The sequence below is a fragment of the Vicugna pacos genome, chromosome 14, assembly GCF_048564905.1.
Source record: "Vicugna pacos chromosome 14, VicPac4, whole genome shotgun sequence".
In the NCBI taxonomy this organism is placed as follows: domain Eukaryota; kingdom Metazoa; phylum Chordata; class Mammalia; order Artiodactyla; family Camelidae; genus Vicugna; species Vicugna pacos.
In genome coordinates this window covers 62937627-63009715 of record NC_133000.1, presented here as the reverse complement: position 1 = coordinate 63009715, position 72089 = coordinate 62937627, and the positions used below count along the sequence as shown (strand labels likewise).

General features: G+C 42.3%; 2 long non-coding RNA genes across 3 annotated transcripts in view; one reads left to right on the top strand and one right to left on the bottom strand.

Annotated features, from left to right (window-relative positions):
• The first annotated feature begins 17308 nt into the window (after window positions 1-17308).
• LOC140701168 (uncharacterized) lies at window positions 17309-40525 on the top strand. 2 transcript variants are annotated; one of them, XR_012080081.1, is made up of 4 exons: window positions 17309-17422; window positions 25993-26098; window positions 30157-30278; window positions 40208-40525. It is a non-coding gene; the product is annotated as an uncharacterized lncRNA (long non-coding RNA). The 2 variants fall into 2 exon arrangements; XR_012080082.1 differs by lacking the exon at window positions 25993-26098 and adding an exon at window positions 18626-19525.
• A 26398-nt stretch (window positions 40526-66923) lies between these two features.
• LOC116283195 (uncharacterized) overlaps window positions 66924-72089 on the bottom strand; it is a 10793-nt gene continuing 5627 nt past the window's right edge. Inside the window, exon 3 of the long non-coding RNA XR_012080083.1 lies at window positions 66924-67103. This is a non-coding gene — a long non-coding RNA (uncharacterized lncRNA). The remainder of the gene's footprint in view (window positions 67104-72089) is intronic.

The following is a 72089-nucleotide window of genomic DNA, read 5'->3' as shown; positions in this document are numbered from 1 at the left end:
AATGGACTCCAGTTTCCTTTAGACACAGACTGATTTGCTCCCATACAGCCCTTGAACTCTTGAAACAGAAACACGAAGAACTTGCTATTCCTTCGGTGTGGTCTGGCCACGTGGTGCCCCAGAAGCTATCTCCAACATCTCCAACAGGCTGAGGTGTCTGGTCTGGTGTTACTGTGGGTCTTGCATTTAGGGTGGCCATCAATTACATCTTGTCATCAGATTACATATCTATTTTGGAGACTGTTGGGTTCCAGGGTGCCTGACCCCTTGGCTCAGGGTTTTCCCTGGAACTACATGCAGAGAGTCCCAGTTAGTGCAGAACATAGCGGGTGCCTGCTCTGAAGGTGGGCTCTTTCTGGGACTCTACCTGTTCTGCTGAGTGAGTCCCATCTGGCTTTGATGCCAATTCAGCAGTGTTACATGGTTTGGGTGATAATATAGGCTTTACCAGGGAAGTGAAACACTAACAGACCAGGGGTCATGGAGAGAAAAGAGCCCTGATTTTCTCATCATCCCAGAGAGGTGTGCTCAGCTTGGCAGCCGTTTGGGGCTGACCGCTGCAGGTAGAAGTTGTCTGGGAGCTCAAAATGGGTCACTGTGCAGTATTTACACCATGGAAATCAGCAGACACCATAAATTTGAGCTTGATTTACTGCCAAAGCTGGAAACTTTCAGTTTAATGAATATAATTAATACAAGGGTGAGAAATTGTTTAATGGAAAATCATATATCAGATTTAGTGACAACATATTCATTGGGGAAATTGTTAGTGGATCAGGAAGCACCTCTTTTTATCAGTCATGGTTTAATCACAATTACAGGTTGGCAAAAATTACTGAAAGCATTCCATGAGAATGAATTGGCTAGAGATTGATAACCAAGGGTATTATTTGTAAATTGGATGTTACATATCCATTAGTAAAATCTACAATAAACATATATACACATGTTTTTCTCTTTGAAGAGCCGGTTTGCTGTTTACATTTGTTACATCACCACTGACTAGAAGCCTAAAAACCACAGAAGGTGGTACCAGCAGAAGCGATGCTGTTAAGTTGGTTTCCTCTGATTGGATGGAGGAGAGGAGACAGTCACAGGAAGACCCACCCACTCCCTGTTCCAGTCTCCACATCATCCCTCTTCCACTGCTTTCCAGAGCTTCCTCTGCCCATTGTGACAACAAGATGGGATTAAAACACTTTCTCTGCAATGTGAATGATGGTGAAAATCTTTTGAGGTCTTCATTTCTGTAAGGCAGCTCTTCTAGAAGTCTTTGCTGTAACACAGTACTCCCAGCTGGGTGGTTTTAGAGACAGAAATCGATTGTCTTACAGTTCTGGAGGCTAGAAGTCTGCCATCAAGGTGAGACAATAAACCCAGTTCCAAAATTGTTGGTTTCCTTTCTGTTTCTGCCTTGGACTAATGTGTGTTTTTTTCTTTTTAAAATAAATCTATTTTATTTTTTGGTGGGGAGCTAATTAGGTTTATTTATTTTAAAAATTAGGTTTATTTATTTATTTTAATGGAGGTCCTGGGGATTGAACCTAGGACCTCACGCATGCCAAGCCCGTGCTCTACCCTGGAGCTGTACCTTCCCTCTCCTCCCCACCCACCCGCGTGTTTCTTGAAAGTGGGACTGTGGCCTTTACTTTCCTCATTCCCAGCACGGGTAACTTAGTTTAAAAAAAACAGTTTCATTTAGTAAAAATTTTCCACCTTTTACCCTCTTCCCTTCCCCCACACCTCTGCCTCTCCTCAAAATTTTTCAAAGGATTTGTGTGTCTTCCCACTTACATCTTCTTAACCTGCTTTCTGCCTGTGGCCGCCTCTCCTTCCTGTACTGCCCTCAGCGTACAGTCTCCTTGCTGGGCCTGGCTATCAGGGTGGGCACTTAACCCAGCCCACGCCCCAGGCCTCTCTCCAACCCAGTCAGGCTGCTGGACTCATCTTTGTTTGTTTGTTTGTTTGTTTGTTTGGGGGAGGGGTAATTAGGTTTATTTATTCATTTATTTTAATAGAGGCACTGGGGCTTGAACCCAGGACCTCATGCAAGCTAGGCATGCACTCTACCACTGAACTATACCCTCCCCCTGGACTCATCTTTTAAGAATGCCATCTGATCGTTTTCTCCCTTGCTGAACACCTTTCAAAACCTATTCATTTCCTACAAGATAATACGCAGGTCCCTTGGAATGGAAGACTCTGCTGTCTATGACCTGGCCTCAGCTTCCCCAAACCTTATCTCCTGAACTTGCTTCTGTGAAATTTATACTGCAGGCCACAAGGTGGTGAGTCGTCCCACGTTACTGTACTGCATTAGGACGGCTTCAGAGTGTGCACTATGTTCTTCCTGGAATGACCTTCCCTCCCTCCTTCTGACAAACGCCATTTCATCCACTGAGACCCAGTATGAGTTTCCACTTCTATGAAGTCGCAGATGCATCTAAGCAGAGGTGACCGCGTCCTTCTTGGGAGACCAAATGAAATTAGAACTTTCTTCTGGGACAGCATTCATTGCATGGAATTGCAGGGATCTGTTGGCGTGTTTCTCTCAATAACTGGATTGAGTGGTGCGGCTCTATTCACTTTGACAAATTGATTGTTTTGTACGATTCTCAGGGCTATGGGTCTGGAATAAACACTGAATGAATGAATATGAACTTGCCAATTCATTAAAAAAACAGGACGGCTAACTTCACGATCTAGCTGCATCATAAACTCACGAGTTAACATTGAGTGAGGGACTATCTATCATGTGTTTACTTCTCCCACTTTACAGATGAGCAAACTGAGGCATAGATGGGTTAAATTGCTAAATAATACATCTTGAGGGCTTGTGATGTAGATATTGAACTCACATCTGTTTGACTCCAAGCCTGTGCTCTGAATCACTCCCTCACACACTGCAATATCTGAAGATAAAAACAGCATTGGGAGTAAAACTTTTCAGGGCTAAAAGCTATCACAACATAAGCATGTACTTCATTCATTATCCCTTAGGGCTTAATTTCTAATACTGACAAAATGCATTCCTTTCAAAAAAAGAAATACTTGTCTGGAAAAGCCAACTTTTAACAAAATCAACTGGGAAGTAAATGTGTTTCAGAAGCTGAATCAAAGTCACAAATGTGGTGCCTCAGGAAGCAGCACCCCCGACTCCAGTCATCAGCAGAGCTGACGGGGTCCCCATGAGGGCTGGGTTTGTCCTGCCTCAGTTGGCTGGGGTACAGGGTCTGTTAAGGTTTTGGTTTTCATTTTCTATCACTAGAGGAGTCAACAAAACTCTAAGAGCGACGGCAAGCCCGCTGTCATCACCGTCACGGCAGCTCCGATCTCCATAGCAGCTCTAGAAGGAGGGCAAGTCCCCATTCCACAGACTAGCAAACGGAGGCCCAGAAGACGTATGTGAAGCTGGGCTCCTGTCTTCCACTATTTTGGCATCAACTTTAACTCTGATCCGTATGGAAGCATTTTCTCTCAAGACAGGTTCCCAGAATTTTCACGAGAATTCGAGAGCCAAGGAGAAGAGGAGCTAGTTCCTCGGCTTTAGAAGGGAAACATGCCCGATTTATTTCTGGCTTGACATTCGATGGTTTGCTGTTTCCTTTGGACTGGCTTTGTTTGCCACTGGGCCCCCGGTTTTGGTCTGTGGATGTGCCTCAAGAGTGACCCAGAGGAAGGACATTTTGCTGTTGACATTTCCTGTCTCAATTTCCTTCCCTGCTTCCTTATGATTAATGGTCAACCCTCCTCCCACCTGCGTTTTTGCCTTCTAGCAAGAGATGTGCTATCCGACAGGAAGAGTTTTCCTGCAGCTTTGTAACTAAAAATAACAATAATAAAAGTCTTCAATTAATCTCTTGCCTCCCTCCCCAGCCTGCTTTGCCACGGTTCTCTGGCTTGTGCTCACGTGTCAAATCATGCAAGCGCCTGGCCGGTTGAAGAATCTCTTTAAACTGCCAAGGATGCTGAGGCTGGAAGACCCAGAGCTGGAGATCATCCCATTTACCAGGGTCAGCAGACAGGACCCTAGGCCTGTTCTACTTTTTTTTTTTTTTAAATTGAAGTCTAGTCAGTTTACAATGCTATGTCAATTTCTGATGTACAGCATAATGTTTTGGTCATACATATACATACATACATTCATTTTCACATTCTTTTTCATTATAAGTTACTTTAAGATATTGAATATAGTTCCCTGTGCTATAGAGAAAAAACTTATTATATATCTATTTTATACATAGTAGTTAGTATCTGCAAATCTCAAACTCCCAATTTATCCCTTTTCACCCCCTTTGCCCGCTGGTAGCCATAAGTTTGTTTTGTGTGTCTGTGAGTCTGTTTCTGTTTTTTAAATAAGTTCATTTGTGTCTTTCTTTTTTTAGATTCCACATATAAGTGATATCGTGTGGTATTTTTCTTTCTCTTTCTGGCTTACTGCTCTTAGAATGACATTCTCCAGACCCATCTGTGTTGCTGCAAGTGGCATTATTTTATTCTTTTTATGGCTGAGTAGTATTCCATTGTGTAAATATACCACAACTTCTTTATCCAGTCATCCATTGATGGACATTTAGGTTCAATGTCTTGGCTATTGTAAATGGTGCTGCTATGAACATTGGGGTACATGTATCTTTTCAAATTAGAGTTCTCTCTTGATATATGCCCAGCAGTGGGGTTGCTGGATGATATGGTGAGCCTATATTTCTACTTTTTGAGGACTCTCCATACTGTTTACTTTTTTAAACATCTTCTGTTTATTGAAGACATACTATGTGCCAGTCATGGTGCTAAGCACACTGTGTGCATCATGTCCCTTAATCCCCATAGATCAACGCAGTGAAGGAGATCATGTCACCTGCAATTTAAAGGTTATAAACTGAAACTCAAAGAGGTTCAGTAATCTGTCCAAAGTGCACAGCTACCAGAGACAGGATTTAAGCCTCTGGTTATCTGGGCTCATTTTTATGAGCCTCTGATTTGGTTTTTCATTTTACTGTTATTATTAAAATTGTAAACACTCTATTAACAATCATTGTTTGCCTTCAAAATGCACCAAGAAATCTGTCAGGCTTGGGAAGAAAAAGATAAGTAAGACATCCCTGCCTTCAAGGGGTCTTCAGTTAAATGGTACAAGCCTGCTGCCCTCACTTCTTATACTGAAGAATTAGGAGGGGGTGTTTGAAATGAAGCCATCTTTGCCCCCTCCTTGGTCTCTGCATGCCAAACTGCCCTTCTCTTTTTGATCCACCTGCAGATGTCATATATGTTTGGGTGGAGTATTTTTTTCCCCAAATATTAAAAAAAATATAGATCCCTGTGCTACTTTTGAGACCTATAATTCAGGTCTCAAACCAATGACTGCTTCATTTCTATTGGGTTTTGAAAAGCAGCAGGCCAGGTGCAGTGGACCATTTGTAGTTGACAGCATCTTCGTCAGACCTAAGGACAGAGCAGCGCCAGGCCACCCCTTCTGCGTGTCAGTAGGCGGCTGTCTGGCTTTGCATGCACCGGGCGGCTGGGCTCAAGCGGGATTCAGAAACTCGTGCACTGTGGGAATTCCCGTCACCAGCCTTTTCAGATCTTTCGGAACCTAAAAGCCATGATTTCTCCAGTAAATAATATCACCATAAATGTGGTGATAGCCGTTTTGAGAAAGTCCTGATTTGTGTTCACTGAGCTTTGGGAAGAAACTTACAGGCTCAGATCCATGGCCATCTGATGTGCAGCCCAGCTTCACCTGGTCTGCAGACATCAAGCCTTCTGGACATTCGAATCTGCCCCACCAGGTGCCCAAGTCAGGCCTCTGGCTCTTGCCTGAAGGGCAGCCTTTTCCTATTTCTTACTCATATCAGAGGATTCAAATAGCTCTGTCCTGCTCCAGTAGTTTTCAATCTTCCTAAGATAGCATCAGTTGTGATTAAATGGTCCCAGGACTGATACAACTGCCTCAGTTGAGATGCCAGTAACATGCTGTCTGTGATAAAGATGGTTGACAAGTTTACCTATGAATTATCTACGAAAAATTTGTTTGCTAAGAAAACAACCCCTAAAAATGACATTATGAAAATCCTGTTGAATTAAGGGGAACTAAAAATCATATATGCAGTTACAGACTGTATGAATTGCCCCATGGTGTAAATCCAATGGAATGTCCTAGAACATTCCATTAACCATGTCAGGTTCTGCATGATGTCTTTGGAAAGTCCAAGGTAGTGGTAATCTCAAGTTGCTCTACTTACTAGAGAGAATAAGGTAGCCTTAAAAAAGGTGGGGAGGGTTTGGGGATAGCCCAATGGTAGAGCGCAAAGGTAGCAAGCATGAGGTCCTGGGTTCAATCCTCAGTACCTCCATTAAAAAAAAAAAGGATAAGGTAGACTTTATTCTGATATTTAAGACTTTTAACTTGCAGTATCCCAATTACTTTAAATTAGCAGATTAACTAAATGAGTTGTACTCCATTTGGAGACCTAACTAATTTGATTAGTTTGACTAAATGAATGTTACCTTATCTTTGAGTTTCATATAGAAGTAAGGAATTAATATAATTATCTAATGACTGTCCTCAACACCTGATGTTGGGTCCGTTTCTTCTTCCCTTTCAGGAAGCCACTAATTGGTGAGTGTCAAATAAGACTCTTTAGGAAGCCCCAGAGCTCTTTAAACAAGCCACTGGAAGCCACTCTTCACTTCTTTGCCATCAGAGAGGAATGTCTACATCCTGCGATTAAACTTGATCTAGAAGGAGTCTAGATTGACTGGTGGACAAGAAGAGTTCCAGGAGGGCATCTGCCCAGAAGTCCCTCCACCGTGATGCCAGGCATTTGAAAGCCAGCCTTGGGAGATGGCCTGGACACACTCTCAGTCTTTACAGGTTCATTCATATCACGAAAATATTTCTGTGGACCATAAATTCAAGCCTTAGGGCAGTTACCACTCACTTTCCAAAGAAGAAAGCCACCCAGGGGCTCCATCAAGATTGTGCCCTGCAGACACTTTCAGAGACGAGGAGAGCCAGAGGGGGCGAAAGGGAAGACAGAGGAGATGTTGAAAATCCAAGTCCTTCTATGGCGCCCAAGGCTCCTGAGACCTGGCCCTGCCCACCTCTCCACCCTCACCTCCCATTCTCCTGAATGCATCATCTGTCCTGCCTTAGGGCCTCACAGTAGCTACTCCTAGAATCTTCTTCCCCAAGACCTTCTCATTGCTGGTTTATCTTGTCATGAGTGTCACTGCCTCTGAAAGTCCTTCCTTGATCCTTGGCCTCTTGGAAATTTCCTAGCATTGAGTAGGCACTCAGTAAATGTTTATTTATTGAATAAATAAATGAACAAAAAGAATAAAATGTAGACTTAGTTACTTCAAGACGTGGGCTTGCCTGTTGGAATCAGGCACAGGAGACTGTCAAGCCGAGTGAGCCTGCCACAGTTTCACGTGTCCTGGCAGAAGACACGAGACTCCCAGGTCTGAGATAAAGGACAGTGTGTGATTCACAGTAACAGCAGTAGCCAGAGCGTCAACATTTGCAGTTGTTTCCCGAGTCAGTTTCTACAGGGGAATATAAAGAGGGCAGGGTAGCATCTGCACATGCAGCGGGGTGCATTACAGGAGAGGAACCCTGAATTTAGGGAACCCAAATCTCTTGTAATGGGCTGTAAGCCAGCCTGACCACGGCCAGGGGGATGCACTAACTTTATTATACTGGACAGTGAATGCACCTGCCCTTCACTCCAGAGGGAGACACTGTTTCTATATTCAACATATTCTCCCAAGGATGTTTGATTGTCTATAGACTTCTCTGAAAAGACAGCCCAGAACAAAGGCAGCCAGTGCCTCTGCTGACGAGATGTTCAGAAATGTGGGAGACACCTGGGGAAAACCTTATAAAGCTCAGCTTCTGGGTCTATCTTTCATTCGTAATTCCTTTATCTCACCTCTCCCTTCCAAACCAAGAATAGCTCAAATAAGATTTGTTTAATGGAGCACTTACTTCATCCTATCTCATACACACTCCTTCCTTTAGAGAAACAGCCTATTAATAAGTCAGTCCACTCTTACTGAGGAATGGCTGTGTGGTCAGCCCTGTTTCTGAAACTATTTGAGCTTTTATTCTCAAACTGGGGTCCACATCTGTCAGTGGGTTTCTGGTGGAGTACCAAATGGCAAACAAAGCATGGAATAAAAATAGGATACTTCTGTGGATTATAATTTTTAATAGAAAAAAATAAAGGCCTGCTAGCTTTCCATTAAAATAAACATAGAGAAGTTTATACAGTGGGTTCAACATTCTCAAGGGTCATAAAGATAAAGAAAAGATTTCCTTGGGCAGCACTGCTCTTTCCCCCTGTCCCAGAGCACAGATGACCTTTTATTCTGCCACTTCAGTGGAAAATTTTAAAAGCCATTTTATAGAACAGCATATCGTAAACCACGGACCAGGATCCTTTAATGGATTGTGAAATCAATCAGGTGGGTCTTGACTAACAATTAATAATAATAAACAGAATGGACAATATCAGAGGGCATCATAAATGTATGTGCTGTTTTATTAAACATTTATACCAGGGCTGTGTGTGAGTGTGTGTAGATGAATTGAATTGCATCGTTAAAATGTATTTCTCACTATGGGTTTCAGTTACAAAAGTTTAAAAGCCACTACTGTCAAAGCTATTATAAAGCATGGATTTTTTTTAAATCCATAAACATCTTAAAATCTACTAGGAGATGAGACACATGAACAAAATTAGTGCCAAGTGATGATGGAGATTTGAGAAGCGGGCTCTCAAATTTGCAGATGACAAAGCTGAAAAGAATAGCAAATATGTTGGCTGATAGAATAAGCATTTCAAATAATCTTGAAGGATTAAATAAAATTAGAGAGCTGTGGATGGAAATGTCAGTCATCAATATGAATGAAGTCTGGAGTTCATATCTGAAAAGAGAATTCCATCAGATTAGGAGAACTGCTCTTTCCAGAGGAAGGGAGATTTTGGCTCGTCTATACTCACTGAATAGTGAGTCACATCGGCTGGTGTCTCTTCAGTTTGGGATGGGGCTTCATTTGGAGGAAGGCATTTATAAACCTGGTAGAGCATCTGGAAGAAGATGGAGCTGCAATGGGGCCTCTGACTTGGACGAGAGGACACTTAGGATATAAAGAAGTAACATTTATCGCTCATACATGCTACTTCTTTGGAAGGTATCAGCTGGAAGGAGTGGAGTGGAGGCTCCGTGTGGTTTCAGACAGCTGCCTTAGCTGCTAACAGCTGCCTTTCATTGAGTGCCTACAGGGCACCAGACATTGTAATAGACACATTACAACATCTCTTTCAACAGTGTAACAACCAACCCCATTTATCAAGCCCTGACTATGTGTCAGACACAATACAAAGCCTTTTACTTGGACTATTTTAATCCTCCCAATTATCTTTTGAGGAAGGTACTAATTTTATTCCCGTTTGCAAATGAGGGAAGTGGGTCTCAGAAAAGGAGTCACTTGCCTGGTATCACACAGTTATTAAGTGAGGGGAGGAACCCTTTCAGCATTAAAACTGCCTCAGGATGGTGTGGGTTATTGCTTGAAGAAATGAGGTCACTGCCCTGGGAACTAATCAAGGAGGAATGCCTCCTACTGATCAGGGATCTTTCATTGGAAGTGGAAGTTCAGAGGTAGGAAGTGACTTCAGGCAGTTGTTCAAAGGGAATGTTTGGGAAGAGATGGGATTTCTCCTGGTCCTTGAAGGGAGAGGAGGAAGGTGATGGAGAAGAGCAGGGGTGGACCTTTGAAGAAGGAAACTTCACAGGAACAAAGCAGGTCTGTGCAACATGAATTGTACCCAGGGGAGAATCAGGAGCCTGGTCTGGCTCCCTCCACCAACCCCTTCTTTGTCTAGTTTTGCTTTGCATTGTGCCCTTGCCGTCAGCAGTGCCCCCTGCTGCTTGAGTTGTGCAGTGGCTGCCTCGTAGAAAACACCTGACAGGATTTCCTAAGTCTCGCTCCTCATAGCTGACTTCCCAAATACCACCAGCACAGCTGACATGCCAGAGCTGACTCATTGCTCATGATCAACACCTGGATGGAGCTTTGCCAGCGTCTCAGAGTGAGAGGGCAAGGTCAGAATTTATCAGCAATCGGAAGTTGGGTTAAGGCAGGTCTTTCCACGCGCATGTGTGTGGAGGGGTGGGAATAACAAGAACCAGGTAAGGATCATGGCACAGGGGTCCTGGATTGTTGGAAACTGTGAGACAAGGATTTTTGAGGTAAGGGATTTAAACAGGCTGATTTTTTTTAGGCAAGGGACTCAAATAAACTAATAATTCAAATAAGGGTGCAAACAGTCAGTGCTTTTTTATGGAAGAGTTAATGGGTCTTTTGAGAAGTTCCTGTAATGGACAGTCAAGTCATCTGCCTGGGCAAGAGTGTTCTAGAATAGTCATGTTAATATACACTAAGCTGTGTGTGTGCGTGCGTGTGCATGAGGTAGGTAAGTAAGGGTAGGCTTTGATCTCCAAGCTGGCTGTGGGAGTAGATGACTTTGTTTCTCTTTTGGAAATGGATATGGTTACATTTTATTTTTAAATTTTTTTTCTGATTATAAAAATGTAACTCCAAACATAGATTTTTAAGAAATGAAAAAAAATTAAAATTACCCAGAATTCTGTCTTCCAGAGTTTGTATTTTGGATATCTTTGTCCACTTTTGTATTCTCCAACATTATAAGGATTTTCTTATGTCATTAAATGTTACTTAAAAACAGAATTTTCATGGGTATATAATATTCTGCTTTATGAATGTGACATGATATTTTTACACACGTTCCTATGATTGAATATTTAAGTAATTATTTTAGAAAACGTTGCAAAGTACATCTTTGTACTTTTTAATGATAGATCCTTAGATGTTGGATTTTTCTGTTAGAGAGCATGAAAAAAGTTGATTCTTTACTACCAAATTTATCATGAGGATCATCATAATTTGTATTACTTCCAAGAGACTAGGAACAATCTTATCTCACTGCAATCTTTCCCATTATTAACCATTTAAAATCTTTTGGTCAATTTGATCAGAGGTTGCACCTAGGAACTTGCCAATATCTGTTTTTGACTCACAAAAAGAGCAATTTTATATAGTTCAACCTAAAATATTAATAGTAAAGATTTACTAAGTCCGATGGTCTTGTTGGGTGTGGGTGAGGAGCCGTGTGTCCCCAGCAAGTGTTGGAGACAGGCTGTACTTTACTCCCTTGGTTTATCGCCCCAGGCATCCGATTGGCTTCTAAGCTTTCTCCAGGTGTGGTTGACATCTCTGCAATTTGGATATTATTTAGAATTTATGCCTCCGAGATAACATTTTCAGGAAGCTAGAAGCAAACCATTTCACAATTCTATTCAGGGAAGAGAGGTTAACCCTTGGGTATCAGTGCCCCTTTCTAGGTAAGAGACAAGGGCTGGAGCATCCTGGGATTTACCGTTATCGATAAATGGAGAGGGAAATCGGTTACCAAGCAGAGCTTCACTTTTTCGAGATTGCTTCTTAATTCACTGAGACTTGGTTACAGGCTAACTTTGAAGACCCAGGGGACATATTTTCCCTTGTAGAGCCTGAGGTTCTGCTGGTCCTCAGGAATGAGTTTGGAAGGCAGTGAAGGAGAGAGCGGTCGATGTTTCTCCCAGTCTGATTTGGTTTCTCTCAGATGACTTTTCTTGCTGCCAAGTCCTCTCCCAGCTCTCGTCAGCTCTCGGTGCCCTCGGGCACTTTTGGCTCCTTACTAGGCTTATGCTTTAAGAACAAAGCACAATTTTGCAATTTCATACTGATTTTCTGAAGCCAAGGTGGGGCTTAGTAATAACTTCTATCCCGGTGCATCCGGGCTGCTCTAACAAAGCACCACAGACTGGCTTATAAACAGCAGAAATTTATAGCTCAAGGTCCTGGAGGCTGGAAGCCCAAGGTCAGGGTGCCAGCATGGTCTGGTGAGGGTCCTCTCCCCATTTATGACGGCTCCATGCTCATGACCTAATCACCCCCACCTCCCAGAACCATCGCCTTTGGGGTTAGGTTTCAACATATGAATTTGGGGGTGGTGGGGGACACATTCAGAGCATAGCCGCTTCCAACAGTTAAAGGTTTGGTTCTCTGTCTGCGAGGTGGACTGTGCTTCTGGCAACCACGGACTGATGTCTGGTTTGAGCTTTTTCTTTTAACCTGAGCACATTTGGGGCCTGCAGCTTAACGATGGCCGGTACAACTGACAATAGATATGTGGTCTTTGGACGATTGGAGGAGGAAGGGAAAGCCGTGTGCCCTTCTCAGAGGAGCACGGGCTGACCCAAGGGCAGCCCCCGGGTGTTGACTCACTGTCCTGTGAGCCTGGACTGCTGTGTCAGCAGCACGTGCTAAGTCACGGTCACGTCCCAGCTGCCAGAGGCTTCTGCTGACCCCATCTGCCTCAGCCTATTTTAGGACTTACTCCTCCTGTCAGGAGTTCCTCCTACTCAAACAAACACTTTCCCCCCACCTTCCTCTCCCTGTTTAAGTCATCGGCTGCCACGCCACGAAGCCCTGACCTGGCAAGCTTGAGAGGAGTTTATTCCTGTTTCCCTTCACTTCCTTTTAAGGGCTCTGTCTAGGCCAAGAGAGGAACTTTCTTCTACCTTTGGGTCTCATCAACCCTCTGGTGGATTTTGCTGCCTCCCTGGCACCCTAACCAGGAGGCAAGGCACAAGACCCTTCCTCAGGGGCCCGTTGAGTATCCCTTCCTGTTACTGATGGACTCACTCAACACAGAGATGCTGACACAGGCACCTGCCAACTGTCTCTTTCTTTTATGTTCAAGTCCTGGAAATCTTTCTTGTCTGGAGAGGAGAAAACGTACTCTGTTACCTCCAGCAGGCATTTTATCCAAGCTTTTTGAAAAAACATTTCTTGAATATCTTCTTTTAAAAATTGAAGTATAGTCAGTCTACACTGTTGTTTCAATTTCTGGGGTACAGCATAGGGATTCAGTCATACGTATGCAGACATATATTCATTTTCATATTCTTCTTCATTGTAGGTTACTACATACTGACTATAGTTCCCTAGGCTACACAGTAGAAACTCGTTGTGTGTCCAAGCTTTTCTCTTTCTTTAAGGGCAGCTGCCTTTGGACCACAAAAGATGAAGGATTCTTTGTTATCCTTTTCACAAAGTCACACCTCCCCTCTGAGGCAATGAGCACAAAATGGCTTAATTGGGGTGTAGGTGGGAGGGACTGGGGTAAACCCCAGGGGGAGCAGAAGTGCTGGGGAAAATGTGGGCTCAGGTTTGAGAAGCATCGTCCCGTCCCAGCTCCACCAGGCTTCACTCTCCCCAGCGATTCAGGAAAGCCCCTCACTTTGTCCTTCACCCTCCTTGTGTTCTAATCTCTAGCCTTTGTTCTTTCTGTGATTATTCTGATTCTCTGTGTGATTAGTGCCTTGTATGCAATTGTTTCTCTCGATTTTGCCTTTTTGATTAGATAGTGAACTCATGAGTAATTTCCTACAGAGCCTGTCTGTGTTCTCAGGTGGTGAATATTGCAAAAAATGTTGACTGAATCACAGAGGTGCAGACACTTACACTGTTGTCTGTCTTAATTTTCTTCTTTGATTTCATTAATGAAAAGACCTCATCAATATCCTTGCAATCACATGAAGTCCTTGTTGTCACATGAAACTATTTCTATGTAAATAATTATCTCAAATGATTTGAATGGCATCTGACAAAAAAAAATCCATGGAAGAAATATAATCCTGTTAAATGATGAACTTTGAGCAACTACGTATATAAAAATCAGATAGCCTGTTCTGAAATACATGAACACAAAGGTCTCTTGTCCTGAGCTGTGTGGAGTTCATCCTCCAAGGAGCCCACCTGGGTTACACAGGAAGCACTGTGGGACCCAGTGAGGGTGGAGGAAGGGAAGTCAGCCAAGACTGATGAGCACAAAGCTTGCTGGATGCAGTTTGGGCAAAATTGAATTTCTGGTTTTTGGTCCAACACATAAGGAACTTTGGAACAAGAAAAAAGTGGAACAAACCAAAAATCAACACCTCTTCCTTATATCCATGAGAGAAATGAGTTTCCAGAGCAAACCACTGTCCCCAGAACTGAAGAGACAGCAGATAGAATCACAACTGTAATTCCAGATCAGATCAGAGGCCCAGGAGCAGAAAACTCTGTAGGAATCAGTTTCTGAGCAGGAAATCCTAAACTTTTATTAATGAATTTCTGAAGGCTCAGGGTGGACAAGTTGAGGATTAAAAACTCCAGGGAGCTAAGTCTTGGAGGTGGTGGTGGGGGGGTCCCACATAATCATGAGTTTACCTCCAGCAGCCCTACAACATTCTGGCTGTGAAGACAGAGAGACAAGCCCCCTGTGCTGCTGGCTGGGGGAGGGGCAAGAGGCCATGTCGAAATACACCCAGAAAATTCTGTTCTTAGTCAACAAGGCTTTTTCCCAAGAGAAACTATTTTAATAGCACCTAACCTACTGGGGTTTTACAGAAGACTAACCTAACCCACATGGAGAAGGGAAATAACCAACTCCTGCCCCCCTAGCCTTTCTGTCTCACCTAAAGGACACGGAAAACCAACCAAACCAAACCAAACCAAACTGAGAAGCCCTGTGACGGTGACAGGCCAGGGGCGCAGGCTCACCAAGAAGACCTAGACTTCATCCCAGAACTACAGAGCGCATCGCTCCCTCCCTGCACTTCCCGCCGCATCGGTAGGGCGCCTGCGTAATAGTAGGGGGTCACAATGGAGAGAACGGCGAGTCTCAGACGTTATTTAAGGAGAGTCTGGGCAAAACCAATGTGGGTGCATCGGCTGGAACCAGGAAGGCAGCTGAGTGGTCGGGACACAAAGGATGAGGTAAATAAGATGATGAATTTGGGGTGTGCCCAGCGGTCATGTGCCAAGGTCTGGGCTGAGCAATAGCAAATATAGTCTCTGTCATTAGGCAGAGTGGTCAAATAGTCACACATACTCGTGTAAACTCGTGTAAAATTGTACCTATGACCAGGGGTCTAGGGGAGAGTTAGGTCCTGCTATGAGAACCTATAATTGGAGGGTTGGGTCTGGTCATGGAGACAGAGAAGCTGTTCTTCAGGAGATGCCTGAGGAAGATCTAAAAGTTGAGTGAATCCTAAGTGAGGTTGTTTACTAGGAAGAGGGAACAGCATGCGCAAAGACTCTTGATGGAGACTACGTGGTGAGTGCAAGCAACTGCAAAAGCCAGGAACCCAGCAAGCTTGAGTATGTGGGAGAGACTGTCAAGAGTCAGGATGGAGTTCATTGGAGGATTGGAGGAAACTGCTGGCTAGTACTTTCCAACCACGCACTGTGTGTGGTGCTGACGTTTTCTTTACACTTCTGTGCAGTTTTATAAAAAGGTAGCTCTCACATGCAGATGACATCCAGCCTCAGAATAGTGTGAGCACAAAGCAGATGATGGCACGCATGTGGACCGGTGTGCCAGCTGCATCAATCATTACACCGTCCATCAGGAAATTGAATCTGGGGTCCAGGAGCTTGACGCAAAGGTTGAAAAAAGTTAAGGCAGGAGCTTGGTCTGAATGAGAAGAGACATGGCCAGAAAGCTGGCCGACTTTAGTCCAGGCCTGGTCTCTTACCGTGGACTTAAAGCCCATTGGCCCATCTCCAGATCAGTCTCCTGATGTCCCAAACGGGGCCAACATTTCCTGATCTTGCCAGCTCTTGGGTGTGGTGGAAAATACCAGTTACTGTGTGGGAAGATGGGATAAACACGTAAGAGGTCGTCAGTTCACTCATCCATGGTACCCCTTTCACTGGACACGTGCCTGCTGAGTGTTACGCACGGTGCGCACCAGGGACACAGTGACTAGCATGCCGGGCACGGTCCCGGCACTTGGAGAGCTTGCCTCTCCTACCTGGCAACGTCACTTAGCATGGCAGCAATCGCTCTGTAAAATCGAGTGCGGGGACTAAACATGGTGAAACTGAGTTCTTCTTCTTCTGTGGATTGCAGAATTCAGTGATAAGAAATTTAATAAACTATGGCCGGGGTCCAGGATATAGGAGTAAAGGAGAGTGGGTGGAGGTAACAAACTTACAAGTAAATTTAACAAGTAAACTTCTTTTCAGAAGAGCTGAGTTTTGGAAAGAAGGGAAAGGGAGTGATTATAAAATGATGTAATTTATACATTTTTTATTTGTATAAAGTATTTTATGTACAGGCACTTTGGCGATAACTCCATCTATGTGTTCCTGAAAACCTTCTCTTAAAACTTGTGGATTGAAAATAACAGGAGAAGTTCATCAGTGAACTCAGTTTTTGCTTCTCCATTCTTAGGCCACTGAATAAAGCTTGTGCTGTGTCAAAAAAATAAATAAATAAACCCAGAATTTATGGGGAAAATGCGATTGGACAGATCCCTCAAAATCCACAGTGTTTTGTAACCAGAGATGGATGAAAGTGATAATAATGCAATAAAACGCTGGCCTGGTGAAACTTGCATGTTGGTCTGTGGACCCAGTGTTGATTCTTTGCAGTTTAAAACCCTGGGACTCATGCGTGGTTCATCTCTAATAGTGATCAGTTTCATCAACATTAAACATGTAATCCAGGATTTTTCTTAACAGGGAAAATGTCTTTGCAGTTTTTCTTTATCTGTAATTGTAGCTTCCCCAAATAGGCTTAAAATAAATGCTGTGGTTTCTGAAGTCATTAAACCAGCCACTGATTGCATTAAAGTCACATTTTTGTCTTAAGATCTTTGCATATTTCTAAGACCGCTTCCTTAATGCTAGGAAAGGTTGTTCTTATTCCAGTGGGGGGGGGGGGGGGAATATACTCAGAAAAATGACAGAAGAAGCAACCCAACTCCTTGATCATACAAATATCATTCTCCTATTTCTCAGATTTATTCTCAGATACGAGCTAATCTGTGTTAAAGAACAGGCGTTCTAACGGAATAGATTCTAAGTCATTTTATAAAACAAAGGCGTTGGAAACTTGTTCATCTACACAAGTGGTGTTGTCTTCATAGTAGGAAACTGGGCAGACAATATGCTTTACGGCAAAATGCTCAAAACTTTAAAAATCCTTCATTTCAAAATGCTTTCAGAGACTGCTATGGATGGAATTGTGTTCCTCCAAAATTTGTATGTGGAAGTCCTAACCTCTGATGTGACTGTATTTAAAGACAGGGCCTTTAGGAGGTAATTGAGGTAAAGCGAGGTTATGGGGTCGGGTGGAGCCCTGATCTGATAGGATTACTGTCCTTTCAGAAGAGACACCAGAGACTTCTCTCTTCCTCCACCATGTAGGACACAGAATGAAGGCAACCGTCTGCAAGCCAGGAAGAAACTGACCAGGCTGACACCCTGATCTTGGAATTCCAGTCTCCAGAAACTGTGAGAAAATACATTTCTACTATTTAAGACATCGAATCTATGATATTCTGCTATGGCAGACTGATTGACTAACAGAGAACACTTAATACAGTCTTTTAAATAGCCTCAGGATAGCAAATCTTTGTTGTAAGAAGACACACTTGACTTTTAGGATCAGCCAAACGTTGTTTGAAGCCAAGCCTATTGAATAAGAATGGGTGAGCAAACAGAATAAGAACATTTTCTAAGATAAGGAAGAAAGTAAAAGGTAGTTATAAGGTAAAAACATTGCTTTTGATTTGTGGCCATCGAATGGGTAATTACAACAGTGAGCAAAGTGCATCATTGCAATAATTGTGCAATTCCCAGGGAGTTATTTGGAAGGATAACAACCATTTTATGAAATTATTTTTCCCTCAATTGTAAAAGGACAAAGACATTTTTATATTTAATGTAGAGAATTCCAAAATTTTATAAAATCATAAATAAATAGAAAAGTAGAAATTTGCTGTTGTACCATCCCCAGAGATGGACACTGTGAAACGTGTCAACTTTATTCCAGATTCCAGAATCTCCAGCCCACAGATATCTACACATGCATATGGACAAGTTTATGTATTTGGGGTCACATTGAATATGTTGTTATATGTCTGTCTTATTTCCATTTAACATTCTGTTATGAGCATTTCACAAGTAATTCAACAGTCTTGAAAAACATGACTAAAAGTGGTTGTATAATATTCTGCCATATAAATACTCCAGGCACCTCTTAAAACTATCTATTGTAGGGCATTAAAAACTTTTCAGTTTATTTTAGGGTTAAATCTTACAAATAACAAGATTTTAATGTACAAGTTGTTCCATAAATTTGTCCAAGTAGATTTGAAACTTAAACACGGTTTTGAATTTGACTTCACGTACAGAAAGCTAAGTGTGCCAATTCCTCTCGGTGGGCAAAAATGTTAAAGAAATAAGAATGTACTAGGGACTGAGTCAAGAGTTTTAAAATAATCACCAGAGCGGCCATATTTTCTGTGGAATTAGATCACCACGGGGAACTCTTAATCCTCTCATTTGCCCAAATATTCCCAATGTACCATAAATTGAATCACAGTGGTCTCCTGTTTCAGGTCAATGTTTCCAACTTTTTGTAGGAAACCACTTAATGCAAAAGCCACAGTCCTATAAAACCTAATTATGAAACTTTCCTCTTTTTTAAATCAGGTAATCATAAAGCTCTCATATTTATACTTCAGCAAAAAGAGAACATCCTTGTTTTCCTAACTGCTAACACAACGTCAATCATGCAGCCCATCAATCAAGGAGTCATTTCAACTTCCAAGTCTTATTATTCAAGAAACACACTTCATAAGACTGTAGCTGCCATGGATAGTGGTTCTTCTGATGGATGTGGGCACAGTAAGTTGAAAACCTTATGGAAAGGATTCACCATTTTAGATGCCATTAAGAACATTCACAATCAGGGGAAGAGGTCAAGTTATCAGCATTAACAGGAGTTTGGAAGAAATGGATTCCAACCCTCATGGATGACTTTGGGAGGCTTAAGACTTCAGTGGAGGAAGTAACTGATGATATAGTGGAAATAGCAAGTGAACTAGGACTGGAAGTGGATCCTGAAAGTGTGACTGGATGGCTGCATTCTCAGGATCAAACTTTCATGGATGAGGAGTTACTTCTTTTGGATGAGCAAACGAACTGGTTTCTTGAGATGGAAACTACTCCTGGTGAAGATGCTATGAAAATTGTTGAAATGACAAGAAAGGATTTAGAATATTACATAAACTTGGTTGATAAAGCAATGGCAGAGTTTGAGAGGATTTTTAATTTTGAAAGAAGTTCTACTATGGACAAAAGGCGATCAAACAGCATTGCATGCTACAGAGAAATCGTTTGTGAGAAGAAGAGTCAATCAATGTGGCAAACTTCATTATTGTCTTATTTTAAGGAATTACCACACCCACCCCAACCTTCAGCAACCACCACCCTGATCAATCAGCAGCCCGTAACACTGAAGCAAGACCCTCCACCAGCAAAAAGATATGACTCACTGAAGGCTCAGATGTTGGTTAATATTGTTCAGCGATAAAGCATTTTTTAATTAAGGTACATACTTCAAGACATAATGCTATTGCACACTTAACAGACTACAGTGTAGTGTAAACATGACTTTTATATGTATTGGGAAACCAAAAAATTCAAGTAACTCCCTTTACTGCAATATTCACTTTATTGCAGTGGTCTGGAACTAAACCTGTAATATCCAGGCATTCCTGTATTTATATTGTTTTTCTCATCCTATGCAATTTCCTGCTTCTCTACTTTGGCAGATCTAGAAGAGAAGGATGCAAAAAATAGAGGAGAATTTCTAGAACCACATCCTACTCTCAGGCCAACTTTTACATTGCTGGGTTGAAATGACCCCAGGTGTGGGGACCGCAGGCCAGAGAGCTGGTGCTTCTGCCTGGGTTGTCCATGGAGACTGTGACCACCATCCTCAGCAGTGGAAAGCCCTTGCTGGAGGTCATAACAGCCTAGCAGACACTCTGGTCAAGAAGTGAGGTTACCACAGGCCCACCACTTCCTTTTTTTCCATTTCCTGTCCCAGTTCTTTGGGAAGTAGATCAGATGTGGTTTCTGTTGGCTGTGTATAGACCCTACTGAGAGACTGATAAAACCTACCCTGAAGAACAAGAACCAGAGATATAGGGCACTACCGCCCTGTTACCTCTTAGTTTTGCCCTCACTTTCTCACCCTTAGCATAAGGGCTCATCCGATCTCCCCAGGATTATTTTAATATTCTCCTCATTCGCTTCCTGACTCCAGTTTCGACCATAGCTATCAGATCTGTCTTTCAAAACCTTAAAAAAAATTTAGTTCTTTACTGCCTGCAGGATTGAAATTTAAATCTCTTAGCTTGACATTCAAGGCTATTTGAGATCTGCTCCCTCTTGCTCTAGCCTCTTCTCTGACCCCATGTCCACCAGACTCCACACTCCAGCAGTAACAAAATAATGATAGTTATCTGAATTTATCTTGTTGTTTAAGGTTCTGTAAGTATGACTTTGGGCGTGTTTCCTTAGCTTCCCTGTGTTTTGGCTCATTTAGACACAAGGACTAGGGTAAAATCTGCCTTATAGTATTGTTCTGAGGATTAAATGAGATAATATGCAGAAAAGGCTTGGAGTAGAGCCTGGCACATAGCGAAATGCTCAACAGATTCTATTATTGTTACTCCCTCTTCCTGGACTTCAGCCTTTCTTTATGATCCGTCTGATGCCCACTTACCCTTTAAGATGCAGGACAAGTGTCTCTTCCTCTGGTCAGTGTCTATCATTGTTTCTGTTGTCCTCCATCCTTAGTACCCACCACTCACATCATCAGTTACACCCCTGCAGTTATTTGCTCATATATTTGTCTCTGTCATCAGACTAAGCTTGTTGAGGACAAGGACCATGTCTTAGTTATCTCGGTAGCCCTCACTTAGCACAGACCCTGGCACACAGTTGCCTGCACTTGATTTCCATCGAATGGATTAGGATGAGGGTTCCCCAGTTGCTTAATCCCTTCCCAGCCTGGCACCCGTGTGCAAGGGTCAGTGCTAGGGTCAGCTGGATTTCAGGAACATGGCCACGTGAGGAAGACGTCCTGAATGTCTGCAGCTGACCGCCCCATTCCCAGAAAGCGCCTCTCAGCAAATCTCTGTGTTGGATTCAGCAGAAGAGCCACACCGCAGAGTGCAAGGGAAAGCAGATTCTAAGTCTGCACCGTTCACCTGACAGACGCCTGATTTACTGTGTCTTCTGCACATTCAAGTTGATCCTGCACCAGCAAGAATGCTTTCACTGAGCTTTGAAGGAAAGCTGTACAACAGACCCGGGTGCTGGGGTGGGGACGAACGTTTACTTCCTTTTCAAATTTGGTAGTTTCTTCCAAAGTTGTCCATGCAGCAGTACCTGCCCTTCATAAATCCAAGCAGCTCTTGTCAAAAATCTGACATAATTCCAAAGTGGCCATAAAGGTGATTAGAATATAGTACAATACCTTGCCACAGAAAAACCTACTTAAAACCAATTCAAAGCTGATTTTGAAAAATTGCAAGAAGGGAAAATATGTAAGTGAGAAAAACGGCTGTAAGAAAAAAAAGTGTGAGAGACGATCACTGTGAGAGAACTGTAATCAGATTCCTCAGCTCTGTTGGAAGGATGATATTGGCACTTGAAAGTTTTAAAAAAATGTTACGGAGTTCTGAGCCTTATGAACAAGGTGCCAAGTAGATGATAAAGATTATTACGGGGTCAAAAGATAAAATAGCCAATATTAAGACCCTTTAAGAAAAAATTCACTACCTCCACAGTACTATTAAGTTATTAAAATGGTATTAATAACCTTGGAAATACTGAAGAAATAACATTAAGCTCCCTGCTGCCCCCAGAAAGCAATTAAAAAATTGTAAATACAGAATGATCTCAAGTATGGAAAATGCAGGGTAAGAAATGGAGAGAATCTGTCATACCATCATGGTTGTGGCCTCTTCGTAGGCAGTGGAATAATAAGGCCCTCTTCCTATTCATGGCTTCTATCAGCTTATCAACTTAAATTAAAACATTTGTTTACTCTTTATTTTGGCAAAATAATCTCTGATTCACATTTAGATTTGCAGACTTGCCAGTGAGCTGTTGGCTCTTCTGGAATATTCCTTCTGTGAGGGGCAGCAGAGACCCTGGGAGGATAGACTCTTAGAAACACAGTATCAGGTGGTCCAGCTCTGCTGGAGGAATGTGTTTGCAGCATTTCAGATAAGTGCTTGTTGGGACTCGGGAGCAGATATAGGAAAGCTTTAGCTTCCTATTCACGTGCACACCTATTTCAGCTCCATCCCAACCTCCCACAGCCGCTGTGAGAGTCTTAAAGTTCAGGTCAGCCAGTGACAACAAAGGGGAGAAGGTGGGCATGCTGTTGCTGGAGAGGAGGGAGTTCAAAAAGGACAGGAGTGCAGGGCAAGATGGGGGCCAACCGGACAACAGAGAGCCAACTGAGAGACAGATGGGTTTGCGAGCTGATGGAGATGCCCGAGGAGCCCACTTGGAGGGACTGGAGAGGGAGCCAAGGATGGCGCGCTTTGAAAATTACTCTGAGAGTTCTTAAAGTGATGGAAGGGAACGACGGCCAGCGCAGAATTCCATATTCAATAAAACAACTTTAAAATATGAAGACAAGGCAAATGTGCTTTCAAACAAACAAAAACAGATATTTTGTCACCAGTAAGCCCACACTTAAAAGATCCAAAAAGTGGTTCCTCAGACAGGAATCTAAAAGTGTTTTTTCAGAAAGGAGTGAAATGATCCCAGATGAAATCATACAAATGCACAAAAGAATGAAGAAAAGAGGAAATATAAAATTTAAATGAATATTGACTGCATAAAACAAAAATAATAGTGATTTTTCTCTGTAGATAGATGATAATAACAGCACAAAAATGGGAGGTTGTAAATAAAGTGTTTTAAAACTGATACATTATGCAACAAGTGGAAAATTACTAATTTATATTAGATGCTGACTAGTCAAAGATGCATGAATAATGTCTGTATTAAACCACCAAACAAGAGAAAAAGAATGTATAACCAGCAGGTTAATAGAAGAGAAAAAAAATTGGAACCAGTGGGAAACAAAGATGGTGAATTTAAACCCAAATATCTAAATAACTACACTAAATGTAATAGTACTAAATATTCTTGTTAAAAGATGAAGTTTGTCACACAAGATTAAAAAATGAAACACAACCATATGCTGCTAAAATGTAAAGATAGGGGAGGTTTGAATGTAAGTGAATGGAAAATATGTCAAGCAGAGACTAACCAAAATACAGCTGTATACTAATATGAAACAAAATATATTTTCATAGAAGCATTACCATAGAGAAGAGGTATATTTCATAAGGAAAAAGGGGTCAATCCAGCAGGATATTGTAACAGTTCTAAGCTTATTTACAATGAATAAAATAGCTTTAAAATACATAAAGCAAAAATTGTCAAAACTAAAAAGAAAAACAAACCCATAATCACAGCTTGAGATTTTAAAAATAAAGCCACGATACACTCAGTAACTGACAGAACACGTAGGCAAAAAAATCAGTATGCATGTGAAACATTTGAATAACGTGATAAACAAAAGTGACTATATAAATACACACATGTGCATATATAGGAATACATACACACAAATGTACTCCCAACAATTGCAGAATATACTTTTCAGTTGTTCAGTTGTGCATAAAATGTCTGCATATATTGACCATAAGTAGGTCATAAAGCATGCCTCACCCAACGTAAGGGGATTGAAATAAAGAAATATTCGCTGGTAATGATGTAAGTAAACTGGATGTCAAAGTGTTAGAAAAAAAATCACCATTCTTTTTAAAGGTAATAAACTTTAACACAGGACCAAAGGAGAAATTTCAGCAGAAATTTAAACATATTTTGGATTGAATAATAAAAATACAGCATATCAAAATTTACGAAATGTTAAGCCATGTTTAAGGGGAAATTCGAAATCTTAAATGCATGTATTAGAATGGAAGAAAGGTTGGAAAAAAGTGATCTAAACATCTACCTCAAGAAGTTAGAACATCCTAAAGAAGAAGAAAAGGAATAACAAGAAGAAATTAGTGATATAAAAGGAAATTTACCTAATAGTCTTTTTTTTTAAACTTACTTATTTTTATTATTGGGGGGGTGAGCAATTAGGTTTATTTATTTATGTTTTAAAGGAGGTACTGGGGATTGAACCCAGGACCTCATGCATGCTAAGCACATGCTCTACCACTTGAGCTATACCCAACTCCTAGAAAGGAAATTTGCAATAGAGAAAATAAACATGCTCAAAAACTGGTTCTTTACAAAGACTAAAAATGTGATAAACCTCTGGCAACACTGGTAAGATAAAGGGACAAGTTGCAATCACCAACATCTGAAATATAAAAGAGCCATCCCTATGGATCCTACATACACTAACGGCATAATTAGGAGACGTTAAAAACTTCGTGCCAATTGATTTGAAAATTTAAATGAAATGAACATATTCCTAGAAAGATAGGACCTCTCAAAACTGACACAAGAGAAAATAGAAAATGTGAACAGTAATGATTTCTATGAAAGTAATTTACTCTGAAATTAAAAGCCTTTTCCAAAAGAAAATTTTAGCCCATATTCAGTCCTTGGAAAACTCAAACTTAAGGAAGTAATAACACTAATATTATATAAAATCCTTCAAAAAAGAAAAAGAGGAATCTCTTTCCTGTTCATTTAAGGAGGCCTGTTTAATTTTGATACAAAGACGTAACAGATACTTTACAAGACAGGAAAATTATAGACTGAAGTTTCTCATGAAGATAGAGGTAAAAATCTGAAAAAAAAAATGGCAAATCAAACCCCACCCTAAAAATAAAAAGTTCATTGTTCCATGAACTAATTGGCTTTATTTAAGAACACAAAGTGAGCTTAATATTCCAAATCAAATCAATGCACGTCACTACATATTTTAGAATAGAAGAGAAAAAAAAATCATTGAGGTAGATACAAAAAAAAAGCATTTGATAAAATGTAATATGACTTCTTAAAAATATTTACTTATTTATAATATGGTAAAGTACACATAACAGAATTTACTAATATCATTTTTTTGGAGTGCATTAATTCATTTAATCCTCATGAGAACTCTAATATATGGGCACTATTATTTCTCCAATTTTATAAATAAGGAAACTGGGTCACAGAAAGATTAGGAAATTTGCCTAAATTACCACAGCTGGTAAGTGGCAGAGCCGTTATTCAAACACAGGCAGTTTCAGTCTGAGTCTGTGCTTTAGCCACTCAGCTCTGTTTACCACCAGACAGCCAGCGAGCCTTCTGGGAGGTGGGGAAGATGGGGACGTGGGCACAGGGAAGGCAGAGGCCCTTCTCCGGAGGGTGCTGCCCACACCAGCGCTTCAGCTTGAATAGGGTGTGTAGGCTGGAGGAGGGACGAGAAGAGGAAGAAACATCCCTTCCAAGCACCAGCGCCCGTGAGACAGGAAGGCTGCCTTTGCACTCACAGAATGAGCCTAATGTATGTGCCATTCGGGGGTTCCTCCAAGCTTTGGAACAACCAGGATTTGTGGGGGAAGGCATGGCTCAAGGTAGTGACATTTAGAGGCAATAAACTCACTTGTCGAGGACATCAAACTAGAAGACACACAGACGGCACCCTGCTCCCAGCAAACACCCATGCAACAGCCCCAACACCCTCTTGGCTAGAAAATAAACATTGGAGGTTTTCCAAATGAATTAAGACACCAAAGAATGGTTAAACACGTAATCCCTTCAAATGCTTGGAAACTGTGAGAAGGAATAGAGGCGGACAGACTTTTGATCTAAATTTCATGTGAGGGTTACCCAGTGCAGGTAAAGGAGGTAAACAAACTAGCCTCTGGCTTATTTTTCTTGCCTGAGCTCCGTGCATGGAATCCTTCCCCATGGCTCCCCTTTCTGGACACTTCTTCCCTCTCACGGTCTCACTCCCACTTCCCCTTAAGGGCCAGGGATGAAAAGAAAGCTCTGTCCGTTTGGTGGTGAGGGGAGGCCGACAGACTGCGACTTCATTAACAGACAACCCCCAGTCTGAGGAAGAAGCCTTTCCAGGTTGGTAACTACACCTCCTCTGCGGTCACAGAAGAGTCTGATATGCTATAATGTAGGGTAGGTTTGGTCTCTCTTAGAAGGGCTCAGAATCCATCCCTTTGAAAGCTGTGAGCAGCACGATTCTTTTGTCAGAGACGTCATTGGATTTGGGAGATGGAACACGGGGTCCAGGAAAGTAAGATGCAGGGAGGGCATGACTCTGACATGGACCCAAGATCCATAGACAGGATGCCCACACCCAGGGAGACGGTGAAACATAGATAACTGGTTGGGACAGACACTGACCAATCAGAATGGACACTGGCAGCATCGCTCTCTGGTAGGATCATGGTACTGTATCCCAGCTGACTATCAGCTTGTCTACACTGAGGGACATGCCGAGCACACCACTGGGCTTCTCTGCCCAGTGAAGCTCAGGGACAGGAGCCCAGGCTGAGCCTTCTGCTGGGGAGCCACACTGGCCAGGGCAAGAACACCTGCTCCTCACTCAAGCCCCCCATAGGCATGGTTCCTCTATAGTTGGAGTTACCTCTCGTGTACTCAGAGATGGTCATACTCATTCAGAAGTGGAGGGGAGGCCAGAGAGCAAACAGAATCTGTCCCAGCCAGGCTGCCTTTCCTGCTCCATTGCTTTATTGCTTTCCTGCCTGTGTGGCCTCTGTACCTCTCCCAGACCTTTGGCTTTTTCAGATCTCCAGTTCTGCTGAGGCACTGGTCTCTGGCTGCCAGATTTTAGCCCCTGACACTCATCCCTCCCCTTCTCCTTACTCAAAGAATGACCAGACAGAGCCCTGAGGTTACACAGCTCCAGGGCTGAATTCCCACAGCATTCCCTGGAAAGGCACCCCCGGCAGACCTTCCATAGGATGCACCGTTAATGGCGCCCTCTGCACTGGGGCAACCTGCACTGTTACAGCTGTTGTACTTGAAAATGGGAAATCTGGTGAAGCCTGAAGTGCTAACCAGATGAGATTTCTTCCCCCTACATTTTTAACTTGGTCTGTTGTTTTCGTGTTGCCACCATATTTTCCTCCCTTCTTGTAACAGCCCTCCTTCTTGTTTTCCTGGGTCTAGTAATCATGGTATCCACTCCTCTGGTCAGAGGAGTATGATCACTCATACTCCTCACTGGATAGGGACATGTGACCCATCAGAGCCCTTCCCTGAGATTTTCTATGTACACACTGGCAGAAAGATGCTCTATTTTTGCTACGGCATCACTAGGCAGCAGCTTTAAGCCTGGAACTGCCTATGGCCAGGCCCTGCACTTGTACAGACCTTAAGGAATAGGAGGCTAAGTATTAGAGAGAGAGAAGGAGAGAGAGAATAGAACCATATTATTTGAATCCCCAAAGTCAACTCTACCTTGGACTGCTCAGTTATATAAGCCTTTACCTGTCCAGTTTTACTTAAGATAGTTTTAGCTGAGTTTCCATCTCTTGCAGAACACCCCTGAAAGCAATAAATATTTGGTACCTTAGCCATTTCTTACACGAGGGTTACAATAACAAGTACAAAATGCATATTATTTCATAAAAATTGTAGGGTTGCAGAGCTGGGGCAAGGTCTCTGGCAAGAGATTTTAAATCAAGTTAAACCAACATATGTGAAACAATAAAAGCCAGTAGACACGTCCAGTCAGTCCCAGCCAAGAGAGAGAGAAAGAGAGAGAGAGAGAGAGAGAGAGAGAGAGAGAGAGAGAGAGAGAGAGAAAGAACCAGTAGCAGGCAGGCTCTGCAGAGGGACCAAAGGCATTCCGGTCGATTTGTGCTGCAACCTTCATCCTAACTTTCCCCAGGCATAAAAACCAGCATCCTGGCTACCCTGGGACCTCACAAACATTTGCTGAGAGGACAAGACAGAACACTCCCATTTTTGTTGTCAGCTAAAATGAATGGAGAGCCGACTCTTCCCACACCGCAGAGGGTACACGGCGGCGGACGCACTGGCTGCCATGGTGCCCGAGGGCACTCTGCCATTGTCAAAATCTCTGCCCCTTTACCTGAAAAATACCACTGACAGGGAGCGTATTTTCGTGATTAAGGTAGTTAGTCATGCATTAACCGCACAGAAGAGCATTCGGCTGACCTGGGATGTGATGTCTCTGTAGGTCAAATAGAAACGCTTTACTGAGGCACTGGAGCAGACAGTTCAATGCCATTTAAAAGCATTCACTGAGAAGCAGTGGGTGTCAGATCCCTGCGGGAGCACAGGGAATGTGAAAATCTTGCCCTTTGGATAAGGAGGCCAGACAGCAGTAGCTGAAGGGTCGGCGTGGAAATAGAATGAATCATGAAGAGCACAGCTTTGCTGGTATTTGAAAGCCACCAGCAGAGAGAGAAAATGACTTGCAGAAATACCAGTGTTTGTGGTTGAGGTGTGGGGTGCCGGGATGGTGAGGCTGGTGATCAGACAGTGCCAGTTGGGTCTCTTCCTTCCCATTCCCTACATGGTCACCCTGGTCCAGAATCCTATTACTCAGGGGAGGTAATCATTCTATTTTTGACCAGGATGCCCCGCCCTGCTCAGGAACCTTCAGTGGCTCCCTTCTGCCTTCAGCATGGTAGTCAAGGTTCTCCATGATTGTACCTGACTTTCCTTTCCAGCTCAGTTTCCTGTCTCTCTGCTTCACACCCTCAGGTTTGGCCAGACAGAACCAGGCACTTACAACACCCTCCCACCAGAAATCACTGGAATTTTCCTTCATGGATCCTTCCGTCTTTCCCAGAGCTATTATCTCCCTTTCCCAGTTCCCCTTTTGCATGGTGCTTGTCAATGATCTTGGATTATAATTATTTCATATTTTTTTGTAAGCATCTTGAGGGCAAGACCATGCTTATTTGTCTCTATCATGCATACATTTTAATGTAGTTCCTTATTTTTGGTGCTCAATTTGTGTTTGTGATGAGTAAATGATTAGATAGATGCTTACTTAGGAATAAACTGTTACAGGATAATTTTTAAAATAGGGTCTAATCATGACCCTCATACAAATATGAAATGAACACATGTCAAAGATTTTATTCAATTCATTAGTTAATGAGGCAACCAGTAAGATGTTACAACTGGTTCAAAGGAGAATTCTAACAACCACACATATATAAGAAAACAATGTTAAATGAATTTACAAATAGATGCTAAACTGGCTTGTTGAGGGGGATGGGAAGCGAGGAAATCAACTGCACTTCCATGGGAGACAAAATTCATTTGCATACATCTGTGGACAAGAAATATGTGAAATATTTTAAATGTGTAAAATAGTTATATATTGTATTTGTGAAATATATTTAAACCATTTCATTTCAAAAACAGTGAAAAGTGCAGGGATTCCATAGACTGAGAGAACCCAGAGGGTGTATTTAGACAACACTGAGTTTCCCATTGCAGACATCCAGCAATACTTTGGTCCATGTCAAAGTTTTCACATTGTTTTCCCTGTAATACATTTTATCTAAGGAAGAACTTCAAACGAATTTTTCAGATTTGAGGTAGTGATGATGTCCTGGTAGCCAACAGGTACCTCATCTCTCTTTGGCTTTTTTATTCTTGACTACTTTTAGTTTCTTCATCTTAGATTGCCATTTATTATGGCAGTGGATAATATTATATCACATTATATTATATTATATGTTATAATAGCTAACACTATGTGCCAAGCACTATTCTAAGCACTTCACTTATTTAATGTTCACCACCACCTTATGAGAAAGGTTCTAATATTCTCTCCATTTTAAGATGAGGACACTGAGACACAGAGTGATAACTTCTCCAAAGTCACACTGCCAGTGAGTAAATGGATTTGGAATATAAACCCAGCCTATTGGACTTTACAGTCCTTATTCTTATGTGCTTTGCTGGTAAGAGCATCTGAGACCTGGGGGAGAGGATGACCGCTTATTCCAATTTTGGGCACAGTCGTAGGCTATTTTTAAAGTAGATCTTGTATACTCTCCAATTCTAATGCATATTGTTTAATTACTTCAGGAATACCAGACAAGTAGTTTTGATTTTAAGACCGCTCTGAGGAAAGCTTTTATCAAAATATATTTAACTTACAGGCCTCAAATTACAAAATCAACACACACTACTCTCTGGCTCCTGTGGATTCTTCCAGGTTCCTGCCCACCCACTCTTGCAGGATAGAGTTACATGGTGGAATTAGTCCAAAATGAGGCTGCAAGTAAGTTATTCTCATCAAACTAAATGAGCTTACTTGTTATTTTATTCGGTTGTCAAACATATTTGGGACATTCGCTATATAACCCCTCTGATTAGTCTTGGAAACGCTGTATTTATTTGCACTAAAAGCCATAGGGTTTGGTGATAGTCTTCATCATCAAAATCCCTTTCGGTTTCTGCCAGCAGGTTCTTTGAGACTTCAGTTTGATGAGGACATTGGGAAGAGAGGAGCTTGCCACAGCTCTGGGAGACGTTTTGAGAGTGTCCAAGGCACGGTCACTCAGCAGTGAAAGGCTCTGGGTGAATTAGGAAACCTGAAAGGATCTCCCTGAGCAGGGGGAGCCCCGACCCCACGCCCATCTGTGCATCCTGGACCTTCCTATCTGGCTCTGGCTTCCATGGCTTTGGCAGTGATGGGAAAAGCTTGGAGGAGACTTAGGGAACAGAGCCACACACGTTAATCAAAGCTTGCAAATGTTAAGGTTTAAAACACAAAACTAAGAGAACTACGATGATTCGTGAATGAAGAGCAATTTTGTGGCTGCCTTCAAACCTGTGAAAAGTAATTATAAAATGAAAACATGTGGATCAACTTTTCTTACTGTGCATTGAGTATGTGACGAAATGGGCTCAGATGGAAATGATGCTCAGTTGTGAGTGCTGTGAAATATTGGAGTTGGTCAATGAAAGAAGGTAGGGGATGTCTTCTGATGGTCTTTAGAAAAGCAGGTTACACATCTACAGTGCATGTGTGTGTGGCTCTGCCCACGGGTTGGAGGGCTAATGAAATCATTTCCTAAATTTCTGGATACAGACAAATTCTGTGAGTCTTGCCTAGAATATTTCCACGAGATTAAAATTTGCTCCAGGCAGACGTAGACCTAAGACTGATGTTAGAAGACTTTAGCCAGGCTTGCCTTGGGTGCTCCTGCCACTGCCTTCTCCAAACTCCATATGAAGATATTTGCTTAGTATTTACTTTTTTTTTTAACTGAAAAATACCAGTTTACAATGTTGTGTTAGTTTCTGGTGTACAGCAGAGTGATTCAGTTATACACACATGCACGTATATATAAATACATATTTATGACTTTCTTTTCCAGGATAAATGAGGCTTTTTCCACCTTATTGGAAAACCTCTCTTTCCTTACTTCTTATTCCCTTTACTGCCATCTCCCTTAACTCCTGAAGTCCAGTTGGCAGATGTTAATACATTCTTATTAAAGACAAGTCTTTTGGAACAATTCATATATCCTTCCTTATGGTGATGGAAAGTTTTAATTGCTTGGAGTGAGCTATTTGATCAGTTTGTTTGCCCATTTTCTTTTGGAGGATAAAAGAATATTTGTTAGGCTCTGAATGCAAGGGAAAATTGCAAAGCCCACGTTTAATACCCATTGGGTACAATCTATATTTTAAATATAATTACAGCCTTTCCAAATCATTATTTTTTAATGTAGTTGAGTCTAATTCATTAGCAGGGTGCTGAAAATAGCAATGACATTTGCATTGCTGTAGTTGTGATGTAGTCAGCAGGGTGGGAGCCCACGGAAATTTCTGTGGCTCGGTTTAGTAGGACCCCAGGGTGGTCATACATTATGCCATTTGCAGGGGGAGAGAGCTAGCCAGCTTCTGCTGGTGAGTGACGGTGGTCTCCAGTGACCTGGGACCGGCTTGCCTCCCCTGCATGTCCGTTCAACACACGGAACAGCAGTTGGATCTCCCTGGTATTAAAGCTCCGAGAATGCTCAGGGGGGTTTTAGGGGTCTATGACATCCTCTTGGTTTTTATTTACCTTTGATTCTAGGATTCTGATCGTCTACAGATGAAAACGTAACAACTCTTAAGAAAAAGGAATTACTAGAGCTATCATTCTGCCACATTTCAGTGTTCCCCATTTGCCTTTGTGATGCAGATGAGAGTTCTGAAAGCCTGAGGCAAGGTACAATAGGGCAAAACCAGACACGCCCAATTCCCCACCATCCCCTCCAAACTCCAGATTAGCCTCTTTTTCCTTTCTCCCAATGTGCAACCCTCTCCTCGTGCTTCTTCCTGCCTTACATTAGAGTTCCTTTTCTCCCGTTTCTCCCTCCCTCCTGGCCTCCTCTCTTCTCTCACTTCTGCTGGGCCATCAAGATTCCTTTCCCCAAAAACTAAAGTCCCATTATGGACCCTTTTGCGTTCCTCCTGTGTGAAACACAAAAGCAGTCAAGTCTTAGATGCATCGTCTCATTCGCAGGGGACCGCCCTTGGCCCCAAGTCTGCAGCACTAAATGTGGGGCTTAGGATGTACCAGTACATGCGGCCGATGTTGGGAATCGGGGTGGACAGGAGTGCCCAGTGCATCTCCTGACCAAGGCTCCCTCTTCCCGAGGCACCTGTCCAGTTTGTGCCTCCTCAGTTCCCTGCGGCATTGCAACTCTTTCAAGTTCATGAGAGGCACAAGCTTCTTCAATGTCCCCGGGGTTTGCCTCCTCGTGTGCATCTCCTTAGGGAAAGCCTGTTGCTCTCCAAAAGCAGGAGGGGGAAAACCCTTCACTGAGCCTTTCACATCTAATGTCTTTTGTTCTGTTATTGTCTTTATCCCAAAATAGAGTGGAAAACATCTTAGCTCTCCGAGTTTGTTTTTTTCCAACTCTGCTTTTGGAAAAAAGTCTCAGGAGGGAGGAAGACATCTATTTTCTGCTATTTCTGATTTAGATCAAAGTCTGATGGGAGGATGGATATGAGAGAACCAAGCAGACACACAGAAGCTTAACCCTTCTGGTTTTGTCTGTGTGGACAACTTTGTTACAAACACTTCTCTGGATCAGCATTTCCCAGTATAACTTCTTCAAATCGTTCTGTAAGGTATCAATCACATGATGGAAGAGGAGGAAGGAATAAGAAGAGCATAAAGACTGAAAAGGGTTCTTCTTCCTCTGCTAACTCTTTAGATGTGACTTTTGGATGAGCAAGGTGATCATCAAGATGCCAGGAAGATCTGTCACTAAGACCTCTGTTAGGCCCCCAGCAGAAATGCCACAAAGCTAGATGTGGTCTCTGACTTCAACAGGATAAAGAGCTGAGACATATACAGATGACAAAAGTCTGTAAATAGCAGCAAATCTACCCACCTAATTATCTAGGTGGGTAGCTAGATAAATGACAGAGTACTGTTGACTCAAATTCACTTCGAAAAGTCAAATATTTAGAAGAGAGAGGGGCAATATGGCATGGTGGCAAAATCAAAGCTTTGGGATAACAATTGGGGATTGTCACCCAGTCCCATGTTAGCTGTCTGACCATTGGTAAATTAATTTATTTGAGCTCACTCTCTGCTAGGAGTGGGCTAGTAATGCCCACCTTGTGATTGTTGTGAGCATTAGAAAACAACACGTGGGTTCTTAATGAAATGGTTATTTTTTCATATGTATGTTTTAATCCCCAGTGAAATTTTTCCATAGGGTAAGTTGACATCTAATTTTATTTTTTCCATGTGAGTATCCTATTACTTCTGCACTGTTTATTAAAACAGAGTCCTTTGGTCTCCAGTACCATCTCTGTCATACATCAAGTTTCCACATACACATGAGTCTATTTCTAGCCTTTCTTTGCTCTTCCATTGGTTTGTTGGTTTATTCCTGAACCAGTCACTCTATATTCACTTTATATGATGTCTTTCCATCTGGTATGGCAGTTTTGCTGTCTCATTCTTCCTAATAATTGCCTTGGCTATTTATACTCTTCACCTAGACTTCAGAATCAAGATCCATAAGAAACACAGTCAAGATTTTTATCAGAATTGCATTAATTGTATAGTTGACTTTGGAGAATATTGAAACTTTAAGGTACTAGGAGATGGGTAAGATTTGATAAGGCAGAGGGTAATGAGGGGTAAGGAGGGAGTCAGAGCAGAAGGAATGGCATCAGGCAGGAAAGCCTGGGGTGTGTTTGGTGCATGGAGTGGTCTCATTTGACTGGTGAGTGATGGATACCAGAAGGGAGATGTACAGAGGCCAGGAAGTCACCTTAGCTGTCAAACGTAATGTGAATGCACAGAGAGAAGCCTGTGCCAACCCCGGAGCCCAGAAAGTCCTGTGACATCCACCCAATGAAAGTCAACTTCCCATCTAACTTTGTGAAGTAATAATGCAATGAAGATTCATGTAAGAAAAGTTAGAGGCAGAGGAAATTTAGGCAGATGTTAATCAGACACTGAGCTGAAGCATTGCTCTCAAACGGGAGTCCTTTTAAATATAACATTATTTTACCTGTGGCTACTAAATCCATCTGTAAACACTCTGTGGGTATATAAGCTAAGAAATGTACATTCTCTTATGATTTTCCCACATGTGCAATTAGCTTGATCAAAACCACGCTCAGCCAAAAGCACTCATTAACTTCCCCAGGTGGAGCCTATTCACCCTGCCTGGACCTGCTGGGGTATACCAGTTGATTCTATGTGCTTTGCACATTCAGTTTTCCTGTCACTCTACTGCTGATTTCCAGAGCCCAGAAAGCCACACAGCTCTGGTGTTATGCAGGTCCCATGCTGGCTGAGTCCCCTGTGAAGCTAATTTAAAGGCCAGGTGGGTGTTGGGCCCCCGATCTTTTAGCTCCATTTCCTCAACCCAGGGAGCTCCCTGGGCCCCCCTTTTTAATGCCATGGCCTGGAATCTCTATCGAGGCAATTAGCTGGGGCAAATCAAAGCGGCACCTAATTTATTTCCTGTCTCTTAGAGATCGTTTTCTTTCATTTCCTCATGTTTAATGTTTTGAAAGCCTTTGTTCCATATATTTTGTTCAGCTTTCATATAGGAAATTCTTGAAATTTCTGTTCATCCATCTTAGCCAAAAGGAGAAATTTCCATTAGTTTTAACTTGAAGCATGTAAGTGTGGATTCACTTCCCAGTCTCTTGATGTAGTGCCATGACTTTCTTTCAGCTTGATGCTACACACTGGAGTTTCTCATAAATGCAACTTGCATTGCCTAAATTTTCCAGTTCAGTTTCTTTAAAGTGCAAGCGAGAAGTGAAAAATACTTAGAAATCAATCTGAGTATATTCATCTTCTAGATTATTCTTAGTCCCATACTCTTATTTCACCCCTCAATTTAATAGCAGTCTTCTTTTCAACTCATTCTCTGTACAGCATTCAACTTAGAATCCATAGAAACGACTCATTTTAAAAATACTTTTCAAACATCTTTTGTTAATTTTCATAATATTTAATTACATTATGTAATTGCAACAGCAGGTACATAAACAGGCTGGGAAATGAAAATAGCCAAATCTTGATAAACATAATTAGCTGGTGTGGGCAGAAATGTTTATGCATACCAGCAAGCGGCAGAGTAGATCTGAACATTTAAGGTGCTGGTTATCAGTCTGTTCAGCTCGGAAAGGCAGACCTGAGAATGTTGGGTAGTCCTGCCAGTTGGTTAAGTGAAGGTCTGTTAAGGGAGCATCTATACTGATCTTCACAACCTGCCTTGATGATATCACGTAGATACGCAAGATGGGTGAGTAGCTGGTATCTTAATGAGGCAAAGGGGTTTCAGCTGAATGAGAAAAAGAATGTTTGTGTATGAATAGCAATTGTGCCTTTGACCTCCATCCCTTTGATTCCAACTTTTTCCCTTCTGATTTATAAACAGTTGCACAATCATCAGCCTTTTTCTGGAAGTCTTAGACCACAGAGAGTAACACTTCCTTGTTGAATTCTCAGACCAGTGCTCTGAGGTAGGAAACACAGGATTCCTAGTTTACTGATGAGGAAATTGAGACCGAGAGAGATTACATGTCTTTCCATGGACGCAAAGCTAGCAAGCAAGCAGGAGAGCTAGGATTCTAACCCAGGCTTGCGGCTTCTGGCTTCTAGTTTCAGAACCACGCTGTCACTTACATCCCATTCTAGTGGCCAAAGCAAGTCACAAGCAGGGGTTCAAGAGTAGGGAAATGGACTTCACTTCTTCATGGAATGAGCTGCGAAGTCACACTGCAAAGCCACGGATACAGGGAGGGGTGGAGGATTGGGACCATTTCTGCAACTGACTGCAGGCAGGTTGAGGATAGCGGGTGGGCCTTATGGACAGCTTTAGGCATTTTATTTTTATCTTGTGGGCATTGCTCGAAGATTTTTAAGGTTTTTACTTCTGCAAAGATCATTCTGACTCTGGAGAAGAGCAGATATGGAGGAGAGTTGGGGGCCACTGTAAAAGTTCAGGTGAGAGATGATGATGATTGGGGTGGGGGTGGAGTTAGAACCAGGTGATTGTGATAGTTGGATGGTGAAACTGACAGGACTCGGGGATGGACCAAACCGGGACTGGGCGTTGACTTTCTAGGCCATAAACTACTTGGGGACAGGGACTGTAACTTTCACCTCTGAAGTCTCAGTGCCTGGTCTATCATGGGTGTTCAATAACTATTTGGAAAATGAATGAATTCCTGTATTTTCCAGTGCATGTTTTTCTCTCCTCAGCTACATGTAAATCCTTGGGGTTTGGTTGGAGGCTTCCATATATTTTGGGGGCATTTTCTAGAATCAGCAAGCACAGTTTTGAGGACTGAGTCAATCTGATTCACTTGCTCACTTCCCCACCCCCACACTGGGAATGGCTGGCCCTAGCTCTGCCCTCGGGTGAAATGCAAGACGTATGGACCCAACACGACCTTCTCGCCTCCCGAGAAGCCGTCTGCAAGGAGGACTCCTGGGAGCGATCAGGCTAACCAGCTCCCAGGCTCTTCTCTGATAGAAACGCACAACACGGGTCGGGGATGGAGGCTGAAGGAGATGGTGCCTCTGGCTCAGGGTAGCTGGTTGTTTTTCCTTCTTCTCAGGGAAGGGACGCGCCCAGGAGTCACTGTTGGGAAGCAGAGGTTCAGCTATCCGAAAGCAAATAAGGAAACTGAGGGCCTAGCTTGTTGTTATGGGGTATTGGGGTGAGTTGCTCAGCATAAAAGGTTTCCTTCACCACCTGTAGCCCAGCTTGCAGCTTTGGAGACAGACGCAGGGAAGCTACGTGAGCAGGTTTTGCCTGCTCTGGGTCTGCTGTTCTGGGCAGCTGGGGGTATGTCTTCCCCCAGCTTATCCCCTCACTCTCATATTTGCGGCTCTTCTCAGGGGAGCCAAGGGCCTGGTTAACTGACTGGCCCTCTCTGGAAGGAGGGGAAGCGGCTGTTGTTACTACAGGGAGGGAGCCATCCACCTGCCTTGCGCTGCCGGTTTGGGGAGACATTCATGCCTTTAGCATCTGGGGCTAATTTACTGTGTCGGGCCCACTCCCTCCATCACAGCAAGCCCACGGATGCTGCGAAGATGGGAAAAGCAAGACTGCAAATGCTTTTGAGCTTCAGTTGTTTGTGTGCGAAATGCAGAAGAGTGCAAACTTTCTCCCTCTGTATAACCAGTGGAGCAAGTAATGTTGGCAGTTTTACCTAACAGAGCCTGAAAATGGACCCCCAGTGCAATCTAGTCCATGCTTACAAGCTGCCTGCTGGGTTTCTAATGTGAAGGAGTTTTGCCTTAAATAATTGGCTCAAGGTAAAAAAAAAAAAAAGCACACTCCTCTGCAGACAACCCGGAGTCACTCCTGGGGACTGTCACTTGGCTATAGCCCAGAGTAATGACCTCTCAGGCCCTACTGCAGTAAGACACCCCTTTTTTTTCCCCTGAGGGGGCAAGATCAGAGTAGGTAAAAGCAGCTTAGTGTGCACTGAGGCTTCTTCATGCTTTTTCACTCTCAAAATATTGAAATGGCCATCTCCAGCCTGGCATGCGGGCACTCAGCCACACGCCTCCTATTACCGGGGATGAGACTCATGCAGTTTGCTCCCTGCACTTCGATTTACTCTTTAATTTAACAAGTTCTCCTGCCCCAGGGTATTCATGGTTATTTTCTGAGAAAAACAGCCCCTCCCAGTGTGCACACCCTCTTGCATTTTCCTGTGTCTGTGGGTGTAAGTGTGCCCATTCAGACAGCTTCCTCACTAGACACTCAGTGGCATGTGAGAGACTGAACGGACAAGGGCCAGGCCCTGTGTCCAAACAGCGCTGACCCACGGCCGAAGCCACTGCGCAGGAAGCAGACCACCACCTCCGTCTCTGCCCCGGGTCTGTCACTCACAGCCGGAGGTGGCGGGGTGTGGGGGGGCAGCCTGCTCTCTGTTAGACTGGCAGGAAGATACACTGCCATCTCTAGTGACAATCCCGGAAGCTAGGCAGTAACTTCTGTCACAGTCTGCCCCAAATGGCCAGGACTTGACTTAAAATTTCCAGCTTCCCTAAGTTTTGCCCAGCTTCCAACTTGGGACCAAGGAGAGAAAGTCAAATTTGCAGCCCTAACCGGTCACACGGGAACCCCCAGTTCTAGCTGGCCGTCTTCCAGCTCCTCCAGACCCTTGCCTCCGAGCAGGACCTTTTTTCCCCTCTTCCCCCCCTTTCCCTCCCATTTTTCCCCTTTTCCCCTCCTCCCCATGAAGCATTCCCACTCCCCTGCCCGCTTTTGAGCCTCTGCCAAACGCAAGTGATGTGCTGCCTCCCTTGCTCCTTCAAGCTCTCAATAAGTAGCCTCCGCCCGTTCCCGCGTCATCGATCTTGGGTGATGCCCACACCTGTCTTAGCTTGAGGGGGGTGGGTATTATGTTAATTGGGTGCACCTGCGACTTTCCTGCAGCTCCTTCTGCCAATCTCGCTCCTATCCCCAGATGATAGGGGGCAGATGGAAGGAAGATAAATACACACACTGCCATAGAAAAATGACGTACTTTAGGGGCAGAGCAGTCTGTAAGCCATTTCTTCCTGATCCCTAGCAAGTCCAGAAGAGCATCATTTTCTGCCTAACCTGGGAGTCCCCTTCAGAACACCCTTCGGACCAGACTGGTGTATCAGGCTCAGTTTAATCCTCAAGAGGCTAAGGGCACCGGGGCTGCCTCCACTGGAAACATTTGTTCTGTCATGCTTCCTTTCATTTAGTCAGTCAACATCCATTTACCAGGTGCTAAATATAAAGGGCTTAATTTCTTTCTTTTTACTTTTCAAAGACACTTTTGGAGCACATTCTTTTGATTCTGGAGGAATTGAAGTTCCCCAGAATGGCTCCCAGGAAGCAGTTGTTCAAAGTTCAGTCACAGGGATTAGACCTCATACTTCAATCTCACCAGGAGGTTTTATTTTTCACCCCAACATTTTTTTCTTTTCTTTTCTTTTTTAATTGAAGTATAGTCAGTCTACAGTGTGTCAATTTCTGGTGTACAGCATAATGTTTCAGTCATACATGAACATACATAGATTCTCCTTCATATTCTTTTTCATTATTGAATATAGTTCCCTGTGCTGTGCAGTAGAAATCATCAGTGTAATTCAGAAGTACTCTGGAATATGCTCATTGTTTAATGCTCTCCTTCTCCCAAGTATGATAAGCCTCAGGTCCCACAAAACCTGGACCTGGTCCCACATCCACCATGTGCTGGACATCAAGCTTGGTGCTGGGGATGGAGCAGTGAACAAAGAGACAGAGTCCCTGGCTTCAAGGAGCTTATATTCTAGGGAGTGAGGGAGCTAGAAAATAAAGCATGCAGTATGTCAGGTGGTGATGTCTCCAAAATAATGCAGGGTAAGGGATCAGGAACATGGTAGACAGCCTGGAGTTGCTATTTTAAGGGTGGCTGGGGGAGGAAGGATTCACTCGGGCAGAGACATGAGGGAAGGGAAGGAGCCAGCCAAGAGGGTTTTGCAGGGAGAAGGAAGGGCAGAGTCCCTGAGGGAGCATGCCTGGTGTGTTTGAGGAGCGGCAGGGAGGATGGGTGAGACGCGAGAGGTGACAGGGTGCAGATGGGGCGGATGGAGCCGGACGGGAGGACCTTGGCTTTGAGTGAGTTAGGAGGGTAGTGAAACAGCACATAAAACACTGACCAGCTTAAACTGGTTCTGCTTCCTTAAAACAGGTTGTTGATGAATCAAACCTGGAGTAATTGTACAGAAACGGCACTGCACATGTGCAAGATGGGAGCCCGTGTCTCCAGCACGACCCCGAGCCGAGAATCTTCAACCTACACAACTCAAAGAATAGAAATATTGCTACCGAAGCCCTTTATGAAGCAAGAAGTCCTTCAGTGAGAAAAATCTGGCTTCCAGCAGCACGAATAGCTCATGTGGACTGATTGGAGACTAGCTGATCACCCTCCAAGTTTGATATTCCCCTAACCCCTGAAATTTCATCTCTAACCCTGGATAGGGGAGACATTAGAGTCTTGCCTCCTGTCTCTTGGGCAGTCAACCATTCTTTTCAGTGTTGGCTTCTATGTGCATCGGTCAGCCAGCCCTTACTCGGTAACTGTATTATAGGAGTTTGGAGCAAATGAATGACAAGCTATGGCTAACACTGAGTAAAATGACTCAGGCTGAGAATAGCTGAGGTATGGGGCAAAGAAAGAAGCAGGAGGCGGAACCAGCTAGGTAACTGTGGGGCCCATGGAAAACGAAAATGCAGAGTGCTTCTTTGAAAAGCAGGACAAAGCTTTTCTTTTCTTCCGTGGTCTCCCTCTTGGCCTGTCCCTGTGTTTGCTGGATAGTGTCGTTTTCCACTGGGCACGGGGGGACTCTAGGGTGAATGCAGACACTCACAGCTGCCTGGGACCTGCTGGGGGTCAAGGGTGGCAGTGGTTGCTGGGGATGGGGCAGTGGTCAGGAGAAGAGGAAGCCAAGAACCTGACCCAACCCATGAGACAGCAAGAGACAGGGCCACCCATGAGGTTCCAAACCCCAGGGGTGTGCAGTTTGTCGCACTGGACTTAGGAAATACAAACTCAAACTTATTAAGAACTTCAAGGCCACCTCCACAGAGCAGTCAACTCCAAGCATGGGGCGCCTTTAAACCTGGAGCCCCATGCAGCTGCCCTGGTCCTACACCTGTGAAGCCAACGAACAAGCAGGCAAGAGGCAACTGCAGTAATCTGGGTGAGAGACGGTAGTTGACAGGAACCAGGGTGATACAGGGGAGGTGGGAGAAGGGGAGAGCCTGGGATGTGCTTCGAAGGTAGCCTCAATAGATTCTCCTCTTGGGTGGATGTTGGGAGTGAGAAAGAGTGAATCTGGCCTGCCTCCCAGATCTTTGGTTTGAGCATCTGGGTGGAAGGAGGTGCCATGTTCAGAGGAGGGAAGACTGAGGCCGGCTGACTTAAGGGAGAGAGACCATTAGTTTGGCTTTGGACTTGGTGGGTTTGAGATCTTTTGGACGTCAGAGAAGACAATTGAAAATATGAGGCTGGCATTCCAGGGAGAGGTGGGGGCTGGAGATGTAAATTATGAGGTTTTTGTATAAAGGTAGTTAAAGCCATGAGACTGATGAAGATCACCTGGGAAGTGAGTAAAGCTAAAAAAGGGAAATCTGAGCCCCAGCACCCTTTAGAGTTGAGGTACAGTCATTTCCAAACAATGATCCAAAGAGTTGGGAATTAAATGCGGTTTAATTAATTTATATTGCAAATTAAAGCGAGCCACAGTCACACATGCCTCCGAAATAGACTACGTGCTGGCAGTTAGATTAAGTAAGGCTCTCACTTCAATGTCATTATACTCGGGCAGGGGCCACCCATCACCTCCCTGGCCGTCCTTTATCATTGGGATAGCCCTGCCATTTGGAGGGAAACTTGCCGAGCTTAGAAGCCAGAAGTCAAGGTCACTCAGACCGCTTTGCTGCTGAGACACAAGCACATGGCTAGAAGTTGCCAATCAAACACACCCGCTTGACACTTTGGGCGGGAAGCCACATCAGGACCCAGGCTCTGCATAGAGGTTTTTGCGTTCCACACCTCCACCCTCTCAAGAGGAAGTGATGGTTTCCTGGCTGCAGGATTGAGCCAGGGTTGGTTTGAGGGCATGACAGGGGCAGCATCAACCATGGTGGTCCCTCATCAGGCCAGTTGTTGGTGTGGCTTTGGCAGATCCCAGGATGCTTAACATTTAGCCTAGTTTGCCAGACGTCCCAACCCAGCTGCGGACACTCAGGATTTCTTAAGTAAGCTCTTTCATTACAGGATTAACTTTGTTGCTTACAACTGAGAACAAAAGCTGAGATAATGTCCCTAAACCCGAGTCCTAATAATATAAATGATTTAATATTTATAAAGCACATGGTGCCTGACAGGCAAGCACTGTATGAGTGTTTTTACTTTTTTACTTTTAATTAATAAATCTCACTTTGGATCTTAAACTCCATCCTAAGTCTCTTAGATCTACTTCCATTATATAAGCATCTCTGTTTCGAAGGAGACGTTTTGGTTTAACACAAGGTAAGTATTCATGTTACTAGAAAAATACTTCTGTCCTACAGAAGATGTAAACTAAAATAGGATTTGCACCCAAGGCGACAGTATTAAAGACTTCTAGTGGGATGATTTGCTATTAATAAGAAATTTAATTTTAAGAACTGCTTACTTTGTCCAAACTTCATTGTCTTAAGAGCTGATGGTCCTGCCATTTGAAAATAATGACGTGTCAAACTCACTACCAATCATATTAAGTCAAAGACACAAATCAGAGATGTCTGTGGGCAGCTGTAAGAAAAAGAAGTCAGTAATGAGCTTCTGAAAAATAAATCATTGTCAGCCTGTCCCCTGGTGTAGAGAAGAGGTTTCTGTGGATGCTGAGTTGAAGAGGGAAGTTGCAGCAGAGAGAGCAGGTTTGTGTCCTGCCCTGGCAGTTACTGTGTGATTTGGTGACAATATTTAACTTTCTGAGATGATTAGGGCAGATGACATGTTTTTAAGCATCTTATGGGATGATGCTCTGCATGGAGCAGTTGCTCAGTAGATCTTTGTTCCCTTTTCCTTGCTCTCATCCCATCAGCTGTAAAACCAGTATGGTCCCCTAATGTGTACATTGCAGGGCGGCAGCACTGAGGTTAGAGTTTAACCTAATAACGTATGTTTATGCCTTTTTGTAAACTGGAGGGTCTGTGTTATTGTGACCAACTTCATTTTTTTTTTTCTGATTTGTTTTGCTAGGGTTTGAATTAAAAGAATGTGGCAAGTATTTAGAATTTACGAGAATGTTTGGCCGGTCGTGAAAAAAAATTACCTTGCCAATTGTTTTGGCCAGCGGAGAAGTTATGTGAAGTGATATTGAATGGGAGTGCTTCATGTTTGTTAAAAGGCATTAAGTTAATTAAAAGTGAATATTGAGGAGTGGGTGTAGCTCAGTGGTAGAGCACCTGCTTAGCATGCATGAGGTCCTGGGTTCAATCCACAGTACCTCTGTTAAAAAAAAACGAAAGAAAGAAAGAAAAAAAGAAGTGAAGAGCTAAGGATGATCAAGTAGGATAATGTGTAGCGTATCAAAAAGTATTGTGAACTGAGTGACAAAACTACCACCGCACTGAATTCCAGAAATGTCATATTTGAATGTTCCCTGAGTATTGGGAAATACGAATTCTCCAAGGATACATCAAGAGTAGCTCTTCTTTTTCAACTTTTGCTGGACTTGACTGTAACATCAGCTTTTGGCTGTAACATTTCTCTGAAAGCCTCAGGAAAATGGTTGATAAAGTGATACAGTAGTTCCTAACAAATCAAGACCTCCACTTACCAAAAAAAAAAAAAAAAAGGCTGAATGTGAGGGTGGCTGGTGGAAAGGAAAGAATGAAAAGGGAAAAGGAATCAGACAGTATTGCAAAGTCCAGTGATAAATCAAACTTCAGGCAAGGTTTGATCCAGGGTCTTGATGTCAGTGAGATGCCCTCATCTCTCCACTCTCTTCCTCCCTGCTGCTTCATACAAAGCAGGATCTCCCTCATGTTTGTGGGATCTCTGGAAAATAAAGGAGGCCAGTGTGGCAACATCTTTGTGAATAATGGGGAGACACATAGGAGAAGAAGTAGATAGAAGGTGGGCAGGAGGCAGAATACATGTGACCTTGTACACTAGGCAGAAATTCTGAATATCATATTAAGAGCAGTCGCAGGTCACGAAAGATTTTTAATCAATTGATTTTTAATCAGTCAAGATTTTAAAGAGTTACATGATTTGATGCACAGTTTTAAAACACTGAGATTGTGGGTACAGAATGGTTTGCAGAATGGTAAGAGAGGAAGCAGGACAAGTAAGTAGGTGGTTCTAGTGGTCCCTCAGGTCTGGGTAAAGACTGGGTACGAGAGATTAGAAAAAGGAAGGAATTAAGGGTGAGGTGCTTTATCTGTGGCAATTCTTTATACTCCAAGTTTAGAGTGTCTTTCCTGATATATATTTTGTCAGGGACCCTGGGGATATTACCCACCTATGACCACTTTTTAATGTTAACTTTTTTGGCCTTGGTTACTTGAGAGCTCTCAACCCAATATTACAAAACATAAGAGGAAACAAATGCATGACTAATACAAGAAACAAATCTTGCAGAATTAGACTCCAAGGAATTTAGATCATAGAATTAGGAGACAAATACTCTGAATTACTATGTTTAAGATAAATAAAATACTTGGAATTACTATGTTTGAGATAAATGAAATGATTGAAAAGGGATTAAGACCCCAGATGGCCAACACCCACATGAAAAGATGCTCAATATCATTAATTATTAGAGAAATGCAAATCAAAACTACAATGAGGCATCACCTCACACCAGTCAGAATGGCCATCATCAAAAAGTCTACGGATAATAAATGCTGGAGAGGGTGTGGAGAAAAAGGAACCTTCCTACACTGCTGGTGGGAATGTAAATTAGTGCAGCCACCATGGAGGACAGTATGGAGGTTCCTTAAAAAACTAAAAGTAGACTTACCATATGATCAAGCAACCCTACTCTTGGGCACACATTTGGAGAAAACTGTAATTTGAAAAGGCACATGCATCCCAATGTTCACAGCAGCACTATTTACAATAGCCAAGACAAGGAAACAACCTAAATGTCCATCAACAGATGACTGGATAAAGAAGATGTGTATGTATATATGTATGTTTATATGTATGTATATATATAAATGGAATACTATTCAGCCATAAAGAAGGAGTGAACTAATGCCATTTGCAGCAACATGGATGGATCTAGAGATTATCATGTTGAGTGAAATAAGTCAGACAGAGAAAGACAAATATCATATGATATCACTTGTATGTGGAATCTGAAAAAATATGATATAAATTCTATTTACAAACCAAAAGCAGAATACTCACGGACATAGAAAACAAACTATGATTATACCAAAGGGAAAGGACAGGGAGGGATAAATTAGGAGTTGGGGATTAACAGACACACATTACTATATACAAAATAGATAAACAACAAGGACCTACTGAATAGCACAGGGAACTATATTCAGTTTCTTGTAATAACATATAATGGAAAAGAATCTGAAAAGAAAAATGTATATAGAGTATGTATATGTATAACTGAATCATTTTGCTGTACACCTGAAATTAATATTGTAAATCAACTACACTTCAATAAAATTTTTTTTTAAAAAAGGGATTAAGACCAAGAAGAGAACAAGAAAAAATCCTGGCATATTCAAAAAAGAATCAAATAGAACTCTTAGAAAAAGAAAGCATAGTCATTGATATATAAAATTTCAATGATAGATTAAACACAAATAAATTGATAAACTGGGAAAAGAAACCCAGAGAAAATTATCCTGAATGGATCATAAATATAAAGAGGGGAAAGACTTAAATGAGAGGTTAGGAGAGATCAATGAATGTTTAGCAGCAGTTCTGCAGAAGAGGACAGAAAGACAGAGGTAGAGGCTGTAATACAAGGAATAAGGCTGAGAATTTCTTAGAGTTGAAGAAAGATATGATTTCTTAGATCTTGGCAGCACAAATCCTAGTGAGCACGATAAATTCAAGTAAAGCAATACTTGGGGAGTTTTGATACATGGCAGAGACCAAAGGGAAAGAAACCTTAAAATTAATCAAAGGGAAGCCAGGATATCTTCAAAGGAATAATATATGGCAGAATTCTCAACAGCAGTAATGGAAGCCAGAAAGACAGCGGAATAAATCAAAGAAAATCTTTATACCTAACTAGGCTCCAACAGGAAGCATGTTAAAAATAAAGGCAATCTAGACAATCAAACCTGGAAGAGTGTACTACTAACAGATCTTCAATAATATTTTTTTTAATTTTTAAAAATTAAAAAGAATTATTAAAATGTAGTTGATTTACAATGTTAGTTTCAGGTATACAGCAACTGATTCAGTTATACATATACATACATACGTACATACATATATGTATTTTTTTCTTTTCAGATTCTTTTCCTTCAATGATATGTTGAATAATGTACTTCCAGAAGAACTGTGAAGCAAGAACGGATGGAGACACAGTGAAATACTTCTCATCCACTGAGATGACTATCAACAAGACAGATAATTATGAGTATTGGTGAGGATGTGGGTAAATTGGAACCCTCATACTCCACTGGAGGGGATGGAATATGGTGCAACCATATTGGAAAAGAGTCTGACAATTTCTCAAAAAATTAAATATAAATCTTACTATATGAATTCCACTCCTATGTTTATACCCAAGAAAATGGAAAATTTGTCCAACAGAAACTTGTATGTGAATGTTCACAGCAACATTATTTATAACAGCCAAAATATAGAAACAACCCAACTGCCCACTGACTGATGAATGGACAAATAAAATGTGATACGTCTATACCATGGAATATTATTTGAGAGTATAAAAAGAATGAATTGTTGAATCATGCTAGATGAACAATGAAAATATTACATGAAGTGAAGGAAATTTGTCATGAAAGACCACATATTACTGATTCTGTTTATATGAAATGTCAAGAACAGGTAAATCTAAAGACAGAAAATAGATTAACGGTTGCTTAGGGCTGAAGGGTTTGGGGAGATGACTGTTAATGTATACAGGATTTCTTTTGGGGGTGATGAAATGTTCTAAATATAATCATAGTAATGCTTGCACAAATCTGAATGTACTAAAAGCCATTGAATTGTACACTTTAAATAATTATGACATGTGAATTGTATCTCAATAAAAAGCAAAGGAAGGGAAAACAATGAATAGTGAGGAAAGAAATTGTTAAATACAAGGATAAGTAAATCTACTTGCTAAAAACTGAAACTAAACACTAAACAATAACATTTAAAATAGAAGGATGGATACGGTAGAAATCATTATTAACCGCAGACTGTTAAAATATTTGTGTATGATTTTAAGCTGAAAAAGGAATAAGAAAATAAGAAATGCAATCAATACACAGGAAAATAAGACTGATAAATTAGTGTGATAAGGATCCAAATTAAGAGTTGGAAAAGGACAAACTCAAAGAAAATAGAAGGAAATAATACAAATCAGAGCAGAAAACAAATCTCCAAAAAGGCAGTCATCAAAGTCAAAACGTCCTCAAAAAGGCTGATAAAATACAAAAACCTTTTATCAATAATGATGGAATTTAAAGCTAATATTATAAAGGAAAAAGAGGACATAACTACAGATAGAACAGAAATAAAGCTAATAAGGGAATTATGATAAATACTTAATGCCAATAAGGTATGATGATTGTCTGAAATACACTAACCATCATACACAGAGAAGCCGAGCATTTATATTAGAGCCAGGACCAAGACGTGGATGTCGCTATCACCACTCCAATTCGGCACTGAAATGGATGTCTTGGCCAGTGTAATAGACAGTAAAAGAAACAAATATGTCAACGTTGGGAAGATAAAGGTGGATCATCGCTGTTAGAAGAGAATATGTTATCATTTAATGTTCTGGAGCCTGTACTGAAGAAGTGATGCTATTTTCTCATTTAAACATCACAACAATGCCACGTCCATTTCACAGGAACAAACGTGCTCAGAGAAGAGTTACCTTACCTAAGCGTACAGAGCCAGTGAGTGGAAAATCTGGGGCTTGAATCCGGGGAACTGAGTCCAAAGTCCCTGCCCTTTACCACTGGCCTGTACTGCCTCCAAACACAATCTCCTTCCCTAGAAGCTGGAGTGGGAAAAGATGCAATTCTCAACTGTGAGATAAATCATAAATGCCCAAGAATAAACCAAACAAGACATGTCTGACACCTGAGTGAAGAAAAGCTGCTAAACATTACTAACGGACATAGGAGAAAACCTAAATACAGATACAATCACACCACTCCTGAGGGGAGAGCGTGAAGTGGTCGCTTCTCTTTCATTAACCTATGAATTCAATGCAATCCGAAACAGTAGCTCAAAAGAGTTTATTTAAAGAGAAGTTTTAAAGCTGATTCTAAAGTTCACTAGAAAGAAAAAAAGAGTCACAGGTTTGAGTACATGCAAATCGAGATCTCTGTATGGCTCAGAACAGCATACACAGAGTGAAAAAAAAGATGATAGATTAGGGAAAGTTATTTGCCATACATAAGACAGACAAAGGGTGACATCCCGAATAACCTGAGTGCCTTTACACGGATACAGAAAAGACAACCAACCTGATAAATAGGTTAGATGAAGCTAACAACAGGCAATTCACAGAAAAGGAAATATAAACTGTCAATAAAATACAAAAAGGACACTCAAACTCCCAGTCAGGTAAATGGAAATCAAATGATGGAGATTTCAGTTCCTGCCTATCAGCCTGGCAAACATTCAGAAGATTGATAGCATCCAGTACTGGCAAGGGGTGTGGGAAATGGCCATGTTCCCCATTGCTGGTGAAGGATTAAATTGCTGCAATCTCTTTGGAAAGTAATCTAGTGGTAACTATTAAAATTGAATATGTAAATATCCTTTGATCCAGAAATCTCATTTTTGGGGAATCTAGTCTACAGAAATCAAACTACCAGTAGGTAAGGAGAGGTTTAAACATGTTACTCCAGCATGGTTTGTAATGGAAAAATAATTGTTTGAAAAAAATCTAAGTGAATGTATTATGTTCATTCATACTATCAACAATTACGCAGCTCTTAAAAAAGATTACATCACATATTTTTGTAATCTTACGTATCTTTGAATGTATTTATTTACATGTATGCATAAACATAAACATAAAGTTGTGGGAAAACACTTATAAAACTTACTATTGGTTTCCTCGGGATGGTGGGATTAGAAGCATGGAGAGAAAGATTATTAATTATCTTTACCTAGCTTCATTGTCATTGACTTGTTATAAGCATGTATTGCTTTTGTACATAAAGAATTCAGTAAAATAAATGAAAGAGAAAGAACTTGCTACCGTCTCAAACATTTTTATGCTTTAAAGAATACATTTGATACAACTTTTATTCTTCTCTCCCTCAATTCCCTATTTGCTTTGCAACTTTGCCTTTGACCCTGGCCAATTTGCCAGTCATGGCAGTTTCCAAGATGGAAGCTGTATGGTCAAGGCCACTCAAGATGACTGTTCTCCTGCTCTTTGTATATCCCCTGCTCGACCAGTGCCTGCTTCACCTACACCCTACTCACCTGATTAACCTTCCTACACACTTGCCCCAGACCCCAGCTAATGATTGGTATAACTTCAGCTACCATGATAGCGTATCAAAGGGGTGATAAAGGGTGTGCCCCTCTGCTGGTTTCCCTGATGACCGATGAGCCAACCTGTATAACTGGTAACCCCCACCCCAGTCCCAGAGCAAAGGCTGCTGCCAGGTCCTGATCCACTGTCTGCTGCACATGGTGGGATGTCACTCTGGGACCTTGCTTCAGACATGTAAATTCTCCCCAGGCACTAAATCATTGCTGTCTCTGTTGCTGACTTCAACTCTTTCTCTGGTCTTGACGCTGGGCAAGTCCAGGCCTTGCAGGCCTGCAGGGTGCAGCCCAACAGAAGCCCCCAGAGTTGCTGAGGGACCAACATTGGTATGGGGGCCAGAGTTGGTATGTATTATGTATAAAAGCATCCTATATTCCTCTAATTAAGAGTTTAGTAGTTTGGGGACATTGAACTTCAGATTAGGCCTGGAATTAATGTCATTCCCTCCATGTTATGATTAACCAAATTCCAGATGAATCCCTAATGTGCTCCTTTGTTTATGATGTCAGAGTTACTAATCCTTTTTAACCCAGGAAACATTTATTTTGTGTTGCAAATATGGATGCTGTCAGCCCATCGGTAGTCCGTTTGGTTAAGAGATAAGAGGAGGAAATCCTTTGTCTTTCAAGATAATCTGGTAGAGAGACCCTTGTGCATGGTGGGTGGGCTAGCTGAAAAAGAAATCGGAGAAATTTCTGGTAAGAAGTGCTTCGGAGTATGCTGGCTGGCATCTTCCTAAGATTTTTTTCTACCTCAGAAATCCTTTGCCTTACTCAGAACTCTTGGGATTAGTAATGGGAACTGCTCAGGTCTAGTTTAGTTCTTGCTAGGATTTTTTTCCACTGAATGTGAATAAATGCAATTCCTGGGCTGTGTGAATATCAGCTGTGGTTTTAATAATGTTTGTGGCATTGCTGAAAGTCTCTGAAGGAAAATGCAACTTCTCAGTAAACCCTTCAATGCATTAAGGACTTTTTAAATTGTGATAAAATAAACAACATGAAATTTACCATCTTAGCTATTTCTAAATGTCTATATAGATCAGTAAAGTTAAGTATATTCATACTATTGTACAATCAATCTCCAGAACTTTTTCATCTTGCAAACTAAAACTCACTATCCATTAAACAGCACCTCTCTATTCTCCCTTCTCCCCAGCCCCTGGCAACCACTGTTCTGTTTTCTGTTTCTATGAGTTTGATTGCATCCCACAAATAAATGGAATCATACTGTATTTGTCTTCTTGTGACTGGTTTATTTCCCCTAGCATAATGTCCTCAATTCATCCATGTTTCACCATGGAAAAGAAATTTCCTTCCTTTTTAAGGCTGAGTAATATTCCATTGTATGTCCAGAAAGGAATTTTAATATTCAAAAGGCTTAGTTAGATATAAAAATTTAAATTCCTCTGTTTTAACTCTTAAAGAGCCTACCCTCTCTTGCTTCCTTCCTTTTTCTTTCTTTCTTTCATTTATTGAAGTTACTTACTATATGACTGAGTCCAGAAAAACATAGATGATTAAGATACTGTCATTGCCCTAGAAGTTCTCAAGGTGGGGATGAAAGGGGGCAGGGCCCTGTGCTGCTCCCCCACCCCCCAAAACCCTGCCTCTTGTTTATAGAAAAGCTGCCGTCTCCCAGGCCTCCCTGCGTCACAGAAGAGCAGGCTTAAGCAGTTGATTAGGACAAGCCTGCAGGCACTGGGGGATGGCAGTGATTCTGACCACCCATCTCAACGATTAACTGAGATTATTCCTTCATTTCCCTATAAAACTTTCCTGGCTGAACAGAATCTTTGGAGATGGTTTTTTAGGGGAGATGCTGGGTCCACTAGATTGCAGGCATTCTGATTAAAAGCAACTTTCCTTTCTGTTACCAAGGCTGTTGCCCCCAGGATCATACCCCTGCCCCTCCCTCAAACAGAAACTAATTACTCTTATCTAAGTCTCAGGAGGCAGCTGCAGAGAGGAAACTAGAACTGGTTAGAACTGCCAAGTCCAAGATGATGGAGGATCTGACTTCCAGTGGACCCTGAGCCCCATTATATACTCACTGTAATATATTAGCATGCTAAATGGAACACCTACCAGCGCCATGACAGTTGACGATTGCCATGACAACTGGTAAAGTCCACACAAGGACTGAAAAACTCAAACAAGGACTGATTGGCTCCATCACACCTGGAATGGGGACATGATGGTGGAAGCAACTTGTAAATTCCAACCCAAGGGGGAGCTGTCCCTACCGCCCACCTTGGGTGACGGCTCCTGGCGCGTGCACCTCTTCCTCACTCAAGTGCTTCTCTTCCCTTCTACCTGCTCGAGCGCTTTCCTTCCTTTCCCCTTCTGAGCAATAAAGCAGCTGTTCTCTTCGTCCCTCTGCCTCTGCTGTGCGAATTCTTTCACAGCCAACGGCAAGAACTCACACTTTGGTGGGCCTCCTAACTTAGGGGTCCCTCCATCCGCCAGCAGGGATACAGCTATATTCCAATGCTCATCTGAGCATTATGTTAAAGTAACAAAGGAAGACACGTCACCTCAAACCGACTCCATTTCGGGGACTATTATTTCCAAAAATTCCTTAGGGCTCTCTCCTGCAAAACTCTTTTTCTTGCTCATAGATCAAAGTGGGCTCAGAACACGGCATTTGGTAACTTAGGACTGATATGTAGTTTCTTGTTTTAGGCTATAAATTCTGCCTCTTAGAGAAAGCAGATCCACTCCATGGGCTTAAGACAGTGTTTGTGGTTTGCATTTTTTATCATTAAAAGCAGAAAGCAGGGAGGCTACTGAGTCCTCCGCTAATGGTCTAGTCTAAGAGTGACAGGCATTTTAATATCCAGCAGAGATAGCAAATCCATAGCAGTGTAAGACTTGCCTCTCAAGCTCAGAATATTTAGGGAAAACTCAGGTCAAAGCTTGTCCTTTGTATTCGTGCAGAGCATTGGCCCTCATTTTACCTTAACTTCTTTGCTTGGTTCTCTTAGGACCTATTAGGCTCTGCCCCTCAGGCCTTACTGTTGAGCCAACCAATGGGCAGGTTTGGCCCTACGATGGGTAACAGGGCAGGCAGGTGGGACTGGCTTCTGGCACATTGTGCATTTTATTTGCTACCAATAGCCCTGTTATGGCGCACAGGCTCTTGGGTTTCCTGAAGAATGGGGCCATTTTGTAAACAAAATGCTGTCATTTCAAACCATTAGAATGCATTATATGAGGCATAATGGCCAAAGGAGAGCGATGGGGGAGTCGGATAAGACACAGATTGGTGAAATCTTTGGCTCTCTGCCTGCCTTGGGATTTGACTCTCGTAATGAACTCAGTGGAGTCTGGTTGTCTTTGGAGGCACACGTTCTCCTCTCAGACGTTATTTAATTGCACCCCTCCCCATCCCCCCCCCCCGCTTTTTGTCTTAGATCCCAAGGTGGTGGTGAACAGCTTTTGCTGCTGAAGTACATTATCTCCCCTGTTTCAGTCTTGGCTCTGAGTATATTAACTGTGTTCCTGTGTCTGTATTGTAAAATACAATGTAATTCTTATTTTGCCAATAGGGGAGATGGTTCTGCGGAATATCAGCTCTAATGCTGCATTCTGTGTGTCAGCCTCGCTTCTCCAGGAAGCAGACGCCAAGGTGGGATTAAACATGCAAGGATTTCACTAGGGGACACTGCTGTGTGGCAGAAAACGGAAAGAATTTTGGAAAAGGCTGGGAGAGCATCACTTCACCATGCCAACTGGACTCCAGTGAAGAAAGGAAGGAGGGAGGCTTGTGTGGAAGCATCAGAGACCGCCTTGCAGCTTAAGGTTGGTCAACAGCTTTGCGGAGTCTTTGGGTCAACTCTGGCAGGCAGAGGAGTCCCATCTCTCCCGGGAACCCAGTGGCCTAAGCACACCTGCCAGTTCACTCCCTGCATTTCAAATTCTTTGTTCAAGAATACCAGCCTTTCTTTAAAAATGTATTTGTCCCCATCTCCCTCCTTACCAGTGCCTGTCATAATATTTGATAAATTGCAACCTTGCCTCTGAGGACGGGGCCGTTCAGGATCTACAAGTCCATGTTTCAGATGGCAGCTAAAAGAGACATGGAGGCAGTGTGTGGGGTGGGTGTGAATTCCACTTCGGTGCCTGTCATTTTTCTTGCCATTTTCCAGTCTTGAAGTCAGTGGAAGGAAAACAGCATGTGCAGACTTGGGTAATGTTGGTAATTATGCCCATCAGACGGGGAAGCAGGGAGCAGCCTTTGCTCGGCAAGTAAACACAAGCTAACATCCAAGGCATCATGTTTTTGTAAAATCATAACATGTATACAGGGGGTTGGGGGGGGACATCTTGCATTTGAGGGTTTTGAGCCTTTTATGTTCCTCCTGATCACTAGAAATAGGTCATTAGATCTGCACTGTCTGAAAAAACCTTGATGTCTTTCCAGAAGAGTGAACCTGTGTGATGTGGTGAATGATGTGTGCCAGGGTGCACAGCAGAGGGAGAGCCAGCCTACAGGCTCTCCTCTGTCCTGGACCTTATTTGGGAAACATCAGGGAAGGGGTGCTTCTGAGATGAGGCCTGAGCCTCGAGCTCCAGCAAGTCACAACCCAAGAAGGACGCTCCAGTAACTTCCTGTTTCAGAGCTTATTTCAACAGGGGAGAGAAGTCAGACTGTCTTTAATGGAAATGTTAGATGCTTGGGTCTTTGATGGACCTGGAACACACTGGCTATCTTTAGTGTCCTAGGCAGTTTTTAATTTGGGAAATTCTTTCTTTCCCTTTTGTGTTCTGCCTTTCCTTGTTTCTGTGATATAACTAACCGGCCTTTCGGGACAGATGGGGGTTGGGGTGGATCCCCAGTCTGCATTTTGGGCCAGTGGGCTGAGGACTGAGCAAAAACCCATTTTCAGCTTGGACAAGGACAGAGTCCTTCCTGAAGGACGTTATCTTAGGCCCTTGGCCATTTGTTCTCATTACAGTGAAGGGCCTGGGGGAGCAACATTTCCCAGCAGAACTGATTTCTCAGAGAAGATCTTTGCTGAGATCAGGTCACAAAGTGACCATCATGTCACCGTCCCCAAATGTTTCTGGGTTGTCAAGAATATATTCATAAGCCTGAGGCTCAAGTCCATTGGGAATTCAGGGAATGCCTTCTTTTTGGCAAGGAAACTATCTTATTATATAAATAAGCATAACATAATGTTTGGCATATAACAAGCCTGTGTAAGTGTTGAGTAAATGAAGGAAGTAGACCAAAGGAAACCAGACAGCGGAATGGAAAAAACTGGACATAAATATCTGTCTCTCAAGTTCATAACCCCCTGGGGTGGCTTTCATGGTGATGTGTATTTGTGGGAAAACGCTGAGTATATGCCACACAGGCTGACTGTGTCCATTCTTTTGGTTTTATAACAAGGAGAGCAGAGGGAAGGTGTGCAAGGACATTCACAACTAGCCACTGTGATGTATCTTTACATACACTGGAGAAGAGGGAACCCTCCAACACTGTCGGTGGGAATGTAATTTGGTGCAGCCACTATGGAAGACAGTGTGGAGATATTTTAAAAAACTAAAAATAGAGTTACCATATGATCCAACAATCCCACTCCTGGGCACATATCTGGAGAGAATTCTAATTCAAAAAGATACATGCACCCCAATGTTCATAGCAGCACTATTTACGATAGTCAAGACATGGAAACAACCTAAATGTCCATCAACAGATGACTGGATAAAGCAGATGTAGTGTATTTATACAATGGAATACTACTCAGCCATAAAAAAGAATAAAATAATGCCATCTGCAGCAAGAGGGATAGATTTAGAGGTCATCTTACTAAGTGAAGCATGTCAGACGGAGAAATATATGATATCACTTATATGTGGAATCTGAAAAAATGATACAAATGAACTTATTACAAAACAGAAACAGACTGTAAATAAACATAGACATAGCAAATAAACTTATGGTTACCAAAGGATTAAGAAAGGTGGGGGAAGGGCCAAATTAGGATTTTGTGGATTAGTAGATACAAACTACTGTATACAAAATAGATAAACAACAAGGTCCTACTGTATAATGCAGGGAAGTATATTCAATAGCTTGTAATAATATATAATGAAAAGATATATATATATATATATATATATATATATATATATATATATATATAAGCTGAATCACTGTACTGTACACTGGAAACTAACATAACACCAAAAATCAACTATACTTCAATTTAAAAAAAAGAAAAAAAGAATACGTTAGCATGGCTGCAGTGCAAAGACTGGGAAGTGAGAGCAGGAAGTTGCCTTCTGTCCCTGTTTCCTACATTCCAGAGTGGGGTCCTGGCCATAGAAAGACAGAGCACATCCACTGCCCTCACCAACGCTTCCTCTTAAGACCCGAGCACTTGGAGAATGGACACTGGAAAGTTCCTCCCTTAAGCCTCACTTCTCACAACCTTGCTTGCTGGCAGAAAAGCAGCCAGAGTAGCAAAGAGATGGCTTCTGCCTCACTTTGACCTTCTAGACCTACAGGAGGACATCTGCGTGATGGAGCCGAACATTCAGAACTCCGCCTGCAAAAGCACCTATGGGGTGTAGTTTCAGGCTTCCCAGCCTCTGCATCCCAGGAAGGCATGTCAGGAGAGTGGAGTTAGTGGCTGAGGGAGCCAAGCTATCACAGATTGCTTGGGAGGAAATTAAATCTAGAGAGGCTAAGTTAAATCTTTTCCTCAAGTGAAAAGAGCATCATGGTTAAATACATGGGCACTGGAATCTGACGGACCAGGGCTCGTATCTCTGCTCCAGAACTTACCAGTTGTTTGGTCTCTAATACAGTTCTCTGGAAGTGTCTGAGTCCTAGTTTATAAAGTGGGAATATTACTGCTCTCTCATAGGTTGGAGTGAAATTAAATATCATGTTTGTAAAGTGCTTAGCACAGTGTGTGAAGCCCAAGGATCCAGCACATTGTAGACATGATTAATAAGGTTCTATGTGAGCAACAGACCCAGGACACTCACCCAGTTGCATGATCTTTGCTGTATTTCCTGGGGTAAATGGAGATGAGATAGCTCAGTAAATGTTTTGAGAGCCAAAATAAATATTTATAAGCTGAATGCTTTAAAAATAGTTTTAATATTATTATACTGCAAACAGATCTTATTATTATAATTTATTGTAACTAGGAGGTATCAGGATGGATCCGACTAGTCCTACATCAAAATTGGCCTTGTTAAAAGCACAGTTTTTAGGTTATACATTGTAGCAGGTTTAATTGTGTCCTCCTAAAAGATACGTTCACGTCCTAACCCCCAGTATCTGTGAATGTGGCCTTATTGGAAAACAGGGTCTGCACAGAAGTGATCAAGTTATGATGAGGTTATACTGGAATAGGGTGGGTCCTAAATCCAATGACTGTGGTCTTCATAAGAGAGAGGAGATGGAGATTTGGATACACAGACAGACACACCCAGAGGGAAGGTGGCCCCATGGAGATGAAGCAGAAATTGGAGTGATGCAGCCACAAGCCAAGGAGCACTGAAGCCTGACAGCTACGACCAGAAGCCAGGCAGAGGCCTCACGGGCGCCCTTGGAGAGAGTGTGGCCCTTGACTTCAGACTTCCAGCCGTCAGCGCTATGAGACAACACATTTCTGTTGTTTAAACCACACAGTTTGTGGTAATTTGTGATGGCAACCCTCGGAAACTAACGCAAGCCCTGTTACGTACAAATGAATTCACAAGTCGTGCCAGATTCTTTACATTTTCTCTATTTCTTTATGATACTTTCAGGGCGATTTTATTTTACTTCCAGATTAATATTTGGAGTCATAGTTAGTATGACTCAAAAAACTGGACATTCTCCTTTCCTAATGTTCCTTCACATCTCCGTCAAGTACAGAGTAGACTCTAAATAGACCATTAAACATAATCAGGGAACGTAATTCTTTACATAATCCTCGGGGGAGGCTTTTCTCAACTGAGCACTCGCTTAGTCTATGACGCGTAAACGACACAGCAGACTGGGAAAGCAGTGGCCAGAGGGCCAGGAGGCTCGGACGATCACAGCCACAGACACCTTCAGCCGAGCACCTTCCACATTCGAATACAGTTCTAGGCATTTTATACAACAGGTCTTATTGAGCCTCTGAATCACAGCCCCACTTTACAAAGTGAGAAACTAAAGCTCAAAGAGGCTAAGAGGCTTTTCCGATCAAGATGTGGCGGATGGGCAGCACGGATCCCCAGGCTCTCGGATGCCAGGGCCTGTATTCTTTTGTACTAGAACTGGTGTTGGTTTATTTCCCTGGTTCCCCCAACACTCGCCTGTAAGATGAGTGCATTGGTTTAGAGGAGATTTTCTCAAACTACCCTTCTGTGGGGCAGACTTCTGTCTGACGCCTAGGGACTCCTTTCTCTCCTGGGGCTGTTAATGACTATCACATTCCTAGAGGTGTCTGAGGGCTGAGGAACTGTGAACAGTTCGTCAACCAATGAACATTTCAAAGGACAGGGATGAAAGCCATAAAACCTTTAACTCACAGGCCAAGAATGGACAGTTTCGTTTACTCAGTGCTTCCTGCCTGGGCTTCCTTCTCCCTTCCTTTCCACTGTTTCCACGTCATTCTTCTTTCTCCACTCACGTGACCCGTGACCCTCACAAACGCTGACTCATGGTTTTCCTTTCTTTCTCCCACCTCTTCCTTCTTGATGTCTCTTTTCTCTTTCCTTTCCGCTCCATCCTCACTCAATCCAAGTCTGACCTTGAATTACAGAGGCAATTCAGAAAGCTTGAAAAATTTGGGTATGAAATTATCTATGGATTGTAGCTTGATAATAGGCTGGCATGGAATGGCTTATGAAAGAGAAAATAATAAAGAACATCAGTGAAAAGGTTAGAAAAAATAACTTTCATCCTTACTCATTACTCACAATAGTGTACAGGCATTCCTTGGAGCTATTGCTGGTTTGATTTTGAACTACCGCAATAAAGTGAATATTGCAATAAAGTGAGTCACACAAAAGTTTTGGTTTCCCAGTGCATGTAAAAGTTACATTCATACTATACAGTGGTCTACTAAGTGTGCAATAGCATTATGTCTAAAAAGCAATGTGTCTACCTTAATGAAAAAATACTTCATTGCTAAAAAATTCTACCCGTCATTTGAGCCTTCAGCGAGTTGTAATCTTTCTGCAATAGTAACATCAAAAATCATTGATCACAGCTTACTGTAACAAACATAATCATGAAAAAGCTTGAAACGTTGTGAGAATTACCAAAACGTGACCCAGAGATACAAAGTGAGAAAATGCTCTTGGAAAATGGGCCTGGTAGACTTGCTTGATGCAGGGTTGCCACAAACCTCAATTTGTTGGGGGGAAAAATGCAATAATTGTGAAGCACAATAAAGCAAAGCAATTAAATGAGGTATACCTACAAATATTAAGAAACACTCAAAAAAAGAAAACACTCATGGAGCAATCTTGAAAACGATGTCAAAATGTGTGAGCAGGCATGTTAATTTATATATAATGTAATAATTTATGTCGGTGACATTTAGTTGCTAAGAAATTGATATGACATTTTCTTAGAAAGAATCTGCAGCTATGTGTGATGATGCTGTAGCCCTTCCTCAGGATAACAGGGAATTGATGTTGCGCTTTCATGTTGACTAGGCAGGCAACATAGGCTCTTCTGTGTTGAAAGTTCATAATTATGATTAATATTCCCCGACATAAGGAAACCAAGAAAACTAAACAGTCATTACAGTACAGTCCTTATATTGATACGACACACTCAAGCCATTCTTTTGACTCGAGGACTATAGGAGAGAAGGAAAATCTACTTTACAGACAAATCAGAGAGTTGGTCTGGTACAAGGGTATTCATGGTGATACCAGTTAACAGAAGCAGAGCAATCAGGCTATTGATTTCCAGTGCTGTTAATGTTTGCTAATACATAATTGTAAAACTGTTAGACTCTGTCCTCTCTGCAAACGAACGTGAACATTCTTAGAAGCTCCAGAATGTTGAATGCTGGAGAATTATAATTCAACTTTTTTTTTTCTGGGAGTGAAAAATACCATTCTCAAGAAATCACCATGGTTCAACTGTGCAGTGAGTCCCTGGATATTAATCATCACCAATCTATTGCATCATTAGTGATTCTCCTTAAATACTCTGTTTCAGTTAAATTCCTTGCAAAAATTGAACAGACAGTAGGTAATTGGAAATATCCTACTAGAAATCTCCCCTTGGAGAGAGGTCTGGATACGCTTGGCTTCTATTGGCTGCACAAGCATGCTCTCATTCAAGTCCTTGAAACCACCTTGCAGCGACTCTCTCTGCCTTCACAGAGCTGTACAGTGTTGTTTGTTACAGCAGAAAACTGCATTGCCCACGCCCTTGTTAGGAAGCTCTGCCTTTTGGAGAGGCACACACCTTCATCTCATAGATAGACAATTTAACTTAAATAATCACTCCCTTTGCCAATATTATTATGATTTAGGACTTACATTTTTTAAAGTTGTTTCAGGTCAGAAGACATATATGTTGCCCATTTAAAAGGATATTTTTCTTCTTGTTTGTCTTTCAAAGTGTCTTAATAAGTACTTACTTAGCAATTTACAAAGCACAGTCCAAATAATGATACAACACACCAACACCCCTTGCCTTATTTTGAAAGTACATGGGATTATTGTTGACAGACGTGATGATGTATATGAAATTGTTAAGACTATCTTGAACTCTTTATGCAAACTCCAAGAAGCCAAAAATTTTCTGCTCAACATGAGTAAGTTTAAGGGTAAAGAAATCATTCCAATTCTAGCCTTTTGGAGAAGTCCACACATCAATAGTCAATGCTCACTAATGAGATGTCAGCCTAGCGTCTCAGAGGTACCACAACAAGGACTGGGACTCATGCTACTGTCTTTGTTCTCTGTTGCCCCTGGTACACGGTGGCTTATTGTTAAATCTCTTATTGGTGGTAAAGTGAGAGGGTACATCAGTGAAAAGGAAAGTTCTCAATGGGTTGGATGTCGCAGGCATTTAAGATTATGGACAAAATGGCAGTTATTTGGATTGGGTATCTTTTGCTAGGTAACACAGATGTTTTACAGAAACATGAGAAGCAGCTAAGGATGAGTTAGTGGCACCTGAACACCAGGTGGGGAAGACGGGGGTGTCCATGTGGTTGCATCCAAAGAAGCTCTCATCTCCTCTGGTAGGGAGGTAGAGAAAAATGAGGGCCAAGCCCAGACCTTAAGAATACGATGGCCGAACTTCAAAGACTGTTGAATGCCCAACCAGGGCAGGTCTGCTCTGCTAAGTTGAGAAAACCTGAGAACTGGACACACAGCATGGGGACATCTAGGTGGATGTCCTTGAAGACTCTGATTTCTTAAGATGCCTCCAGCCTGCTTAGCTTGTGGATGTTGCCAGTCTTCCCCTTAAGAGTGAACATCCCCACTCTCATGTCCCCCTCCCCAGGGCCACGGTATTAGTGCTAAGGACTCTTCGTCCCAGGGTGACATGTCCTTCTTCTCTTCCCAGGACTCTCCTCCATATCTCTTCTTGGACACGGGGCCAATAATGAGGGTGAAGGAGTGGCATAACCCAGCAGGGGTTATGATAAGGGAGTAAAGGGACTATACCCACAAAGGTGTTGCAGGACCTACCCGGTGAAGACTGCAGGAACCAGAGAGTATGAGTGGGACTGGATTCCAAGAACACTGGATTGATTGGGCCAAAACAGAATTGGACAGGTGAGTGTATTTACTTGGGAATGCTGTCCTGAAATAAAGAATAGATGGGTGTAACCCCATCAAGGAGCCTAAGAAAGGGCTCAAACTTGCTACTAGGATGGCTCCTCGAAGAATGGAAAAAGCTGTGGCTCGTGCCAAGTGAAGCCGAAATGCCAGCCTTGCCAAGGCAGAATGGCCAGGGAAGAAAGGATGAAAGGCTCAAGGCAGTAGGCAGCCAGTAATAGGTGTTCTTTGATGATTAGATGGCTGACCAGATGGCTACGTTCTACAGGATGACCTGAGTTAGATGGGATGTGCTAAGGGGAAGGGTAACAGCATCACTAAGTGTTCCATGGAGGCTCCCTGTAGACCAGGGCTGATAAGGAGAGAGGCCATAACAGAACTTGGTTTGATAACAGCAGTGAGGATGATGGCACCCACTAGAATAGAGGTCTGGTATTGGCACTCTAATAAACACAGTGCTTTTTTTTTAATTTTTAGGGGGAGGTAATTAGGTTTATATATATATATATATATACATACACACACACACACACACATATATATATATATATATATATATAAAAAGAGAAATTTTAATGGCATTACTGGGAATTGAACCCAAGACCTCTGCATGCTAAGCATGCATTCTACCACTGGGCTATACCCTCCCCCAACACGGTCTTTTCTATATGCCATCTCATCATCTATTTTCAGAGAACCCAGCCTGTCACTCTAAGAATCTAGATTCAGTGCCTGTTAAATAGCAATAAGTAAGTAATAAACACTGAAGCACGTCATAGTGGAATTTCAGAAAATCAGAGAGAAAAAGAAAACCTTAAAAGCCACCTGAGAAAAAAAGGAGCTTATAAAAAAACAACAATGAGACTAGCAAAGATCTCATCAGTAATGATCAATGACAGTGACAATGGAGTACCATCCTCAAAGTGTTGACGAAGGTGAATATCAAATAGGAACTCAGTAGCCAGCTAATCTGTCATTCAAAACTGAGGGCAAAATAAAGGCATTTTTGAGACAAGCAAAGAGAGATTTCACTGCTCCAAGACCTGATGAATGAACTACTAAAAGAGAAGCTCCAGCAAGAAGGAACTGAATCTGCAAATGACGTGGGATTCAAGTCAGTATAATCACTCTTAAGTTCTTAAACGCTAGCGGTAAATCCAAAGAAGTACAGACTATTCTTTCCTTCTAATGATTTTAGTGCACATCTCCAGTGTCTGTTTTGCAGTGTGCTACTTGGCTTAGAGGTTCTATCCATAAAATTATTTCTTATTTGTTCTACAGCAGGCCCTTTATACAGCCCCAAACATACGCAAATATTTAAGGTTTTAAAAACGCTACTAGTGTTTAACAAGAGTTAACAAAGATATCCAGAGAAGTAGAAAACACAAAGAATTTTTTAACATTTAAAAGCTGGATGACTGGTTCCCACATGTTTACTTGCTAATTATCTGCATACAAACTTGTGTCTTGGCCGAAAGACAGGCCATTACAGCAAGTTTGGGGCATTCTGAGATGTTTACAAGAAGTTGAAAGCATGACTGTTAAATCCAGGGGCTCCAAGGTGATGTTGTATATGTTGTATTTTGAAAGGGCACAGGGACTCATCTTTACTGAACACTTACTGTGTGTCATACACAGTAATATATGGCAGTAGCTTCACTCTTGAAAAGAACACTAAGTGGTAGGCATTATTATTACCCATGTCTGACTTATGAGGAGATTGATATTCAGAGAGTAAATACTTTTTTTCAAAGTCTCAGCTAGAAAGGGCCAGTGATAAGATTTGAACCTAGTTCTTCAGGACCTCAAAGCCACAGTGCTCATCTGCTTTGAAATCCTGAAAAGAGAAATAAATAATAGTGGGGGAAAAAATAAGTGAGTTTACTGTCAAGCATGTGGGTGTTTTAAAAGCTATTGCTTTGAAGTCTTAGCGTGGAGAAGTATAAACTCTAAACTTTGGGCTACACATGTATTGGTTTTTCCTTAGAATGTTTAAGTTTTACACCTGAGTTCTATAAATATATCTTTCTATTGTCCAAAATTTGGGGCTTTTCACTTTTTTAAAAAACCAGATGGCAGTTGTTCTAGTCGTTTTCAAAGTGAATATTTTAACTTTAAAAAAAAAATGAAATGTGACGTGGTACATATGGAAAACCAGGCCCATTTCATTTTGTTCACTATTTTGTTCAACTTATTTTTAGAATATTTCATCAACCTGGACATTTCACAGATATTTGTTATCAGTTCAGCCTGTTCTGTATCGCTTTCCAGTTTGGCTGCTGCGGTATGACAATGATTTTTTATTCTTTTCCAAACGAAAAATAACCTTTCAATGACAATGCACTTAGATTTTGAAAAAAATACATCTGTACTCTCTCAGGCTATTTTCAGTGATACAAGCCAACTGTATTTTAGCTTCAAACTCTCTTTAATCTTCAGTGTTATTAGAACAGGATTTATGTCCTTGGGGACAGAGAATTTTTAATTGAAACCCAAACCCCACAGCACAAACAAAACATTTGTGTGCTATGGCAATTTTGTAGGTTATTTAAAGGAAGTTCACAGCCAGATTTTGGTTCTTTCAGACCAAGTTAATAAAATCCTGGCTCCCATTTAGAGGTAGGGAACTAGAGGCAGGCATAATAATAATAATAATTTTTAAAATAAAAAAACAATACCTTGATACACACTCAGTGCCAGGCACTGTTCTAAGGGATTTTCTCATAGTAACTCTTTTAACCCTCACAATCTTAGGGGTAGGTGCTGCTACAAGGCCCATTTTGTGCACAGAAAAGAAAGAAGCATAAAGAGTTTAAGTCGTTTAATGCCTACTGTCACATCAATCATAAATGGCAGGGCTGGATTTTGAAGCTTGGCGGTAGGCACCAGACTGGGTTCTGAAACGGTACCATTTACTCCCAGGTACGTGAGAATTTGTAGCCAAGTTGGTGTTAGATTGCTGGCTCCCAGTCACATCTTCACATCTTCCATTTTTTTGGGCTATTGCTTTAGCAAATCACAAGGACCCACTCTGAGATGTCTCTTCCCAAAGCATCCTTCTCCTTACCCCACTGGTTTAGCACTTGCTTGCTCCCTTGTTCTAAACAGGCATGCCATTTCTGCCAGCTGGACTGTAAACCCTCCAGGGACAGGGAGCCCAGGGGGTCTTATAAATCTGGTCCCCATGGAGCCAAGCACTGGGCTGGGCATTAGCAGGTACTCTGTGAGGGTCCTGTCTCTGAGCGGGTGATAAGGTCCATAACAAGTGCAGAGGGTTTCCTCCCACCCTCTCTGTCCCCATGGAGTCAACACAAAGTGTAAGGAATATCCTAGAAGCAAAGCCAGGAGTGAACTGATCAGGACCCCCTCTCTGTCCCCCTGCATCCCTTTGTCATGGTTGCTAGGAGATGGGAGGGTGCCTGGGCTTAGGAAACAAGGTGGCTGAGACCCAGGGTCTCCAGGCTAAGTCAGAGCCTCCATCTTTCCACTGGTCCTGAAGCTTCCTGTCTTTGGCAGGCCTAGATCAAGACTCCTTCAATTAGATGACTTCCAGACCTGCCCTCTCTTTCGGTCTAAATCACACTCACATAGAAAACCCGCTCCGTCTCTTGGCTTCCTAACCCTCCTTGTACCTGAACAGACGCATGGAGTCATGGAGCTTCGTCACAGGCAGGGCACCTGCAGGCCCAGCTGCGGCTCAGGGCGACAGGGGGCTTCAGCGGGTCAGCCACCACGTGTGTGAGCTCGAGAACGGCTGCCACCCCTCTCCTGCTCCAAAGCCCCCACAGCAAGGTCTCAGGCTGCCCGCCCAAACCAGAAACACACCAGAAAGGGGTTTCTGGGAGATGGAGCTCCGCCCTGCCAAGGTGACCTGTCACCAGGCCACCATCATACCTCCCGCTTCACAAAAGCAAGTGACACTAGCCACATAGATGGTAGATGTCACCTGATTTGGCCTGGAGGTCTTAGGTGGTTTTGGAGGAAGGATTAGGTATCCCAGATGAACGCATGTGAACGCCAAACAGTCTCTAAAGATCACGGGATTTGAAATCAGAAGCCCTGGCTGTTAGTTTCAATTCTTTTCCCTGTATTTTCTGGGAAGGTCATTGAAGGATTTGTCCAGGGTTTTAACCCCTCTGGGACTCAGCTTTGGCAACGATAAAATGAGAATCACAGTAGCTATTGGGAAGAGGGTTGGCAGGCTGAAATGATATAACACATGTTGAAGTTTTTGTTGTTTTTCTGTTGTTGAAAACTGAAGACACTAGAATAACACTGATTCTGATGGGCTCTGGTTTTTGATGGCAAGTGTGCTGGTAGAGCAGACACTCATTTTGGAGATCAGTTGACACCGTCCTACTTTCATAAACTCACCTTTTCTTTTCAGGTGAGTCACTGGCAGAAGCAGGAAGGCCGCATGCCCCATTTGAGCAGAAAGTGGAAGAGAAGGTACAGGAAAGCGTAGGCTCACTCACGCAGCTTTTGGCTGGTTGAAGGCCGTCTCTGGCTGGTGACTGGAGACACCTGTTCTTTGCCTGGGCTCCTCCGTAGGGCAGGTCACAACTTGGCAGCTAGACTTCCTTAGAGCCGTCAAGTATGAAAGAGGATGCCCAGGATGGATGCCAGTGTCTTTTGTAATGTTCTGGGAAGTGTTATCCCATCACTTTTGCTGTATTCTATCCACTAGCAGTGAGTCCCCAGATTCAATCCGTACTCAAGGGGAGGGGTTATTTCATGAGCTGGGACATGAGGAGGTGGACCGTGAGAGCTATGGTGGAAGGCTGGCCCCACGGGTGAAAACAGAGGGAGTGACAGGGGCTTCAGAGTTCAGCTCCCGTCTTATTCTACAAGTTCCACTAGCGTATTCCTGAAATTTTTCTTCTGCTCTATTCACTTGAGGAGAGGAAGCTTTGGCAAACAGTTCCAACATTTTACCCTATTGCTTTGCTTTTGTGTTGAACATTGAGAGCTTAATTACTTAATTATTCAGCTCAAATGAACATACATAAGGGAGGCAGCGTGTCATAATGATAAAAGGGTGCCAATTGTAGCTCCACCATTTACCAGATGAATTTAGGCAAGTTTCTGAGCCTCACTTCCCTCATCCGTAAAGTGGGAATAATACTAGGGTTTACCACGTTGTAGAGGACAACATAGAGGGCTAGTAAACTTGGCACATGGTAAACATTCAATGAATATCCGAAATTCAATTTGTGGTTGTTGTCATGCAAGCGCCATATTTATTAAGCACGTGACCCCAACCAACCGATAATTTAGAGCAGAAGCCTAAAAATTCAGCTTTATTTTCTGTGTGCATCTTTTTCTTTTTCTTTTTTTCTGATTTCTGGATAAAATCCTTTTGAGTTCTCAAGGAAGGAAAACCAAAAGTCCTCTTTAAATTGGAGGCCACTCTAGTGTCCTGCTAAGTAGCATCCAGACAACCCTTGAATGTGTTTTTCACTCTCTCCCTTGCCTTCCTGCTGCCCTGGCACTCTGCTGGTTGGGCCGTTACAAGGTTAGAAGGATGTTCATCAGTAAGAAGATGAAAGTCCTCTGCACATGGCCTCGAGCTCTCTGGAGGATGCATGCTTCTGAAATATAACTAGTAAATAACAAATAGACAGTGTTTGGAGCAAGAGAAGTAAGACAGCCAGCTTCACTCAGAGGAAACATGAAGGGCCTTGCCTGGGTGGTTTTACAGGTTTCTAAATGTTGAGGGAGGCACTACGTTTTATCAAGCAAGTATCCGGATATTTCCTCTTATGTTCAATGGAATATATTGAGTGAAAAGTTGTATAGGGCTGCATAATTATTTTCTATCATAAAGGAAAAACTGAAGTTATAATAAAACATTTTAAAACACACACAGACTTTCTGTACTTTCTGCTTAGTTTGGCTGTGAACCTAAACTGCTCTAAGAAATGAAGCTTGTCTTAAAAAAAACAAAAACAAACACGATTTCTTAACAAAGCAAATATTTGTGATTACAAACCTTGATCATAAATGACATACTAGGCGTATGGAGTTTAAGTTTCTCTCCAGACTAATCAAACATTTGTCACCTGCACTGAGAGGAAAGAACACATAAGCACTTACTAGGCGTGTACCAGTTATATATTTTTAACTAGTTCAAGGAAGCATCGTATTTAAGTGTGTAAGCAAGTGTTTCTTTATGAGAAAACTTGAGACAGTATGAATGGTGGGAATTTCAGGAGAGATAGGAAGCAGGTAGGGGAAGATGCTTTTGACTCAGGAAATTTTCTGTGGCTCTCAATTAATTAAACCACAGAAACAGTTGCCAAAAGGGACACTCTTATTGCTTGACACTCAGGAGTACCAACTTGTTAGCTTTGTAAATTTTCCTGATTGATTGCTTTTGATATAACCTTAAATTATTCCCTAATATTAATTCTTTGGATCAGATATGGAGCCTATAAATCTAGAGCTGCGATTGTAATTGCTAATCCCCATGGCAGCCCTAAGAGACAAGCATTTGCATCATTTAGAGTTCCCTGTGGCAAGCAACAGAAACCAACACTGGTTAATTTCATCAAAAAGGAATTTGTCAGGCTCGAGAAACCACAGGAACAGCTAAACATACAGGCTTCAAGAAGAACATGAACCAAGGCAATCTGAGGGATTCAGGACCAGAAATTAATAAACAGCTTGTCCAGAGAGCCTCCAGTTGTTTCTGGACCCTGGTTCAAGTCCTCCAAATGATGGTGATGGTGGGGTATCTGATTGTCCTGCTTTGAGTCTCTGTTTTCTCTTAGGGTACTTTGATTGACACAGAAGGGGGTCGGCTTTACTCCACAAAGGGATGTGAGGGAGGCTGTTACCAAAGGAAGCAAGGAAGGGAAACAGCTTAGGCAAAGATGCAAAGTGTCTACTATCATATTCTCCTAATTTTCAAGGCAAGGACAGAAGTCAGATGTGTTTAGTTATATATTGAGGCATATGTCTAGGTGACAAGGCTGAGATCTGAACTCATGTGGGTCTCATCCCCAAGGATCGGCTCTGCCCCTCCTCCCTCCCTCTGCAGACTCCTCTCTATTCTACTGAGTATAACAGCAGAAGGATGACATCCCCAGCCCAGAAAAGCCACAGCCCTATGTTTACAAAACCTTCTGAGCTCTTCCGGGGAAAGGTATGGCTTCAATGGAAATGAGTCAGCAGCTCTGTGTCTGACCTTTCATGCCTTTCTGCTTTTCCCTCAGTTTTTAATTTCCTTTGTTCCACCTCTGCTGGCCTCCTTCCCAGTGTCAACAAGTTCAGAGGAATTGATAAGTCAGCCGGGCTGAGGGGGAAGCGTGTTAAGCCCAGAGGAAAGCAAACAGAAAAGACTGGTCCAGTTTTGCAGTCACTGGGGGCCCGGGAAGAGTCAGTCCTCCCTGCCTCTCCTCCCTGCTCCCTTGTCTCTTCTCTCCTCCTGCCAGAGCTGTCCCCCCCTCTCTGAAAATAACCTAGCTTCATGCTGTGTCACCAGCAGAAACACCCAGGGCTAGCTAGATGGAGAGCCAAGTGTAATTTTGAATTTAAAATTACAGATCTGGGCCTATTTCAGGAGTTGGTAGTTGAGGGGTGTTGACCAAGTGCTGAAGCTTAAGCTAATTTCTTCCCTAACAACAAGCATCAACAACGTGAGTAGTGGCTCTGTCAACTTGTTAATTTAATTTTATTTTATTTGGGGGAGGCGGTGATTAGATCTATTCATTTATTTTTATAGGCGGTACTGGGGATTGAACCCAGGACCTCAAGCATGCTAAGCATGCACTCTACCACTTGAGCTACACCCTCCTTCTCATCAACTTTTGAAACTTTTGCTTGGACTCATGACTCACAAAAAAAAAAAAAAAAAAAGCTATTTATGTAATTAAAATATTTAGCATTCACAGTTTATGCAATGCTAAATGCTTCTGGTGTGAGTTGATTTACATACAGTAATTTCAGTTTAAAAGATTCCTTGAAACAGTGGTTTAATTATACTAGTTACATAGTTAAAGGGGCACAGTTGGAAGTAGGGCTTTCATTTTTATTATTAGAGGAGATAACATTTACCAGCTAGTAGTATCTAAAAGGTACTCAGTAAATGCTTGTTTTATCCTCTTTGTGAAATAAACTTTAATTGATCATTTTTCACATATTTTAGCCTTCTTATTCATTTAACATTTACAGAATATCTGCCAGGAGTCAATCACATGCCACTCTCCTTCTTCAAATTAATCAGTGCTTTCCATCCCCTTCTAATGCTTTGCTACTCAAAGTGTGGTCCGTGGACCAATAGGAGCATTGCCAGAGAGCTTGCTAGACCCAGAGGATCTCAGGCCTCCACTGAGTCCTCCTGAATAGGAATCAGATCTCAAAGTAATTTGTATACATATTAACGTTTGACAAGCACTGACCTCCTGACATACTTCTTATTAAATCAGTACTCTTGATCTTGATCTTGACACTCCTGATTCTTTTAGTTCATCTCCTGCCACTCCCGTCCTTGGGACTGGAACTGAAATCCCCCAGGCACACCAAGCTATCTCCTGTCTCAGGGCTTCCCTCGTGCTATTCTCTTAGGGTGGTTTCTACTTCTCTTTTTTGTCTTGTTAATGCCTTCTCTTTCTTTAAGACATGCACACATGCATTTATCCATTCATTCAGTCTCTATATACTTATTGAGTACTTACTGTATGCCAAGCACTGTGCTCAGGAAGCTTTTTTAAGAAACACCCCCCACTGCGATGGGTGGCCCTCTTTTCTGCTCTCTAGTGTACCAGGCTTCACTCTGTCCTTGGTGTATTATGCTATGTTTCTGTTTTTTTAAACGATGCAGTTGCTTTTTATTTATTTATTTACTTACTTATTTATTTTTGATAGAGGTACTGGGGATTGAACCCAGGACCTCCTGCATGTTAAACATGTGCTCTACCACGGAGCTCTACCCTCCCCTCTTGGGGGTGCCATCTTTGTTGGAATAGTTGCCAGAAGGTAATGAAAGCAAGGACTTTACTGTGATGAGTCAGAGCAACAGACGGCCATTGCATAAATGAAAAAGTATAAAGGAAGTCAATAGAATAAATAGTAAATGAGAGCTGGAAGAACCTAGTGAAAACGTAGACCGTGGAGCCAGTCTGCCTGGGTCCAGAACCCAGCTCTGCCTTTAGAGCTGTGTCATCTTGGGTGTAGTATTAAATTGTCCGCACTGCATTCTCTCCCTCTGTAAAGTGGGAATAATAACAATACATACCTTATAAGGTACTGTTATTCATAAAGACAACTTATTATTCATAAAGACTTGGACTAGTTGCTGACAAGTCATAAGCATGCTATTGCTTAACAAGCAAAGAATACTGAATCGCTTGAAAATAAAATAAAATTCAGCATCTCACTCTCTTCCAATCACTGTGCACCTTCACACTAGCAAATGCATTTGCCTTCCTTCTTCATGGTATTTCCCTGGGTTTGCAGTAGGGGTGTGTACATCTTTAAGCCGTTGAGCAAGGCTTAAAAAAATGAACAAAAGGGAAACAGCTGCTTTGTTTTTGAAAAGATTTGCCAAGCTCACACAGTTAAATTTAATGGCTGGGTGTTTTAAACCCCAGAGAACAATGTAATTTGTGTCATCACTGCTACAAAGGATGCCTCTTTGGCGAGCATTTCATTTCAGTCGCCTGAAGACCTAACTTGAACAAAAGAAGCAAAAACAAACACAAATACAGTCATGGAAAAACTCTAATTAAGCTTTGGGGAAAGATTGTCCGTCCTGTCTTGTCTTCACAGAGCAGAATAAAAATAACTCTGGCACCTGCAAAATTATTTTTCTCACCCAATATTTTAATTTTTTAAGTGATATTTTTGTGGAGGGTTGGTTACGATTCTAGGAAGTGGGGGGCTGCTGAGAGGAATGGCCGGGCTAGAGACCAAAGTTCAAATGTTTAGCACATGGTTCACTCGTGATCTCTCTTTTAATTCTCCACAAACTCTGGGAAGGAGATATTTTCCCCGTTTTATGAGAGAGCACTCATGCTCAAAAAGGTTAAATAACTTAACCAAGTTCCTAACTAGAGTTTGACTCTATGTCTGTTTGACTCTGGAGAACAAACCCATTTCAAAGTTGGTTTGTTCATTTTTTATCGGGAACAAAGTATTTATATTTGAATCTCTTCCATGTAGTGGCCAGGAGCTAAATACTGAATGCTTGTGAAGTTCAGATATATCTAACTGTTAATTTTCTTCATGTAAGATGGAGGTTTTCGCTTTACCCTAGGCTCTGCATCTTAGTAGTCCTCGTGGGAAAGAACCCGACGGTGATGATGCCAACCATGAAAGACAACAATCAACCAATGACCTCATCTCGGTTTGGAAGCCCCAATTTCCACATGTTAGCACAAGAAATCCCAGTGACTTGACAAAAGTCAGTACATTGTGACACAGTTCAAAAGAGACGGTGATGATTAAGGCTGTTACTCATAAGGGGAGTTGGCCATCTTGAAGTATTTCTAACTGATACAGAGGAAAACTGGGAGAGAGAAGATTCTTGAATACAGGAAGGATTAAGGAATTCTGCTGCTTTCTTCCTCAAGGGCACTATTCCCAA